Genomic DNA, 72,089 nt, shown 5'->3' on the forward strand with positions numbered 1-72,089 from the left:
CTCCCAGTTGACTTGTCCCTCAACCCTATTGTACCTAGTAACCTTGCTCTTATTCACATTTACTCTCAGCTTTCTTCCTTCACACACTTTACCAAACTCAGTCATCAGCTTCTGCAGTTTCTCACCTGAATCAGCCACCAGCGCTGTGTCATCAGCGAACAACAACTGACTCACTTCCCAAGATCTCTTATCCACAACAGACTGCATACTTGCCCCTCTTTCCAAAACTCTTGCATTCACCTCCCTAACGACCCCATCCATAAACAAATTAAACAGCCATGGAGACATCACGCACCCTCTCGCAAACCAACATTCACTGAGAACCAATCGCTTTCCTCTCTTCCTACAAGTGCACATGCCTTACATCCTCGGTAAAAACTTTTCACTGCTTCTAACAACTTGCCTCCCACACCATATATTCTTAATACCTTCCACAGAGAACAGAGTTAGTAGTTTTGATGCACGAGACCGGGTTATAGTGACGGGTGATTTAAATGCAAATGTGGCAGTTGAGGGAATAATTGGTGAACATGGGGTGTTCAGTATTATAAGTGGCGATGGTGAAGAGCTTGTAGATTTATGTGCTGAAAAAGGACTGGTGATTGGGAATACCTGGTTTAAAAAGAGAGATATACATAAGTATACGTATGGCTAGAGATGGCTAGAGAGCGTTATTGGATTACGTGTTAATTGATAGGCGCGCGAAAGAGAGACTTTTGGATGTTAATGTGCTGAGAGGTGCAACTGTCCGATCATTATCTTATGGAGGCGAGGGTGAGGATTTGTAGAGGTTTTCAGAAAAGAAGAGAGAATGTTGGAGTGAAGAGAGTGGTGAAAGTAAGTGAGCTTGGGAAGGAGACTTGTGTGAGGAAGTACCAAGAGACACTGAGTACAGAATGGAAAATGGTGAGAACAAAGAACATAAGGGGATTGGGGGAGGAATGGGATGTATTTAGGGAAGCAGTGATGGCCTGAGTAAAAGATGCTTGTGGCATGAGAGGCGTGGGAGGTGGGTTGATTAGAAAGGGTAGTGAGTGGTGGGATGAAGAAGTAAGATTACTAGTGAAAGAGAAGAGAGAGGCATTTGGACGATTCTTGCAGGGAAATAATGGAAATGATTGGGAAATTTATAAAAGAAAGAGGCAGGATATCAAGAGAAAGGTGCATGTGGCGAAAAAGTGGGTTAATGAGAGTTAGGGTGAGAGAGTAGCATTTATGGATCTGGAGAAGGCATATGATAGAGTTGATAGAGATGCTCTGTGGAAGGTATTAAGAATATATGGTGTGGGAGGCAAGTTGTTAGAAGCAGTGAAAAGTTTTTATCGAGGATGTAAGGCATGTGTACGTGTAGGAAGAGAGGAAAGTGATTGGTTCTCAGTGAATGTAGGTTTGCGGTAGGGGTGTGTGATGTCTCCATGGTTGTTTAATTTGTTTATGGATGGGGTTGTTAGGGAGGTGAATGCAAGAGTCCTGGAAAGAGGGGCAAGTATGAAGTCTGTTGGGGATGAGAGAGCCTGGGAAGTGAGTCAGTTGTTGTTCGCTGATGATACAGCGCTGGTGGCTGATTCATGTGAGAAACTGCAGAAGCTGGTGACTGAGTTTGGTAAAGTGTGTGGAAGAAGAAAGTTAAGAGTAAATGTGAATAAGAGCAAGGTTATTAGGTACAGTAGGGTTGAGGGTCAAGTCAATTGGGAGGTAAGTTTGAATGGAGAAAAACTGGAGGAAGTGAAGTGTTTTAGATATCTGGGAGTGGATCTGTCAGCGGATGGAACCATGGAAGCGGAAGTGGATCATAGGGTGGGGGAGGGGGCGAAAATTTTGGGAGCCTTGAAAAATGTGTGGAAGTCGAGAACATTATCTCGGAAAGCAAAAATGGGTATGTTTGAAGGAATAGTGGTTCCAACAATGTTGTATGGTTGCGAGGCGTGGGCTATGGATAGAGTTGTGCGCAGGAGGATGGATGTGCTGGAAATGAGATGTTTGAGGACAATGTGTGGTGTGAGGTGGTTTGATCGAGTAAGTAACGTAAGGGTAAGAGAGATGTGTGGAAATAAAAAGAGCGTGGTTGAGAGAGCAGAAGAGGGTGTTTTGAAATGGTTTGGGCACATGGAGAGAATGAGTGAGGAAAGATTGACCAAGAGGATATATGTGTCGGAGGTGGAGGGAACGAGGAGAAGAGGGAGACCAAATTGGAGGTGGAAAGATGGAGTGAAAAAGATTTTGTGTGATCGGGGCCTGAACATGCAGGAGGGTGTAAGGAGGGCAAGGAATAGAGTGAATTGGAGCGATGTGGTATACAGGGGTTGACGTGCTGTCAGTGGAGTGAATCAAGGCATGTGAGGCGTCTGGGGTGGACCATGGAAAGCTGTGTAGGTATGTATACACGTGTGTGGACATGTGTATGTACATGTGTATGGGGGGGGGGGGGTTGGGCCATTTCTTTCGTCTGTTTCCTTGCGCTACCTCGCAGACGCGGGAGACAGCGACAAAGTATAAAAAAAAAAAAAAAAAAAAAAAAAAAAGATGTTTTGGAAGGAGGTAAATAAAGTGCGTAAGACAAGGGTACAAATGGGAACTTCAGGGAAGGGGGCTAATGGGAAAGTGATAACAAGTAGTGGTGATGTGAGGAGATGGAGTGAGTATTTTGAGGGTTTGTTGAATGTGTTTGATGATAGAGTGGCAGATATAGGGTGTTTTGGTCGAGGTGGTGTGCAAAGTGAGAGGATTAGAGAAAATGATTTGGTAAACAGAGAAGAGGTAGTGAAAGCTTTGCGGAAGATGAAAGCCGGCAAGGCAGCGGGTTTGGATGGTATTGCACTGGAATTTATTAAAAAAGGGGGTGACTGTATTATTGACTGGTTGGTAAGGTTATTTAATGTATGTATGACTCATGGTGAGGTGCCTGAGGATTGGCGGAATGCGTGCATAGTGCCATTGTACAAAGGCAAAGGGGATAAGAGTGAGTGCTCAGATTACAGAGGTATAAGTTTGTTGAGTATTCCTGGGAAATTATATGGGAGGGTATTGATCGAGAGGGTGGAGGCATGTACAGAGCATCAAATTGGGGAAGCGCAGTGTGGTTTCAGAAGTGGTAGAGGATGTGTGGATCAGGTGTTTGCTTTGAAGAATGTATGTGAGAAATACTTAGAAAAGCAAATGGATTTGTATGTAGCATTTATGGATCTGGAGAAGGCATATGACAGAGTTGATAGAGATGCTCTTAAGAATATATGGTGTGGGAGGCAAGTTGTTAGAAGCAGTGAAAAGTTTTTTCGAGGATGTAAGGCATGTGTACGTGTTGGAAGAGAAGAAAGTGATTGCTTCTCAGTGAATATAGGTTTGCGGCAGGGGTGTGTGTTCTCTCCATGGTTGTTTAATTTGTTTATGGATGTGGTTGTTAGGGAGGTGAATGCAAGAGTTTTGGAAAGGGGGGCAAGTATGCAGTCTGTGGTGGATGAAAGATCTTGGGAAGTGAGTCAGTTGTTTTTCGCTAATGATACAGCACTGGTAGCTGATTCAGGTGAGAAACTGCAGAAGCTGGTGACTGAGTTTGGTAAAGTGTGTGAAAGAAGAAAGTTGAAAGTAAATGTGAATAAGAGCAAGGTTATTAGGTACAGTAGGGTTGAGGGACAAGTCAACTGGTAGGTAAGTTTGAATGGAGAAAAACTGGAGGAAGTAAAGCGTTTTATATATCTGGGAGTGGATTTGGCAGCGGATGGACCCATGGAAGCGGAAGTGAATCATAGGGTGGGGAGAAGCGAAAGATCTGGGAGCCTTGAAGAATTTGTGGAAGTCGAGAACATTATCTCGGAAAGCAAAAATGGGTATGTTTGAAGGAATAGTGGTTCCAATAATGTTATATGGTTGCGAGGCGTGGGCTATAGATAGAGTTGTGCGGAGGAAGGTGGATGCGCTGGAAATGAGATGTTTGAGGACAATATGTGGTGTGAGGTGGTTTGATCGAGTAAGTAATAATAGGGTAAGAATGATGTGTGGCAATAAAAAGAGTGTGTTTGAGAGAGCAGAAGAGGGTGTTTTGAAATGGTTTGGTCTCAAGGAGAGAGTGAGTGAGGAAAGATTGTCCAAGAGGATATATGTGTCGGAGGTGGAGGGAACGAGGAGAAGTGGGAGACCATATTGGAGGTGGAAAGATGGAGTGAAAAAGATTTTGAGTGATCGGGGCCTGAACATGCAGGAGGGTGAAAGGCGTGCAAGGAATAGAGTGAATTGGAACGATGTGGTATAATGGGGTCGACGTGCTGTTAATGGATTGAACCAGGGCATGTGAAGCGTCTGGGGTAAACCATGGAAATTTGTGTGGGCCTGGATGTGGAAAGGGAGCTGTGGTTTCGGTGCATTATTACATGACAGCTAGAGACTGAGTGTGAACGAATGGGGCCTTTGTTGTCTTTTCTTAGCGCTACCTCGCGCACATGAGGGGGGGGGGGGTTGTTATTTCATGTGTGGCGAAGTAGCGATCGGAATGAATAAAGGCAGACAGCATGAAGTATGTACATGTGTATATATGTATATGTCTGTGTGTGTATATATACGTATACGCTGAGATGTATAGGTATGTATATTTGCGTGTGTGGACGTGTACGTATATACATGTGTATGTGGGTGAGTTGGGCCAATCTCTCGTCTGTTTCCTTGCGCCACCTCGTTAACGCGGGAGACAGCGACAAAGCAAATATATATATATATATATATATATATATATATATATATATATATATATATATATATATATATATATATATATATATATATAAAACGAACAAGATCGGTCCCAAGACTGACTCCTGAGGAACACCACTGGCTACATTGCCTTAGTCCGACGTACGTAATTCCGTTGATGTATACCCTCTATTTTCTGTCAGTGAGCCGCGCCCTAATCCAGTTATATACACAACCCCCGATGCCGTGTGCCGCTATTTTTCTAAACAGACGATTATAAGGTACTCTGTCAAAAGCCTTGGTTAAGTCTAAGTGTACAGTATCATAACTCTTAGCTTGATCAACAGGTTCAAATACCTTATTAAAGAAGGAGAGAAGGTTACTGAGACATGACTTCCCTTTTGTAAACCCATATTGAGAATCCCTAATGAGATCATGATTCTCCAAGTGTTCCCGTATCTTGTCCGCTATAATGGATTCGCGGAATTTCCCCACAGCAGATGTCAAGCTGACAGGACGATAATTAGAGGTAATGGATCTATCACCTTTCTTAAGATGGGAGCGACATTTGCTGTCCTTCATTGATTAGGAACCACACCTAATCCAGAGAATGTTTAGACACATTTAAAAGCGGAACTCTTACTTCCTCCTTACATTCTTTCTTTCAAGACCCTCACATAAATACCATCTGGCCCAGGACTCGTTTACTTTTGATCGATCTACTCGTTTCAAAATATCAAATTTATTCATTTCTATTCATCGTATAGCTTCCCGCTTTCGTACCCTCTGTACTGTAAATTTACTCTGGAATCGTTATGTTTGTGTTCTCCTCTTACGTAAATCCTGGTATGAAGTGATTGTTTAAAACTTGATACATTTCAATCTCACTATCAACTATCTACCAGAATGCGATGTGATGGGTCTAATTTCCTCCCTAACCTTCGTTCTGCACATTCGGAAAAATCGTTTAGCAGTGTTTAACGCTTCGTTAGCCGTCTTAATTTCGTAATTTCTCTTAGCGTTCCTAATCTCTGATTTTACTATTCTCTCAATTTGTGTCAGCTGATCAGTAAGCTGTGGTTCCCCCGTTTTAACTTGTTGTACAAACCTTTCCTCTGCCATATAAAGTGTTTTATTGTATCATTTAGCCATTTTGGGTCATTATTGTTAGTCCGTTCTTGCCTGTATGGAATATTCAACTCTTGTCCGTTTATCATCGACTGGAGCCCTTCTACGGCAACTTCCACACTGTTAATGGTCTCCCCTGCCTCATCCACACTTGACCTGACACTACCGTTAAGGTAATCTGAGTCACCTGACTGACCTGACCTCACACCACCTGCACTGCTTGGTCCGTCTAATCTCGCCTCACCTTCATTCAGTCCCACCCAATCAACACAAGCAAGGTATCTACGTAGCCTCGCAAAGTTGGCCTTACGAAAGTCGGGAACGACCATTTCATTCTCCTTCCTATTTACATCCTTCATCGTATTGAATCTTATTTCCTTGTGGTCACTATTATCTTACTGTCTTCCCACCTCAACTTCATCTGTGAGGTTGTTTGTATTTGTCAGTAACAAATCTAAAATGTTATCACCTCTGGTCCCCTTAGAAATGTGCTGTGTTAGAAAACAATCTTGGATTGTCTTCATAAATTCCTCTGACTCAACATCTCCCGTATTATCTTCCCAGTTGATTGTACAGAAGTTGACGTCACCTAGAATACATACATTTTGATCACAAGTTTTCCTGATTTCGTCCCATAAAAGTTCCCCTCCACCAAGACTATGTAATCTGTGGGTCTGTATAATACTCCTAATAAAAAACCTTTTATTGTTTTTATCTATTTCAACCCAAATCGATTCTGGGTCTTTTTGTTACTTTAATGTCACTATTGTTACAGCTCTTAATACTGTCCCTAATATAAAGTGCTACCTCACCTCCTCTCCTCTCCTTCCTATCAGACGTACAAAGTTTGTATCCATTAACAGAAAACTCTGACAACAGATCGCCTTCTACTTTCCTCCATGTTTCACGTCAACATACAATACCTGTAGGTTTGGTGCTCACTATCGTCCACAAATGATCCATCTTCTTTCTTCAACTCCTACAATGTGTAAAGTATACATTAAGTCCTTTATGATTACCTACATTACCTCCCTTTCTTTGCTTGTATTTCTTAACACTTCCTTGACTAGGTTTTTCTCGGCATTTATGTCCCTGACCTCTGACCCTCGTTCCTTGACCCAAACCATCTAACGTAAATAAAACGCCTCTGAAACCTCCCTCTCCAAAAAACTAGAAAACTGAACTCCCGTCCGAGACAAATGTAGCCCATCACTATAATCAGAATGCACAACCGTTACATGTTTATATGTATGATGAATACCTTACATAATGCTCTACACTCCAGGTCACTGGTCGTTGTATGAGGTCATGACCCTAGTGGGGGGCGGAGGAGGAGGGTTGAGCCAGTCTAATCGTCTCTGAGCTCCTTAATAGTGGTGGTGAATACCTCACTATTTCCTGCACCACCAATGGACTGCTTGCCACTTCTACCGGTAGGCAGGGTACCATCAAAAGCATGTTGACTTGGATGTTGAACACTGGGGGGGCCTGTTCCCTGATGTGTACACCTTTCTCATGTTTCGCAGAATTCTACGGTCTTCGTAACAGAAGATTCTCTGGGTGTTTTGAACGATGATTTCCAATGTTGAGTTCCGTGGTGGTGTAAGTTGATGATTTCTGATTGCTCCCTATTGCAAGTGTAGAGAGAGACGTCGCCTAAGCTTTTCGATCGTGTAACCAATATAGTTCGGGTTACGGGTTGCACAGTCCCTGGCGCTGCAGTATCTGTAAACCACATTGGTAGGAGCCAACAGTTCAGAACTACGTGCCATACTGTTCTTTATGACTCGAGATGATGTTCTAGTTCCAGGAACAGGGGAAGAAGGGCTGCATTCTCTCACATCCATTCCCTAGCTGTCAAGTGCAATGCATCGAATCCACATGCACCATAAAGCCTTTCCATGGTTCCCCGGCCGCTTTAATTGCCTTGGTTCATTCCACTGACAGCACGTCGACCCTTGCATGCCAAATTCCTCCAATTCCCTCTATACTGTGCGAGCCTTTCACCCTCCTACATGTTCAGGCCTCGATGACTTGAAATCTTTTCCACTTCATCCTTCCACCTCCAATTAGGGCTCCCGGTTCTCCTTGTTCCCTCCACTTCTAACACATATATCCCCTTTGTCAACCTTCCCTCACTCATTCTCTCCATATGTCCAAACCATTTCAGCACACACACCTTCCTCAGCTCTCAATCACTCTTTTCTTATTACCACACATCTCTCTTACCCTCTCATTAAATACTCAGTCAAATCACCTCACACCACATATTTTCCTCAAACATTTCATTCCCACTGCATCTACCCTCCTCCGCACATCCTTATCTATAACGCATTACTTGCTTGCATATAACATTACTGGAACTACTTTACCTTCAAACATACCCATTTTTGTCCTCCCAGAAACCACCTCTCTCTCTCTCTCCACACATTCCTCACTCCTTCCAGAACCTTCGTCCCCTCCCCTACTCTATGACTCACTTCCGCTTCCATGGCTCCATTCGCTGTCATGTCCACTCCCAGGTATCTAAAAAAAATTTCATTTTCTCTAAAATCTCTCCATTCAAACTCACTGATTTGTGCCGGTGACCCCAGCATATTTATTGTGCACCCCCATGTTCATCCTGTGAGCGGTAGCGCAAAAGGATTACAGGGGTCACAAAAGATCTTAATCAGACAAGTATTTCATTACATACATTACATAGTTTCATAAGTTAAGTTTTACCGACTAGATGCAAAAAGTGGATACAAACTTAAAATTTCGGGTATAATGTTATCAACAATGAGTTGTGACATTTCGTGCAGGGTTTGTTTAGATTTATTCCTAAAAGGCTCAATTTTTTTCACATTCTGAGACATAGTGTTCTAGTTTGCGTCCAAAATCTTTGACCACAAACTTTACAGTAAATTCACGTGGTTAACATCTCCAGGTTGGCCAAAGCGCCAGTAGTACCTATAGCCTAGCCTTAGTCTAGTAGTTACACCATCATGTAATTTGTTGATCTTATCACTTTCTCGATATACATGTTTTACTTTACACATCACACTGTGGTGGAAAATGCTTCTACTCATGCTTATCTGAACTCATCTTCCTGCTTCAAAGAGGTCAGTTAGTTCCTTTCTAATTACAGTTTTGAGGATTCTAATTGACAATCCAATTTTTTTTTTCATTATTACCTTTACTAGGTGTAAGTTTGGCTAAAGCATCAACTTTTATCATACCCACGGAGGCCTATATGAGAGGGAATCCATAACAATTTGATTTGAAACCCTTGAGCAATAATGTCTGAGTATTCGTGTCTGGCTTCAGAGACCAACATGTTACATTCTGATCCCAAGGTGTTAAGGGCAAGTAGTGAAGATAAAGACAGATAATCAAACTGTCTGTGGCAGTGATTTCTATCAGATCAAGAGTGATAAGTATAGCGAACAATTTAGTTTGTAGAGTAGATGCTCAGTTGTTTGTTCTAACATTTTTCTCTAATCTTTTACCATTAGGCTGGATCACAATGACAGTACTTACATCTCAACTAAGCTGTCCCTCAACCCTGATGAACCTTGCAATTAATCACCTTTACCCTCAACATTCTTTTTTCACACAATCTTCCAAACTTAGTAACCAACTTCTGCGGTTTCTCAGTCGAATCTTCCACTAGTGTATCATCAGCAAACAACTGACTCACTTCCCAGGCGCCTTCATCAACTACATACTGAATCTTTGTCCCTTATTCTAAAACCGTTGTATATACCTCCCTCACCAACGCCTTCCATAAGCAAATCAAATATCAATGGCGACATCACACACCCCTGCCACAGACCAGTCTTTACCTGAAACCGCTCACTCTCCTCTCTTCCTACCCCTACACACGCCTTACACTTCTGAAAAAACTCATTGCTTTTTGTAGCTTTCCTTCCACACCATATATTCTTAAGACCTTCCATAAGCCATTTCTATCACCAGTATTATATATTCTCTCCAGATCCATAAATGCCACATACAGATCCTTCTGATTTTCGAAGTATTTCTCACTCACATTCTTCAAAGCAAACACCTGATCCATACATCCTCTACCATTCCTGAAACCACACTGCTCCTCCCCAGTCTGATGCTCTGTACATGCCTTCACTCCCTCAATCATCACTCGCCGAAACAGGTGATCAGGTACACTCAACAAACCTATACATTTATAGTTTGAACTGTATGCGCGGAGGAGGGCGGATGTGTTGGAAATGAGATGTTTGAGGAAAATATGTAGTGTGAGGTGGTTTGATCGAGTAAGTAATGAAAGGGTAAGAGAGATGTGTGGTAATATAAATAGTGTGGTTGAGAGAGCAGACGAGGGTGTATTGAAATGGTTTGGTCACATGGAGAGAATTAGTGGGGAATGATTGACCATTGGGATATATGTGTAAGAGGCGGAGGGAACGAGGAGAAGTGGGAGACCAAATTGGAGATGGAAGGATGGAGTGAACAAGATTCTGAGAGATCGGGGCCTGAACATGCAGGAGGGTGAAAGGCGTGCAAGGAATAGAGTAAATTGGAACGATGTGGTATACCGGGGTCGACGTGCTGTCAATGGATTGAACCAGGGCATGTGAAGCGTCTGGAGTAAACCATGGAAAGTTTTGTGGGGCCTGGATGTGGAAAGGGAGATGTATTTCGGTGCATTATACATGACAGATAGAGACTGAGTGTGAACGAATGTGGCCTTTGTTGTCTTTTCCTATCGCTATCTCGCGCGCATGCAGGGGGAGGGGGTTGTAGCTCTCATGCGTAATGCACCGAAGAAGAAATGATGTGAGTGAGAAAAGAATTGTGAAAGTGAGAGCTTGAAAATGAAGCTTGTGAAAAGATGAGCATAAAATAGCAAAAGGTGATGGTAAATGATGCCAGGAAAGTGTGTGAAGAATGGAAGGTGTCCAGGGAAGCAGTGGTGACGTGTGCGGGTGAAGTGTGGAACTTGCGGAATGCAAAGGAATACAAACAACAGCAGACCACTGGGTCCCTTCGAGGCTGTTTGTGATAGTGAAAGAGATATAAAGATAGATGGATAGATAGATAAATAGATAGATAGATAGATAGATAGACAGATAGATAGATAGATAGATAGATGCCTATTGACCACAGTTTACATAGATGATAAACACAATACATATATCATTATAACTGAAAATATGAACATTTGCTCCAGTACACTAAAATACACGACCAACGAAAGGTCTCAAACTATCTTGCATGGTAGACATGTAACATGAATAAGTAGGCTGGGTTGAGCACTTTACCAACATGTACTTAGAATATCCTAAGTGATCTGACAGGGAACGTTATCAGTATATTTAGAAGATAAATCATTTATGGAATTCAAATCATATAAACCTCTTAAATTTTGAATATTGGGACAGGCCTCAACCACATGTTTGTCAGTATGTACACAGCCACATAAACACACTCGCTCCTCCACCAACAAACGACCACACCCTCGCCTATTCCCCTTCTCACTGGCCAAATCGTGGCCACACATTCTAAGCCTTGTAAACGACATTGTAAATAAATCATTCACTGCATGCTTTTCTGATATATACATCATGTACTGTAAAATCTAAGTTTACATTCTTATAAACATTGCATCTTGATGTGTTTGAATTCACTATTGAATTATGTACATCACGCACTAACGAAGTATTATTCAGAAAATTATTATCTAACATTGAGATGACAGTTCTCCCCACAACAGTATTACAAGAATAACACAGTTGATGATAACAGACACCAGTGGATCATCATTCATGTCCCTCCTCTCACACAACATTGTATGAAAGTGTTGTACTGTTAGTAAGCCAGGCAATGTGAGGTAACCCAGCTCGGCATAACATACAAAGCTGCATGTTCTTCTTCTCACTCCTAGCAATTCTTTGATAGCCCAAATAAATAACTTAATTACAGGTTTAGTATCAGCCCCTACATATGATTCACGCCCATATAGTAACGATGACATAAGAGCTGCTTAAAACACGCAACTTTTAATAACAAAGGAGACATCATCGTTTTCTTAACAAATGACACAAAATTTCAAATAACTCAATTTGTCCTTTCATGTTCTCCACCCGTAAACACAGACCTGGCACATGTAACTGGTGAAGCTGAATATATATAACTCCTACAATGGCCAACCACCAAGCTTTTCACTAGGAGTGCCTCACAGTCACCATTATTACGAAAAATTGAGTTTTGCCAGGGTTTACCCTCATGCCATATTCCTCACAAAATTCCAGGAATACGCTAAGCTTCTTCATCGTATATCCTCTTGTTGTTGACAATAGTATAGTGTCATCTGCCACCGTTAATAGATGCGACCATTCTAAAAAAAAAAACACCCTTGAGTTGACATTTATCTTTCAGATTTTTTATCAACAAATCAAAGAATGATATGAAGGAAAAACACGACTGGGATGATCCCTGAGTGACACCTACAGTCGCACTTACAGTAGCAGATCCCAGAACACATTCAGTAATACGGTACATGGACACAATAGCAGCAAACCTAACCGTACCACGTCCTAACTGCTTCAATACAGTAAAAGATTTTTATCTAAGTACCAGCTTGTATGCCTTGGAGAAATCTACAAGTGAAACAAAAAGGTTTAATTTTCTTTCTTCTGGCTGCATCCGCAAGTAATCGTAGTGCCACAATGTGTTCTATATAACCTCTTTCCCTCTGTGTCCCAGCCTGGTCTCTATATGAGTTAAACCACTGATATAACCTCTCACATACAATCAGTTATATAATCTAACAATAGAATTAGTGACACTGATGCCTCAGTAATTGTGTGGATCAGATCTATCACCCTTCTTCAAAGCAGTACAAATCTTTGCCCTAATCCACGACACAGGATACTGACCATAAAGAAATGCATTAATGAATGAAGAACTGATAGCCATTGTGAGGGTAACAACGTAAACATACCGGAAGAGCCCGTCCGACCCTACCCCCACCCACCCACCCCCCCCCCCCCCACACACACACACACACACACACACAAACAGACTTAATTTGGCTTTAACTTATGTTCGTGAATTTCTATGAGCAACATGGGGTCGTCTAGGATGGGAATAGTAACAGTGATATCATCAGTAAAAGACTCTACGTTATCAGGAGGATTGAGAACATTTTCTAAATAAGCTTTAAATTCTTCCTCACTTGGGCATTCATTATCCACATAGCCTGATGCGTTTAGATTCCCCTTCCAGTCAGATGCTTTTCAAACTCTTAAGACATCATCATCATCTTGTAGTAATAGTTCCCGTCTACTTACATTATTTTCACAGCATTCAACATTCCTTCCAGGAGCCACACACTGCCTAGTACATCCCTAGCAAAGATATTTAAGTCATCTTAACAGAAACTTCAGTCTGGACAATCATTCCTTCAGGATCTTGTTTACCAACACTACTAAAGTTAACTAGTTTCTTTGTGAGTGTACAAGTGTTAGCGCTTTGTGAGTGTACATGTGTTAGCTCTTTGTGAGTGTACAAGTGTTAGCTCTTTGTGAGTGTACAAGTGTTAGCTCTTTGTGAGTGTACAAGTGTTAGCTCTTTGTGAGTGTACAAGTGTTAGCTCTTTGTGAGTGTACAAGTGTTAGCTCTTTGTGAGTGTACAAGTGTTAGCTCTTTGTGAGTGTACAAGTGTTAGCTCTTTGTGAGTGTACAAGTGTTAGCTCTTTGTGAGTGTACAAGTGTTAGCTCTTTGTGAGTGTACATGTGTTAGCTCTTTGTGAGTGTACAAGTGTTAGCTCTTTGTGAGTGTACAAGTGTTAGCTCTTTGTGAGTGTACAAGTGTTAGCTCTTTGTGAGTGTACAAGTGTTAGCTCTTTGTGAGTGTACAAGTGTTAGCTCTTTGTGAGTGTACAAGTGTTAGCTCTTTGTGAGTGTACAAGTGTTAGCTCTTTGTGAGTGTACAAGTGTTAGCTCTTTGTGAGTGTACAAGTGTTAGCTCTTTGTGAGTGTACAAGTGTTAGCTCTTTGTGAGTGTACAAGTGTTAGCTCTTTGTGAGTGTACAAGTGTTAGCTCTTTGTGAGTGTACAAGTGTTAGCTCTTTGTGAGTGTACAAGTGTTCGCTCTTTGTGAGTGTACATGTGTTAGCTCTTTGTGAGTGTACAAGTGTTAGCTCTTTGTGAGTGTACAAGTGTTAGCTCTTTGTGAGTGTACAAGTGTTAGCTCTTTGTGAGTGTACAAGTGTTAGCTCTTTGTGAGTGTACAAGTGTTCGCTCTTTGTGAGTGTACAAGTGTTAGCTCTTTGTGAGTGTACAAGTGTTCGCTCTTTGTGAGTGTACAAGTGTTAGCTCTTTGTGAGTGTACAAGTGTTAGCTCTTTGTGAGTGTACATGTGTTAGCATTATCATATAGTGTCGAGTGATCTCCCTACAACACTGCATTCGTATGAATACTGTTCTGCAGGTCACTGCATGATATAAGAATCATTAATATAACCAATCAAACATTCACATACAATGCATGTGTCAAGTTCTGATATCCAACGTGTCTCCTTTCATGTAAGTTTCATGGCCAAGAAAGTGTTTTGTTATGAGTAACGAGATTATTGATCATCATCATCTGATCATCAGTGCATAAGGAGGACAATAACTCAGAGTTAGGCAACATTAATCTCATCATTGATAACAAGATACGATAACTGATTATTTGGAAGAGTTTGCACATGTGTAAGTCTCTTACCGATCTTCCAAATCTTTCATTCATATGACCAACATGGATGTTACCACTGCGCATATAATTAGAATGTAATTTTCCTTGGATCGAAGGGAATGCTACAAGGGAATGATAGGGCGAGTCACAAGGGCTTATATAACACAATCCAAATAAAGTACCGGGAAAATTCTGAAACTGTAACCACACTTGATCATGTACTGAATAAGACAAACTGCTCCTCACACATACTACATTACCTCCTCGCCCACTAGACCCAATAGATTTGCTCCTATGAATCACATACCCAGGGAATGCAATTGGTGAACCAATATTACCTTTTTGATTTAAGAAAATCACATTAGATTTGAAATACATTTGGATTTCCGAAAGGCTGCCCATTAAGTACCTCACAAGAGACTTTTATTAAAATGTGAAGCACACAGAATCGATGAAAAGCTCTGTACATGGATCAGAGACCTGCTTACCATAAGAAAGCAGTGTATAGTATTAGCTGGTGAAGCCTCAGATTGGTAAGACGTAACCATCGGTGTGCCACAGGGGTCAGTCCTAGACCCAAATCTTGTCATAATATATATTAATGACCTACAATTTGATCTCATATCTAAGTTCTCCAAGTTTGCTGACGATACTAAACTCGGAGGTAGAGCTGTAAACAGGAAGGGCTGCGAAATTATTCAAAGAGATCTTAACTTACTAGCAGAGTGGTCAGACAGATGGTAAATGAAGTTTGATGTAGACAAGCGTAAAGTTATGCAGTTTGGAGACAAGAATATATGTTGCTATTACAAACTATTCGGAAACTCTCTAACTAAAGTAAATGAAGAAAAGGACCGTAGAGTTGTCATTAGCAACAATCTGAAATACATTAAACAGTGTCAAGGAGCAAGTTAAAAAGGTAATCAAATGTTAAGTTTCATAGCCAGGATCATAGATTTCAAGACACCAGAAACAATTTTCACACTTTATGATTCTCTAGGAAGACCACACCTTGAATATGCAGTCCAGATTTGGTTCCCAGACTATAAAAAAGACGAGAAAAAGGTAGACCAAGTACAAAGACGGGCGACAAAACTGAACCCATCCCTTAGAAATCTGGCATACAAAGAGAGGCTAAAAGCATTGGATCACTTCTCCCTTAAAAAGCGTATACTTTGCTGCAACTTAATCCAAGTGTTCAAAATTCTGAACAAGTTTGATAAAGGAAATAACGAACATCTTTCGAAGTACTAGAAAATACGGTTACCAGGACAAATAGAATAAAACTCAAAGCTAAAAGATGTAGTACGGATGTGGGGAAAAGCTTCTTTTCCTATAGGTGTGTTGAGCACTGGAATAAGTTACCATCAGCAGTAGTGAATGCTAAGACTATAACTACCTTCAAAAGTCGTTTAGACAAATATTTCATAAATTCAAGCATACTATGAGAAAAAACGCCAGAGATAAATTGTATAAGCGACAGCGGTAACGGGGACACTAGAAGGCTAATGTGCAGCAGCAGGGAGTCGGTGATAGATTAAAAGAACTGCTGAGTGGAATTGATTTTTCTTGTCAAGTTAAACTCATCTGTTTTACCAGACACTCAGCCGTTGGCCAATCAGGCCTTCTGTTGTCTGTCTTTCTGATGTAAACTCACGTAAACATTATTTTACTCTAATGTAGTGCATACACCATAAATATTCCATGAAGTGAACTTTATGTCACCGACTCGCTGTGGACGACTTAGAAAACCGTTGGATTCGAGGTATCGATGACGTGACCATTCTTACAGAGCTTCCTGTCGTAGGTGCTGAGGTGGATCACACAGTCAACATTCTCAGGGACGTAACGTCTCAGCTTTCCCCACACGATCACATAACCTCTGTCATTCCCTTCTCATAGCTGGATTGAGGTCCTCCTTAACGTAGTTCCACCTCCTATTCATCTCACCAGCGGTCTTCACATGCTTAGCTTGATCCAATATAGTGCCTCACATACACTGGTCATTGAGGGTGAGAAGTATAGGGCGGCAGCGAGTAGACCTGCCCTCACCCACCCACTGCACCAGTAGTGTGGTGTTGTTTATATAACTTTGTATTACTGGCGGTACCTCGGTACCGTGGGAAATGGCGAACACAAAAAAAGAATAATCAATATACATATTTGTGTGGCCGTTGGCAATTCAAAGGTGGGTCGTTTTGGTGACTGTTTCTTTCCCTACACCTCAGAACTTTGGAACTCTCTACATTCTCGTGTCTTTTCTAATAACCATGACCTAGCACACTCTAAAAGAAAGGTGTTCCACTTCCTCTTAGATTCGTAAATACTTTCCCGTGTCTCTTATTTTTCCCTTTCATTAACTTCTCTCTCTCTCTCTCTCTCTCTCTCTCTCTCTCTCTCTCTCTCTCTCTATATATATATATATATATATATATATATATATATATATATATATATATTCATTTTCATACTATTCGCCATTTCCCGCGATAGCGAGGTAGCGTTAAGAACAGAGGACTGGGCCTTTGAGGGAATACCCTCACCTGGCTCCCTTCTCTGTTCCTTCTTTTGGAAAATTAAAAAAAAAAAAAAAAACGAGAGGGGAAGATTTCCAGCCCCCTGCTCCCTTCCCTTTTAGTCGCCTTCTACGACACGCAGGGAATACGTGGGAAGTATTCTTTCTCCCCTATCCCCAGGGATATATATATATATATATATATATATATATATATATATATATATATATATATATATATATATATATATTGGAAAGGCTCACAATTTTGCGCGTGATCAAGTATATTCCTATGAGTCCACGAGGAAAATGAAACACGATAAGTTCCTAAGTGCACTTTCGTGTAATAATCACATCATCAGGGGAGACACAAGATAGAAATATAACAGACTGTTATATTTCTCTCTTGTGTCTCCCCTGATGATGTGATTATTACACGAAAGTGTAGTAGGGAACTTATCGTGTTTCATTTTCCTCGTGAACTCTTAGGAATATATATATATATATATATATATATATATATATATATATATATATATATATATATATATATATATATATATTTTTTTTTTTTTTTCCTTTGTCACTGTCTCCCGCGTTTGCGAGGTAGCGCAAGGAAACAGACGAAAGAAATGGCCCAACCCACCCCCATACACATGTATATACATACGTCCACACACGCAAATATACATACCTACACAGCTTTCCATGATTTACCCCAGACGCTTCTCATGCCCTGATTCAATCCACTGACAGCACGTCAACCCCGGTATACCACATCGATCCAATTCACTCTATTCCTTGCCCTCCTTTCACCCTCCTGCATGTTCAGGCCCCGATCACACAAAATCTTTTTCACTCCATCTTTCCACCTCCAATTTGGTCTCCCACTTCTCCTCGTTCCCTCCACCTCCGACACATATATATTCTTGGTCAATCTTTCCTCACTCATTCTCTCCATGTGCCCAAACCATTTCAAAACACCCTCTTCTGCTCTCTCAACCACGCTCTTTTTATTTCCACACACCTCTCTTACCCTTACGTTCCTTACTCGATCAAATCACCTCACACCACACATTGTCCTCAAACATCTCATTTCCAGCACATCCATTCTCCTGCGCACAACTCTATCCATAGCCCACGCCTCGCAACCATACAACATTGTTGGAACCACTATTCCTTCAAACATACCCATTTTTGCTTTCCGAGATAATGTTCTCGACTTCCACACATTCTTCAAGGCTCCCAGGATTTTCGCCCCCTCCCCCACCCTATGATCCAATTCCGCTTCCATGGTTCCATCCGCTGCCAGGTCCACTCCCAGATATCTAGAACACTTTACTTCCTCCAGTTTTTCTCCATTCAAACTTACCTCCTAATTGACTTGACCCTCAACCCTACTGTACCTAATAACCTTGCTCTTATTCACATTTACTCTTAACTTTCTTCTTCCACACACTTTACCAAACTCAGTCACCAGCTTCTGCAGTTTCTCACATGAATCAGCCACCAGCGCTGTATCATCAGCGAACAACAACTGACTCACTTCCCAAGATCTCTCATCCCCAACAGACTTCATACTTGCCCCTCTTTCCAAAACTCTTGCATTCACGTCCCTAACAACCCCATCCATAAACAAATATATATATATATATATATATATATATATATATATATATATATATATATATATATATATATATGTATATATATATATATATATATATATATATATATATATATATATATATATATATATATATATATATTGGGAAGGATCACAATTTTGCGCGTGATGGAGAAAAACTGGAAGAAATGAAGTGTTTTAGATATCTGGGAGTGGATTTGGCAGCGGATGGAACCATGGAAGCGGAAGTGAATCATAGGGTGAAGGAGGGGGCGAAAGTTCTGGGAGCTTTGAAGATATGTGAAAGTCGAGAACATTATCTCGGAAAGCAAAAATGGGTATGTTTGAAGGAATAGTGGTTCCAGCAATGTTATATGGTTGGGAGGCGTGGGCTATGGATAGAGTTGTGCGGAGGAGGGTGGATGTTCTGGAAATGAGATGTTTGAGGACAATATGTGGTGTGAGGTGGTTTGATCGCGTACGTAATGATAGGGTAAGAGAGATATGTGGTAATAAAAAGAGTGTGGTTGAGAGAGCAGAAGAGGGTGTTTTGAAATGGTTTGGTCACATGGAGAGAATGAGTGAGGAAAGATTGACCAAGAGGATATATGTGTCAGAGATGGAGGGAACGAGGAGAAGTGGGAGACCAAATTGGAGGTGGAAAGATGGCGTGAAAAAGATTTTGAGTGATCGGGGCCTAGAAATGCAGGAGGGTGAAAGGCGTGCAAGGAATAGAGTGAATTGGAACGATGTGGTATACCGGGGTCGGCTTGCTGTCAATGGATTGAACCAAGGCATGTGAAGCGTCTGGGGTAAACCATGGAAAGTTCTGTGGGGCCTGGTTGTGGAAAGGGAGCTGTGGTTTCAGTGCATTATTACTTGACAGCTAGAGACTGAGTGTGAACGAATGTGGCCTTCGTTGTCTTTTCCTAGCGCTACCTCGCTCACATGAGGGGGGAGGGGGTTGTTATTTCATGTGTGGCGGGGTGGCGATGGAAAAGAATAAAGGCAGACAGTATGAATAATGTACATGTGTATATATGTATAAATCTGCGTGTGTATAAAGATGTATACATTGAGATGTATAGGTATGTATATTTGCGTGTGTGGACGTGTATGTATATACATGTGTATGTGAGTGGGTTGGGACATTCTTTCGTCAGTTTCCTTGCTTTACCTCGCTAACGTGGGAGACAGCGACAAAGCAAATTAAATGAATAAATAAATAAATATATATATATATATTCATGTGAGAAACTGCAGAAGCTGGTGACTGAGTTTGGTAAAGTGTGTGAAAGAAGAAAGTTAAGAGTAAATGTGAATAAGAGCAAGGTTATTAGGTACAGTAGGGTAGAGGGTCAAGTCAATTAGGAGGTAAGTTTGAATGGAGAAAAACTGGAGGAAGTAAAGTGTTTTAGATATCTGGGAGTGGATCTGGCAGCGGATGGAACCATGGAAGCGGAAGTGGATCATAGGGTGGGGGAGGGGGCGAAAATCCTGGGAGCCTTGAAGAATGTGTGGAAGTCGAGAACATTATCTCGGAAAGCAAAAATGGGTATGTTTGAAGGAATATTGGTTCCAACAATGTTGTATGGTTGCGAGGCGTGGGCTATGGATAGAGTTGTGCGCAGGAGGATGGATGTGCTGGAAATGAGATGTTTGAGGACAATGTGTGGTGTGAGGTGGTTTGATCGAGTAAGTAACGTAAGGGTAAGAGAGGTGTGTGGAAATAAAAAGAGCGTGGTTGAGAGAGCAGAAGAGTGTGTTTTGAAATGGTTTGGGCACATGGAGAGAATGAGTGAGGAAAGATTGACCAAGAGGATATACGTGTCGGAGGTGGAGGGAACGAGGAGAAGTGGAAGACCAAATTGGAGGTGGAAAGATGGAGTGAAAAAGAGTTTGTGTGATCGGGGCCTGAACATGCAGGAGGGTGAAAGGAGGGCAAGGAATAGAGTGAATTGGATCGATGTGGTATACCGGGGTTGACGTGCTGTCAGTGGATTGAATCAGGGCATGTGAAGCGTCTGGGGTAAACCATGGAAAGCTGTGTAGGTATGTATATTTGCGTGTGTAGACGTATGTATATACATGTGTATGGGGGTGGGTTGGGCCATTTCTTTCGTCTGTTTTCTTGCGCTACCTCGCAAACGCGGGAGACAGCGACCAAATATATATATATATATATATATATATATATATATATATATATATATATATATATATATATATATATATATATTCAAAGTATTCGCCATTTCCCGCGTTAGCAAGGTAGCGTTAAGACCAGAGGACTGGGCCTCTGAGGGAATATCCTCACCTGGCCCCCTTCTCTGTTCCTTCTTTTGGAAAATTAAAAAAAAAGACAAGAGGGGAGGATTTCCAGCCCCCCGCTCCCTCCCCTTTTAGTCGCCTTGTACGACACGCATGGAATACGTGGGAAGTATTCTTTCTCCCCTATCCTCAGGGATAATATATATATATATATATATATATATATATATATATATATATATATATATATATATATACATAATCATAGAATTATATCGTCGAACTGATGTTCAGAAGTTTACTCTTATTGGACTGCCAATTTTTATACGCAACACCGTAATGTAGAAAAAAAATAGTAGCAGTTTGGTGTGTGTAATATTTCCCACATTTGACATTGGCTCCAACTGTAGTAATCAAAAGTTATAACATAGTAAGCTTGGGAAGAGCGGGAAGCTGCACAGCAAGTGTAAATGAGAGAGAGGTAATGGTGGCCGCGTCAGGCAACTGCCTTATTTACCGATGGGGTCCCTGGGGCATCTCTTGTGGTGCCACGGGACCCCAGGATGAACAATGAATCAGATATCCCTTAAGTTGAACACTGCTCTCACCTGCATCGTTCCGTGAGCTGAACACTGGTCATATCCCTGCATGTTTACTGTCTTCTGTCACACCCCTGACGACATGAACGCCACCCCCACTGCTCCTGTCCTCCTCGGTTGTCCCTTCTATCAACTTTACCGTAATTTAGCGCAGCTGACGACAGTACTATGTCGACGTACAAGGCAGTACTATATCGTTGCTGAAGGCGGTAAAATATCACAGTTGAAGGCAGGACTATGTCGCAGCTGACATTTGTGTCTCATTATTGAGAGACGAGTCTTACAAGGTCGTAAACCTTCATCAGAGGCCTTACCGTGATGACGACCAGAGGGTCAGTACCCGTCTACTCCAGGTTCAAACGCGCGCATTTTGGGTTGTGGACGGAGAGGACTCAGGCTGAAGTAACGTGTTGCTTGTGTGCTGTTCCTTGAGGCACATCCTCCCCAGGTACCGTAGCCTCTCACTCATTCACTGCTCGAGTCGCCTTGTGGTGGTGGCACGAAATAACTTGCTTATGAAAAAAAACAAAAAACATAAGAACTAACAGAATTGACAAAATGTTCAGTTTCTATTTCATACGACTTAGTAGTTCTATTTTTCTGTAGTGACCGACATAGCACAGGCAAAACATATCCCAATCGAGGTCATCCCGGGGTGAAAGAAAATAGGAACAGGAAGAGAAAGCAGAAATTAGCCATGACTCCGGAGGTTTTTGTAGACCTGACTGAAAAGAAAGAAAAGTTGTATAGGAAGAAAAAAGACAACAGAAGGAAGAGAACGCCACAGCTTAGATGATCGAGTGAAGGAGGCGGCATCATAACAGCCAAGCAGAAATCAGACGTGTGCCACGGGTAAGGGCACAAGCAGAGAGCTCACCAGTACAATGGCCAAAATGATGTCTACAGAATAAAAAGAAAGGTTGAAGAGAGGTGATGCCGGGAGAATTAATGGGACGGAAGGCTTCCGGTTCCACTCTTGTTGATCTTGAGAGGTGGAGGAGTCGTATCCCATAGATATGAAATGGCTGCTCACAGGAAAAATAATTACGGCGTCTATACAATACTCCCAGATTCAGGGAAGCAGGTTTTGTAATGCTGATTATGAAGGGATTTCAGGACAGAGTGGAATATTTGGTTATAATCACAGTGTTGATCCAGGGTTCAATTATGTTTTCCAGCCGAACATGATGATGCAAATGACACTAAGAAAGAGATATTGGGAGAAACTGAGTGTTAGCTTGATCAAAATTTTCAGTCTCTTCTTCCTCTGTCCGAAATGTTGCGCAGGTGCGAAATGAGTGGAAATATGATCAGTACGAGAAAAAAAAAACGAGTATCAAGGGTGTATCATACTTTAGAATATAATACCTTGAGTATATCATAGTGTAAAAGACGTTTATTTACGTATGGCATAACAACAACAATGCGAGGGATAAGGTAGCCTCAATAACAGCATGCATGTATGCCCAATAAAGAGCCAATCGGCATCTTTGCTGTGTGATACAATATGACACAACACACGAGATGTTTTGAAAACTTGAGGAGCAATGCATGGTCGGTATCTTATCTGCTGAGTTGCCAGTTACTCTGTAGATTGTGGCTTGTATAGTATGTATACCATTTTACAATGGCTGTACATACAGATTGTAATCAATGAACCAATAAATGATTCACGATATAAGTTAACCACTACAATGGTGTTCACAGTAACACCAAGGTTGCATGTATTCTTACTACCGACACACCTGCAGTCACAGAATATTAGATACATAATAAGGGTTGACCTGTCATTTCCAGGCTGGTTAATTGCTTGATAGGAAAGGTAAACACGTTTCAGTAGAATTTTGTTTACTTTTGATTCTATCAACTGTTACTGTAGGAGCCCCCAGCTGCTAGGACACAGCTTAACCTATCTGGCAAGGCTTCCATCTCGTCTAACAAAGATATGATAGGAAATAAACATTACGATTTCTGCTGTGCGCTCCGAAGCTCATCTCAATGCCAGCTGAACCAGTTCCGTTTCCATTATATGAGAGCACTGTATTCAGATAACAAGCTTCCTGTGGTAAACGTTTACGCTAACACAAACACTTTGTCTCATGATGGTCACACCCTCGAGGACCTGCTAATCTTATCATGTTTCGCATACTAACATAATGTCATACCTCGCATCATAATCATGCCGGTATTGTGCTTAATGTTAGATCATTATTACGAGACACAAATATTCCGCGTTCTTTGTACGTGTGGTCTTGTACTACAGGACGTTTACATACTTTCCATCATGTATTCTTTATAATGATGTGGGTTTATGTAGCTGCATCTCATACTGTAAGAAATCCCTAAATGGCACTTGATTTGTTGGTTGCCATATATGCTGCGGACTTGATCATTACAAAGGATAATGTTATGCTGTTTAAAGGTTTTCTTGAACACTTTATGTATTCCAGTTTATCAGTTGTTAAATACAAAACGTGGCTACAGAAAACATCATATTACTTTCACACACACACACACACAGACACACACACCCACACAGAGGAACCATCTACACAGCAGCCATCGTTGCGGGGCGTGTTAGACGCAAGGTTGCCGAATATTTTTCTAGTGGGTGTAAGTATTAAGCAAACTGGTATACAGAACTTGCAAATATATCAATATGTTGATATATCAATATGTTGTTCACAAGTCTCTGATTTCTGTCACCAAACTATAGAATAACTGACACTGCATGAAAGAGGAGAGCGAGTCAGTTGTACAACTTGTACTTAATCAGAGTCTCGATCTGAATTTCCTCCATGGTCAGCAGTTTACTTTTGTAATAAAGATACGAGAAAAATTCTTCTGCATAGGATTTTGCTAGTAAAGTCTGATATCTGGCGTCTAAGGTTTCCTCAGACCTTACGTTAGGTAGGCGTCATGTCGTAGACTAGAAGACGATTCAGACATGTAGCTACAAGATCTTTGATAATTCCACACATATTACACAATATATGATAATGATAAGAAGTGATAAAATGTCAAAGATATATTTCATAAAACCTTACATACCAAATTCTAAGATATATTGAAATTAAACATTTTAGAAACTAAAATTATATCTGGAAATAAAAGTGTTCAGAGTTAGTGATAAGTGTTCCATTTGTTCTTATCACAGTTCCGAACTCTTTCATGGCGCTCAGTTAGATCCCTAATTCTTTCCTGTACAACTCGACGAGAAAAATGTATTCAAAAGAATTCTTGTTGAGAGTTTCATGTTGGTAGCTGTAGCGTCCTTCACCTTGACGCATTTGGAGGAAACTTTTGTCGGATGTTATGATCTGTCTTACCTTTGTTCCTGTGTGATGGGCCACAGGGCGAACAGTGTCTTGTGTCCTTCAGGTGTAGGTCTTCATGATGCATCTCGACCTGCTAACTCACGAGGTCTATTGGACAGTCGTCCCACATCCTATCCTGGTGCATCCGTCCTTTAGGTCTAAAGTCTTGGTGTTCACAAGGAACTCCTTGTCTTCTTGATCTGCTGACACTACTGTTGATACATTAGCTTTGGACACCATTGATGCATGGATCACCTGCCTCTACGTGTGTTTATCAACAGCTGCCACAAAGATTAGCCACACTCGGTCAACCTCCGTCAGTGTCACAAGCGACGCTCAAGAGGCATCGTAAGCTTATAGAGAATATACTCCTCTACTTCTTCTTTGTGGTTCTTGTAGAGACCTAGCCAGTCTCCTTCGTTCATGCTAGGAGGCGGTGGCCTGAGCATGGATGCTGATGGGTTAAGGGAATATCTTGATACATCTTGTATCTTCTTCTGCAAGACAAAGGTCTTGGTCCGACCGAGAAATGCTAGTTCGTCCTCGCTGGAGATGCTGCGTCCCAGGGGATGAGAAACACTGATGAAAATTGGTACGCTTGGCAGGTCTCCATCATGGCTATGGGCGACTGGTGTCTGAAAATCAGTGTACTATAAGCGGAGGGAAGTTAAGTTAGTTAAAAGATAATAAACATGTATTTTGGACCCATAGATATTTGAAGAAGAAAAAAAAATCGCTTACCTGACCGTGCTTTCCTCCTGTCAACATTTTATGAGCGACCAGAGCTGCAGGCAAGATCTTCGGTTCCTCCAAGATGGCAAAGTTTCTTTCCAAAAGATTTTCAAAGCTGAAGTGGGTATCATCTTCAATTTTGGTTATGTAAAGTGTGTTGAGATTGTGAAGTATGCCCCGCAGGATGAGACTCTTACCACTCTTGGTGGGACCTTGTAACACCAACGTGTTCATCTGCCCGCTCTGCCTCTCTGTGATGACCTTCATCCACGCCAGGAACTCTGGCAAGCAAATCTTATTTTCTCGGAACATATATTCCAGCCAGTCCATATTGTTCAAGTTTGGGGCTCGAGACGATACTCGCTCTAAATTCTCCTCCAGACTAGAGTTCTTTATGATTTCATAAAGCTTCCGACTTCTATATCTGATGAGCGTAGACACTTCCTCTGTGTAATTTCTTCCCAGGCTGGTCATTAAGAAAGTTAATTTCTCCTTTGGAAGTCTTCTCTCAAATTCTGATAGTGAAGATGGATTGTACCTCTCCAGGAGCTGGTCCAGGAGGTCGTACGTAATGCATTTATTATTCAGTTCATTTGTCTCCACAACTTGTCTTCTCAGGTACATATCTGGACATGGTTCGCTGTCTTCAATGGCACACTTCTGATTCATCACGCGTTTGATGATATTTGTCAGAGTGGCGTGCCGAGAGCCGTAGTACACAATCCTCTCGCTGCCAAAACGAAGGAGAAATTGAACGAAAGTATAAACATTTCTGACGGGGCGAGTGGTGGCTATAGCCCGTAAAGTAGCTATGGGACCTAAACTGAGGAACCTGCAGATAGCTTTTGTCGTCTTCGACTGTTCGGTCATGCGGCTGGTGAAGGTAACGTGCCAGTGGTCTTTGTGATCTGTGATGGCAAAGTTCAACTGACTGACTACTGTTCTCGGCTTTGGTTTGTCTGTGATTGTAAATGTTCTCAATTCTTCCGTCGTGCATATATTAGACAATTGTTCAATCAACACCTTAGGTTTCGTGCCAGTCGGTCGTGGGGCATCTTCAGAAGGATATTTGGAAGGACTTCCATTTTTCTTATTTTGACAACTTTCATCTCTTTCTTTCTCTGCTTGGTCCTCTTGTGAAGGATTGCTAGTAGTTCCACAGGCGATGTATATCTCATTAAAAGGAGAGATGGCAGTCTCGTTGTACTTTTCTTCTTGAGTGGAAGTTGTTTTTTCATGTTTATCATGAACAGGTTCAGTATTTGGAAGACGTGTATTAACGACATATTCGACAGTTCTATTGTCCTTACTACTGCTCAGGTGGGCATGGTTCCGTCGGCACCCAACCTCAGTCATGTTCCTCTCTCGTCTTTCCTGATCCTTCTCGGCCGAGTGTTGCTCACGGCTTGTCATGGAGATATCTGGGTCAAGTTTCGATGACTCTTTTCTTACCATGAGCGTAGTCTCGAGCTGACGTCCTGTGGGAGGCTGTACACTACACCCATCGTCTTCTCCTGTCTTCTGTGATGTGTGTATGTGAGTAATTCTGGGAGTCTGGGTTACATGTCCAGAGAGCAGCGTCTCCCTTGAAGCCTTGCTGCTGTCCTGGTAACAGGGGTGGGCTGGGTCGTCCATGATTCTCCAACAGAAAATTAAGGACCCAAGAGGAGATCTATCCGTGAACTGCTGGTGGCACGTTCCTTGTGCTTACACACACACACACACACACACACACACATACACACAAGCCCCTGCGTTACAAGTGTCTCCAGCACCTGGACAGCAGGTGTTTGCTACTCTAGCCTGGAGAGGAAAGAAAAAAGCTGTTATTTGTAAGAGACGAAAGAAAACATTGCTAAAAGTTTCATGATGTGTTCTCACGACACAGATAAAACAAGCAATAAGAAAAGACAAACTGTATAATGAAGCTTCTGGGAAAATGAAGTGACGGAAAAGCATTAAAGAATGTTATGATTTTTGACGTACTTACTGTGGACGTAGCGAAGATTGCCTCAGGGGTATGGACAGCTATCCTTTGTTGACACCAGGTTGACGTTACCTCCCTCAGGACCTGCAGCATCAGGCTGTGGTTACTGTGCCTCTCCTGACAGTTCCTTCCTCTCCCTGAAGACTTTAGTTATTGTGAACCCGATGATCCTGTACCGCGCTCAGCCCCCGCCAGCAGCCTGCGGGAGACAATGGTTTCTACTTCAGTATTTACGTACAATATCATGTGTGCCTTGCTTCTCACCTCTGAACTCCAAGTTAATGCAACATCGCGGAGACTCCTTTTGATCCACAACTACTATTATTAAAACGCATTTTGTGTTGCAACATCTGAATCTTATGCATTTTAAAAGATTAGAGCAAAATCATATGAAAACAAGATGTACGGCAAAACTAATATCAAGTATACAAAGGAATATAAAGGAATTCAAACAGCAACAGAATAATGGGTCATCTCGAGGCTGTTTGTGATAGTGGAAGATGCTAGAAACTCACAGATTAGTGTGATAAAAGTCAGATGTTATACATATCATTCAAAGAGAATAACCTGCGAATTGTTAATGTGACTCCATGAAGAGCAAATGATGTATATCTTGGACTTAGAGCCACATATCTGTCAAGTGTTTTGTTAAACTTAACTAAAGTTCTACTTTCACCGACTCTAATTAGCAAATCGTTCCACACGTTAACAATACTGTTGAAGAAAAGCTGCTTCGCCTCATTCGAGGTAAAACGTTTCCCCTCGAGTTTGTATCCATTTGTTCAAGTGAAATCAGAAAAGTCATAAGTAACTTGATAGGTCAAGATTATCAAAGCCTTAGATGATTCTGAATACTTTTATCAAATCATCTCTTTATCCTTTTTTATTTCTAAACTAAATAGATTCAAGTCGTTTAATCTCATCTTATATGATTTTCTTAGCTCGTGGACCATCTTGGTTGGGTCGCCGCTGCACTCACTCAGTTTTGTTTACGTCTTTTATTAGAGTAGCCTGACCAGAGCTGAACAGAATATTTCACATGGGGACGAACCAGTGAATCAAAGAGAGCAAGAATGATTTCCTTGGACTTAAATTCGAAGGCCCTGCTTATGAAATCATGACTTTTGTTCGCACTTTTCACTGCTTCTGTGCACTACTTATTTCAATGCCTTTTCAATTTTTGCTAATGGTAAGGAAAACGTTGCACTTATCGATATTAGAATTCATTTGTCATCCATGAGCTCAGTTCATCAACTTTGCCCATCATCAGTTTGAAGCTGCTGGCATTCAAGTTCTTTATAGATTTATTTCCCAGCATTCTATTATCAGTGAATTTTGAGATCTCACAATATAGCTCATTATCAATATCATTATGTATGAGAAAGAGAACTGGACCCAAGACTGATCCTTGTGACACACCACTTATTACGTCTAACCGTTCTGAGGTTGACCATTGGTCACAACTCTATTTTTTCATGTGGCCACTTGACCAATTTTCCATCTACCGACGTACAACCTCATCTGTGCCATGTAACCTATCTTTTTGCAAGTAATCTTAGATGACATCAACGTAGACGACATCAACTGCTTTACTTTCATCATACATGTTGATCATATCTGGAAAGAAATCAACCAGACTTAGCAGACATGAACGATTTCGTCGACAGCCATGCTGAGAGTCATTTATCAAGTGGTGGTCCTCTAAATGGTGCACAATTTTATCTCGAATGATGGTTTCTATACGTTTCCCAACTACGGATGCTATGGTAATTGAATGATAAATGCAGGTTGGTACATTGGCAAACTTCCATTCATCTGGAACTTTTTTCTGTGGTATATTTCATTGTCCTGATAAAACTTTTCAGTGCTTGCAGCTTTATATATCTCTATTGTATTTCTGCAACTTTTACATCAATATGTTGAAGATATTTACTTCCATTATCATTGAAAATGGATGCGGGACGTGGCCCGTGTCTTCGAACGCAAATACATATGGAAAACATTTGATAATTTTGCCACATCATTGTCCTGAACGAAGGCAACGTTTTTCGTAATTCATGAACTAAGAGATGAGGTAAGGACTCATGCTTTTAACGTAACTGTAAAACTCCTGTGGGTTCCTATGCTATTTACGGCAATGTACTCTTCATATTGACGTTTTCTTTGTTGCATAACTTTCTTACTTTGTCTCTGCAAATGTACGTAGCTTACCCTATCATGTTGATAATTGATTATGAGTTCCTTACGAGTTACCTTTCTAGCGACAGGCACGTTTCTATTTGACCGTTTCAGAACTTGGCTTAGTTTTGGAAATAAGCAAATAGTTACTATACTCTAGCGTCCAGACACGGTACCATCATGTCATTATAGTAAAGCGTCCAGACACTATATAATCAGGATTCTATACTCCAGCGTTCAGGCACTGTACAATCATCTTACTATACTGTAGCGATAAGACACTGTACCATCATGTTACTACACTATAGCGTCCAGACACTGTACCATCATGTTACTATACTGTAGCGTCCAGACACTGTACCATCATGTTACTATACTGTAGCGCCCAGACACTGTACCATCGTGTTACTATACTCTAGCGTCCAGACACTGTACCATCATGTTACTATACTGTAGCGTCCAGACACTGTACCATCATGTTACTATACTGTAGCGATAAGACACTGTACCATCATGTTACTACACTATAGCGTCCAGACACTGTACCATCATGTTACTACACTATAGCGTCCAGACACTGTACCATCATGTTACTATACTCTAGCGTCCAGACACTGTACCATCATGTTACTATACTCTAGCGTCCAGACACTGTACCATCATGTTACTATACTCTAGCGTCCAGACACTGTACCATCATGTTACTACACTATAGCGTCCAGACACTGTACCATCATGTTACTACACTATGTCCAGACACTGTACCATCATGTTACTATACTCTAGCGTCCACACAATGTACCATCATGTTACTACACTATAACGTCCAGACACTGTAACATCATGTTACTATACTGTATCGTCCAGACACAGTACAATCATGTTGCTAAAGCTTAACGCCCATACACTGTACCATCATGTTACTATACTCTAGCGTCCACACACTGTACCATCATGTTACTATACTCTAGCGTCCACACACTGTACCATCATGTTACTATACTCTAGCGTCCACACACTGTACCATCATGTTACTATACTCTAGCGTCCACACACTGTACCATCATGTTACTATACTGTAGCGTCCACACACTGTACCATCATGTTACTACACTGTAGCGTCCAGACACTGTACCATCATGTTACTATACTCTAGCGTCCAGACACTGTACCATCATCTTACTATATTGTAGCGTTCAGACACTGTACCATCATGTTACTATACTGTAGCGTCCAGACACTGTACCATCATGTTACTATACTCTAGCGTCCAGACACTGTACCATCATGTTACTACACTGTAGCGTTCAGATACTGTACCATCATGTTACTATACTCTAGCGTCCAGACACTGTACCATCATGTTACTACACTGTAGCGTTCAGACACTGTACCATCATGTTACTATACTCTAGCGTCCAGACACTGTACCATCATGTTACTACACTGTAGCGTTCAGATACTGTACCATCATGTTACTATACTCTAGCGTCCAGACACTGTACCATCATGTTACTATACTGTAGCGTCCAGACACTGTACCATCATCTTACTATATTGTAGCGTTCAGACATGAACCGACATGTTATGATAGTGACGCTCCCAAAATATTGTACAATAATGTATGATGATACAGTGTCTGGACGCTACAGTATTGTAACATGATGGTACAGTGTCTGAACGCTACAGTATAGTTACATGATGATACAGTGTCTGGCCGTTACAGTATTGTAACATGATGGTACAGTGTCTGAACGCTACAGTATAGTTACATGATGATACAGTGTCTGGACGTTACAGTATAGTAACATGATGGTACAGTGTCTGGACGCTACAGTTTAGTAACATGATGGTACAGTGTCTGGACGCTACAGTATAGTAACATGATTGTACAGTGTCTGGATGCTACAGTATATTAACATGATGGTACAGTGTCTGGATGCTGCAGTATAGTAACTTTATAGTACAGTGTCTGGACGCTACAGTATAGTAACATGATGGTACAGTGTCTGGACGTTATAGTACAATAACATGATAGTACAGTGTCTGGACGCTGGAGTATAGTAACATGATGGTACAGTGTCTGGTCGTTAAGCTTTAGTAACATGATTGTACTGTGTCTGGACGATACAGTATAGTAACATGATGGTACAGTGTCTGGACGTTATAGTACAATAACATGATAGTACAGTGTCTGGACGCTGCAGTATAGTAACATGATACAGTGTCTGGTCGCTACAGTATAGTAACATTATGGTACAGTGTCTGGATGCTTCAGTATAGGAGCACAATGATACAGTGTCTGGATGTTACAGTACAGTAATTTGATGATACAGTCTCTGGATGTTTCAGTACATTCGCAAGAAATTATAGCGTAAAGTCTTCACTGTATAGTGATATGACGGTACAATGTCAGGATTCTACATTATAGTAATATGATTATACAGTGTCTGGACGCTTCACTGTAGTAACATGATGGTACAGTGTGTGGACGCTACAGCATAGTAATATGAGGGTGCAGGGTCTAGACACTACAATATAGAAAAAATGATGGTACAGTGTCTGGATGCTTCACTATATTAACATGATGGTACAATGTCGGGGTGATACGGTAGAGAAACATGACTGTACAGTGTCTGGGCTCTACGGCGTAGTGATATGATGGTACAGTCTCTGGATGCTTCAATATAAAAACACGACTGCGCAGTGTCTGGACGCACACTGTAGTAACATGATAGTACAGTGTGTGGATGCTACACTATGGTAATGTTACAGTGGCTGGACACTACACTATAGTAATATGATGTTACTATGTCTAGACGCTACAGTATAGTAACATGATGGTACAGTGTCTGGACGCTTCATTATAGTAACATGATGGTACCATGTCTGTACGCTGCTATATAGAAGCGTGATTGTACAGTGCTTGGATGCTACAGTATATTAACATAGTTGTACAGTGTCTGGATTCTACGCTTCAGTATCATGATGGTGGAGTGTCTGGGCGATGAAGTGTAGAAGCATAATGGTACAGTGTCTGAACGCTACAGTATAGTATCATGATGGTACAGTGTGTGGACGCTACAGTATAGTAACATGATATAGTGTCTGGCCGCTACAATATAGAAGCAATGGTACAGCATCTTGACGCTACAATATAGAAACATGATAGTACAGTGTATGGACGCTACAGTATAGTAACATGATGGTACAGTGTCATGACACTACAATAAAGTAATATGATGGTACAGTGTCTGAACACTACATTATAGTACCTTAATGGTACAGTGTCTGGACGTTACAATGTAGTTAAATGATGGTACAGTGTCCAGATGTTACAATATAGTTACATGACTGGACAATATTTGGACAACACTACAGTAACATTATTGTACAGTGTCTGATCGCAGCAATATAGAAACGTGATTGTACAGTGTCTGAATGGTACAGTATAGTGACAATGGCACAGTGTCTGGACGAACACTACAGTGTAGTAACATGATGGTACAGTGTCTGGATTCTACAGTATAGTAACACGATAGTACAGTGTTTGGATTCTACAATATAGAAACGTGATTGTACAGTATCTGGACGCTACAGTATAGTGACATGATGGTACGGTGTCTGGACGCTACAGTATAGTAACATGATAGTAAAGTGTCTGAACACTAAAGTGTAGTAGCTTGATGGTACTGTGTCTAGATTCCAGAGTATAGAAAAAGATGGTACAGTGTCTGGACGCTACAGTATAGTGACATGATGGTACAGTGTCGGTACACTACAGTGTAGTAACATGATGGTACTGTGTCTGGACGCTACAGTATAGTAACATGATAGTACATTGCCTGAACGCTGCAGTGTAGTAACATGATGGTATAGTGTCTGGATTCCACAATGTAGAAACATGATTGTACAGTGTTTGGACGCTACACTATAGTGACAATGGTATAGTGTCTGGACGCTACAATATAATAACATGATGGTACAGTGTCTGAACACAACAGTGTAGTATCATGATGGTACAGTGTCAGGATTCTTCAGTATAGAACCATGATGGTAAAGAGTCTGAACACTACAGTATAGTGACATGATGGTACAGTATCTGATCGCTACAGTGTAGGAACATGATAGTACAGTGTCTGGATTCTAAGATATAGAAACATGATGGTACAGTATCTGGACGCTACAGTATAGTGACAATGGTATAGTTTCTAATCACTACAGTGTAGTAACATGATGGTAGAGTGTCTGGATTGCACAGTATAGAAACATGATGGTTCAGTTTCTGGATTCTATAGTATAGATGGTACGGTGTCTGGATTATACAATATAGAAATATAATGGTACAGTGTCTGAACACTACATTATAATGACATGATGGTACAGTGTCTGGATTCTACAGAACAGAAACATGATGGTACAGTGTCTGGATTCTACAATATAGAAACATGATGGTACAGTGTCTGAACACAACAGTGCAGTATCATGATGGTACAGTGTCTGGATTGTACAGCATAGAAACATGATGATACAGTGTTTGGATTCTACAGTATAGAAACATGATGGTACAGTGTCTAGACGTTAGAGTATAATGATGTTAAAGTGTCTGAACATTACAGCGTAGTAAAATGATGGTACAGTGTTAGGATTCTACAATATAGAAACATGATGGTACAGTGTCTGGATTCTATAGAGAAACATGATGGTACAGCGTATGAACACTACAGTGTAGTAACATGATGGTACAGTGTCTGGATTCTACAGTATAGAAACATGAAAGTACAATGTCTGGACGTTGCAGTATAGTGACATGATGGTACAGTGTCTGAACACTGCAGTGTAGTAACATGATGGTTTGGTGTCTGCATTCTACGGCATAAAAAGATGATTGTACAGTGTCTGTATTCTACAGTATAGAAACATGATGGTACAGTGTCTGGACGGTACAGTATAATGATATGTTAGTACAGTGTCTGAACACTACACTGTAGCAACATGTGGTACAATGTCTGGATTTTACAGTATAGTAACATGACCATACAGAGTTTGGATTTTACAGTGAAAAATAATGGTACGGTATCTGGAGGGTAGAGTATAGTGACATGGTGGTACAGTGTGAACATACAGTGTAGTAACATGACTGTGCAGCGTCTGGACTTTACAATGTAGTAACATGGTGGTACAGTATTTTGAAGTTGCAGTATGGAAACATGATAGTCCAGTGTCAGGACAGTACATTACAGTACATTATAGAAACATGTAGTAACATGGTACAGTGCCTGGATTCTACAATATAGAAACATGACTGTACAGTGTCTGGACGCTATAGTATAGTATTCTGATGGTACAGTATCTCGACGCTATGGTATAATGACATGATGGTACAGTGTCTGAACACTACAGTGAAGTAACATGATGGTAAAGTGTCTGGATTCTACAGTATAGAAACATGATGGTACAATGTCTGAACACTATAGTGTAGTAACATGGTACAGTGTATGGATTCTACAGTATAACAACATGATGGAACAGTGTCTGGATTCTACAATATAGAAACGTGATTGTACAGTATCTGGACGCTACAGTATAGTGACATGATGGTACAGTGTCTGGATTCTACAATATAGAAATATGAAGGTACAGCGTCTGGATTCTACAATATAGAAACATGATTGTACAGCGTCTGGATTCTACAATACAGAAACATGATTGTACAGTGTCTGAACACTAGAGTGTAGTAACAGAAAGGTAGAGCGTCTGGATTCTACAGTATAGAAACATGACTGTACAGTGTCTGGACGCTACAGTATAGTGATATGATGGTACAGTGTCTGGACGCAACAGTATAGTGACATGATGGTACAGTATCTGAACCCAACAGTGTAGTAACATGATGGTAGTCTGGAATTTATATTATAGAATCAAGATGGTAGAGTGTCTGGAATCTACAGTATAGAAACGTGGTGGTGCAGTGTCTGGACGGTACAGTATAGTGATATGCTGCAGTGTCTGAACACTACAGTGTAGTAAAATGATGGTACAGTGTCAGTTACAGTATAGAAACATGATGGCACAGGGTCTGAACACAACAGTGTAGTAACATGATTGTACAGTGTCTGAAAATTACAGTATAGTAACATGATGGTACAGTGTCTGAACACTACAGTGTAGTAACATGATGGAACAGTGTCTGAACACTACAGTGTAGTAACATGATGGTGCGGTGTCTGGAAATTATATAGTAACATGATGGTACACTGTCTGAACACTGCAGTTTAGTAATATGATGGAACAATGGCTGAACACTACAGTGTAGTAATATGATGGTACAGTGCCTGGAAATCACAGTATAGTAATATGAAGGTACAGTGTCTGAGCACTACAGTGTAGTAACATGATGGTATAGTGTCTGGACCAGTATAGTATAGTGACGATGGTTCAGTGTCTGAACACTCTAGTGTAGTACAGTGATGGTACAGTGTCTGGAAACTACAGTAGGGAAACATGATGGTACAGCGTCTGGACGGTACAGAATAGTGACATGATGGTACAGTGTCTGAACACTACAGTGTAGTACCATGATGGTACGGTGTCTGATTTCTACAATATAGAAACATGATGGTACAGTGTCTGGACGGTACAGTATAATGATATAATTGTACAGTGTGTAAACACTACAGTGTAGGAACATGATGGTACAGTGTCAGGATTCTACAGTATAGGAACATGACGTTACAGTGTCAGGATTCTACAGGATAGTTACATGGTAAAGTGTCTGAACATTACAGTGTAGTAACATGATGGTACAGTGTCTGAACACTACAGTGTAGTAACATGATGGTACAGTGTCTAGATTCTACAAAATAGAAATATTACTGTAGAGTGTCTTGTCGCTACAGTATAGTGATATGATGGTACAGTGTCTGGACGCTGTAGTTTAGTGACATGACTGTACAGTGTCTGAATACTACAGCGTAGTGACATGATAGTACAGTGTATGATCACTACAGTGTAGGAGCATGATAATGCAGTGTCTGGATTCTACAGTATAGAAACTGGATGGTACAGTGTCTGGATTCTACAATATAGAAACATGATGGTACAGTGTCTGGACGGTACAGTATAGTGATATGATGGTACATTGTCTGAACACTACGGTGTAGTAACATGATGATAAGAGTGTCTGGATTGTACAGTATAGAAACATGATGGTACAGTGTCTGGATTGTACAGTATAGAAACATGATGGTACAGTGTCTGGATTCTACAATATAGAAATATTATGGTACAGTATCTGAACACTACAGTGTAGTAACATGATGGTACAGTGTCTGCATTCTACAATATAGAAATATGATGGTACAGTGTCTGGATTTTACAGTATAGAAACCTGATGGTACAGTGTCTGGACGGTACAGTATAATGATATGTTAGTACAGTGTCTGAACACTACAGTGTAGCAACATGTGGTACAATGTCTGGATTTTACAGTATAGTAACATGACCATACAGAGTTTGGATTTTACAGTGAAAAATAATGGTACGGTATCTGGAGGGTAGAGTATAGTGACATGGTGGTACAGTGTGAACATACAGTGTAGTAACATGACTGTGCAGCGTCTGGACTTTACAGTGTAGTAACATGGTGGTACAGTATTTTGAAGTTGCAGTATGGAAACATGATAGTCCAGTGTCAGGACAGTACATTACAGTAACATGATTAAGCAGTGTCTACACGCTATAGTATGGTAACATGATGGTACAGTGTCTGGAAGTTATAGTACAGAAACATGATAGTCCAGTGTTAGAACAGTACTGTATAAGAACATAATAATAGAGTGTCTGGGAGCTGTAGTATAGTTACAATTGTACAATGTCTGAACACTACAGTGTAGTAACTTGATGATACAGTGTCTGGATTCTACAGTATAGAAACATGATGGTACAGTGTCTGGACGCTACAGCATAGTGACATGATGGTACAGTGTCTGCTCACTGCAGTGTAGGAGCATGATAGTACAGTGTCTGGATTCTACAGTATAGAAATATGATGGGACAGTGTTTGGATTCTACAGTATAGAACCATGATGGTACAGTGTCTGAATTCTATAATATAGAAAAATGAAGGTACTGTGTCTGAACACTACAATGTGAATACATGATGGTACAGTGTCTGGACTCTACAATATAGAAATATGAAGGTACAACGTCTGGACGCTGCAGTATAGTGACATGATGGTACAGTGTCTGATAACTGCAGTGTAATAACATGATGGTTTAGCGTCTGGATTCTACGGAATGGAAACACGATTCCACAGTGTCTGAATTCTACAGTATAGAAACATGATTTTACAGTGTCAGGACGCTACAATATAATAACATGATGGTACAGTGTCTGGATTGTACAATACAGAAACATGACTGTACAGTGTCTGGACGCTACAGTATAATATTTTGATGGTACAGTGTCTGGACGCTATAGTATAGTGACATGATGGTACAGTGTCTGAACACTACAGTGCAGTAACATGATGGTAAAGTGTCTGGATTCTACAGTATAGAAACATGATGGTACAGTGTCTAGACGCTACAGTATAGTAACATGATGTCGCAGTGTCTGAACAATCCAGTGTAGCAACATGATGGTACTGTGTCTGAACTCTACAATGTAATAACATGATGGTACAGTGTCTGAAAATTACAGTATAGTAACATGATGGTACAGTGTCTGAACACTACAGTGTAGTAACATGATGTATAGTGTCTGGACCAGTATAGTATAATGACGATGGTACAGTGTCTGAACACTCCAGTGTAGTACAATGATGGTACAGTGTCTGGATTCTACGGTATAGAAACATAATGGTACAGCGTCTGGACGGTATGGAATAGTGACAAGATGGTACAGTGTCTGAACACTACGTAGTAGTAACATGATGGTACGGTGTCTGGTTTCTACAGTATAGAAACATGATTGTACACTGTCTGGACGGTACAGTATAGCGACATAATGGTACAGTGTGTGAACACTGCAGCGTACGAACATGATGGTACACTGTCAGGATTCTACATTATAGAAACATGATGGTAAAGTGTCTGAACACTACAGTGTAGTAACATGATGGTACTGTGTCAGGATTCTACAGTATAGTAACATGATGGTACACTGTCTGAACACTACAGTGAGTAACATGATGATACAATGTCTGAACACTATGTAGTAACATGATGGTACAGTGTCTAGATTCTACAAAATAAAAAACATGACTGTACAGTGTCTGGACGCTATAGTATAGTGCCATGATGGTAAAGTGTCTGGACACTTTAGTAAAGTGACATGACTGTACAGTGTCTGAACACCTCAGTGTAGTAACATGATGGTACAGTATCTGGATTCTACAGTATAGAAACATGATGGTACTGTGTCTTGATGCTACAATATAGTGACATGATGGTAAAGTGTCTGATCACTACAGTGTAGGAATATGATAATACAGTGTCTGGATTCTACAATATAGAAATACGGTACAGTGTCTGGATTCTACAGTATAGAAACCTGATGGTACGGTGTCTGGATTCTACAATATAGAAACATGATGGCACAGTGTCTAGACGCTACAGTATAATGACGTGATGGTACAATGTCTGTATACTACAGTGTAGTAACATGATTATAGTGAGTTTAAATTGCACAGTATAGAAACATGATGGTACAGTGTCTGGATTCTACAATATAGGAACATGATGGTACAGTATCTGAACACTACAGTGTAGTAAGATGATGGTACAGTGTCTGCATTCTAAAATATAGAAATATGATGGTACAGTGTCTGGATTCTACAGTATAGAAACATTATGGTACAGTGTCTGGACGGTACAGTATAGTGACATGATACAGTGTCTGAACACTGTAGTGTAGTAATATGATGGTACAGTGTCTGGATTTTACAGTATAGTAACATGACGGTACAGTGTTTGGATTCTACAGTGAAAATGATGGTACAGTGTCTGGACGGTATAGTGACATGATGGTACAGTGTGAACACTATAGCAACATGATGGTACAGTATCTTCAAGTTAGAGTATAGAAACATGATAGTTCAGTGTCAGGACAGTACATTATAGTAACATGATTGTACAGTGTCTGCACGGTATAGTACAGTAACATGATGGTACAGTGTCTGGTAGTTATAGTACAGATACATGATAGTCCAGTGTTAGAATAGCTCTGTATAGTAACATGATGGGAGAGTGTCTGGAAGCTGTAGTATAGACATAATTGTACAGTGTCTGAACACTACAGTGTAGTAAATTGACGGAACAGTGTCTGGATTCTACAGTATAGAAACATGATGGTACAGTGTTCGGACGCTACAGTATAGTGACATGGTACAGTGACTGCTCACTACAGTGTAGGAACATTATAGTACAGTGTCTGGATTCTACAGTATAAAAATATGATGGTACAGTGTTTGGATTCTACAGGATAGAACCATGATGTTACAGTGTCTCGATTCTACATTATAGAAAAATGATGGTACAGTGTCTGGACGCTAAAGTATAGTAACATGAGGGTACATTATCTGAACACAACAGTGTAGTCTCATGATGGTAGAGTGTCTGGATTGTACAATATAGAAACATGATGGTACAGTGTCTGGATTGCACAGTATAGAAACATGATGGTACATTGTCTGATTTCTATAATATAGAAACATGATTGTACAGTGCCTGAACACTACAGTGTAGTAACATGATGGTACAGTGTCTGGATTCTACCGTATAGAAACATGATGGTACAGTGTCTGGACGCTACAATATAGTGACATGATGGTACAGTGTCTGCTCACTACGGTGTAGGGACATGATCGCACAGCGTCTGAATTGTACAGTCTAGACATATGATTGTACAGTGTTTGGATTCTACAGTAAAGAACCATGAAGGTACAGTGTCTGGATTCTACAATATAGAATCATGATGGTACAGTGTCTGGACGCCAAAGTAGAGTAACATGATGGTACATTATCTGAACACTACAGTGTAGTCATTGGATGATAGAGTGTCAGTATTGTACAGGATAGAAATATGATGGTACAGTGTTTGGATTCTACAGTATAGAACCATGATGGTACAGTGTCTGGATTCTACAATATAGAATCATGATGGTACAATATCTGAACACTATAGTGTAGTAACATGATGGAACAGTGTCTGGATTCTACAGTATAGAAACATGATGGTACAGTGTTTGGATTCTACAGTGAAAATGATGGTACAGTGTCTGGACGGTAGAGTATTGTGACATGATGGTACAGTGTATGAACGCTACAGTGTAGTAACATGATTGTACAGCATCTGGATTCTACACCACCGTAACATGATGGTACAGTGTCTAGATTCTACAGCATAGTAGCATGACGGTGCAGCGTCTGAAGTCTACACTATAGCAACATGATAGTACAGTATCTTGAAGTTATAGTATAGAAACAAGATACTCCAGTGTTAGGTCAATACAGTAGAGCAACATGATGGTACAGTGTCTGGACGCTACAGTACAGTAACATGATGGTACAGTGTGTGAACACTACAGTATAGTAACATGATGATACAGTGTCTGGAAGTGACAGTATAGAAACTTGAAGGTACAGTGTCTGAACACTACAGTGTAGTAACATGATGGTACGGTGTCTGGATTCTACAGTATAGAAACATGATGGTACAGTGTCTGGACGGTACAGTATAGTGACGTGATGGTACAGTGTCTAAACACTACAGTGTAGTAACATGATGGTAGAGTGTGTGGATTCTGCAGTATGGAAACATGATGGTACAATTTCTGGACGGTACAGTATAGTGACATGATGGTTCAGTGTCTGAACACTACAATGTAGTAACATGATGGTACAGTGGCAGACGTCTACAGTATAGAAACATGATGGTACAATTTTTGAACGGTACTATATAGTGATATGATGGTAAAGTGTCTGAACACTACAGTGTAGTAACAGGCTGGTACAGTGCCTGGAATCTACAATATAGAAACATGATTATACAGTGTCTGGACGCCACAGTACAGTGACATTATGGTGAAGTGTCTAGACGCTACAGTATAGTGACACGATGGTATAGTGTCTGAACACTACAGTGCAGTGACATGATGGTACAGTGTATGGATTCTACAGTATAGAAACATGATGGTACAGCGTCTGGACGCAACAGTATAGTGACATGATGGCACAGTGTCTGACCACTACAGTGTAGTAACATGATGGTACTGTGTCTGGATTCTACAATATAGAAACATGATAGTACAGTGTCTGGACGATGATACTATAGTGACATGATTGTACAGTGTTTGGACGTTTCAGTATTGTGACACGATGGCTGAGTGTCTGAACGCTACAGAGTAGTAACATGATGCTACAGTGTCTGGACGCTACAGTATATTAGATGTTACAGTGTGTTGATGCTGTATTATAGTGACATGATCGTACAATGTCTGAACACTGCAGTATAGAAACATGATGGTACAAACTCTAGATTCTACAGAATAAAAACATGGTACAGTGTCTTTACGCTTCAATATGGTGACATGATGGTACAGAGTCTGCTCACTACAGTGTAGGGACATGATAATACAGTGTTGGGATTCTACAGTATAGAAATATGATGGTACAGTGTCTGGATTCGACAGCAGAGAAACATGATGGTACAGTGTCTGGACGGTACAGTATAGTAGTATGGTACAGTGTCTGACCACTACAGTGTAGTAACATGATGGTGCAGTGTCTGGAAGTTAAAGTATAGAAACATGAGAGTACAGCGTCTGGATTCTATATCATAGAAAAATGATGGTACAGTGTCTGGATTCTATATCATAGAAACATGATGGCACTGTGTCTGGACGGTACAGAATGGTGACATGATGGTACAGTGTCTGAACACTACAGTGTAGTAACATGATGGTAAGGTGTCTGGTTTCTACATGACGGTACAGTGTCTGGACGGTAGAGTATAGTGACAATGGTAGAGTGTGAACACTACAGTATAGTAACATGATGGTACAATGTAAGGATTCTACAGCATAGAATCATGATGGTAAAGTGTCTGAACACTACAGTGTAGTAACATGATGGTACAGTGTCTGGATTCTACAAAATAGAAACATGATTGCACAGGGTCTGGACACTACAGTATACTGACATGATGGTATAGTGTCTGGAAGCTGTAGTATACTGTCATGACTGTACAGTGTTTGAATACTACAGTGTAGTAACATGATGGTACAGTGTCTAGATTCTACAGTATAGAAACATGATGGTACTGTGTCTGGACGCCATAATATAGTGACATGATGGTACAGTGTCTGATCACTACAGTGTAGGAACATGATAGTACAGTGTCTGGACTCTACAGTATAGAAATATGGTACAGTGTCTGGATTCTATAATATAGAAACGTAATGGTACAGTGTCTAGACGCTACAGTATAATGATATGATGGTACATTGTCTGAACATTACAGTGTAGTAACATGATGCTGCAGTGTCTGGACGCTACAGTATAGTAACATGATGGTCCACTCTGTGGACGCTGTACGAAAGTGACATGATTGTACAGCGTCTGAATACTATAGTAACAATGTTAAAGTGTCTGGATTCTACAGTATAGAAACATGATGGTAGAGTGTCTGGACGCTACAATATGGTGACATGATGGTACAGAGTCTGGACGCTACAATATTGTGACATGATGGTACACTTTCTGCTTATTATAGTTTAGGAACATTACAATAAAGTGTCGGAATTCTACAGAATAGAAATATGATGGTACAGTGTCTGGATTCTACAGTATAGAAGGATGATGGTACAGTGTCTGGATTCTATAATATATAAACATGATGCTGCAGTGTCTGGACGGTACAATATAGTGACATGATGGTTCATTATCTGAGCACTACATTGTAGAAACATGATGATAGTACGTCTGGATTGTACAGTATGGAAATATGATGGTACAGTGTTTGGATTGTACAGTGTCTGGATTCTACAATATAGAAACATAATGGTACAGTGTGTGAACACTACAGTGTAGTAACATGATGGTGCAGTGTCTAGATTCTACAGTATAGAAAAATGATGGTACAGTGTCTGGACGGTAGATAATAGTGAAATGATGGTACAGTGTTTGAACACTATAGTGTAGTAGCATGAAGGTACAGTGTCTGGATTCTATAGTATAGTAACATGATGGTACAGTGTCTGAACACTACAGTGTAGTAACATGATGGAACAGTGTCTGAACACTACGGTGTAGTAACATGATGGTGCAGTGTCTGGAAATTATATAGTAACATGATGGTACACTGTCTGAACACTGCAGTTTAGTAATATGTTGGAACAATGGCTGAACACTACAGTGTGGTAATATGATGGTACAGTACCTGGAAATCACAGTATAGTAATATGAAGGTACAGTGTCTGAACACTACAGTGTAGTAACATGATGGTACAGTGTCTGGACCAGTATAGTATAGTGACTTGATGGTTCAGTGTCTGAACACTCTAGTGTAGTACAGTGATGGCACAGTGTCTGGAAACTACAGTAGAGAAACATGATGGTACAGCGTCTGGACGGTACAGAATAGTGACATGATGGTACAGTGTCTGAACACTACAGTGTAGTAACATGATGGTACGGTGTCTGGTTTCTACAATATAGAAACATGATGGTAGTGTCTGGATTCTACAGCATAGTAACATGACGGTGCAACGTCTAGACTCTACACTATAGCAACAAGATGGTACAATATCTTGAAGTTACAGTATAGAAACATGATAGTCCAGCGTTAGGACAGTACGGTATAGTAACATGATGGTACAGTGTCTGCATCATGGTACAGCGTCTGGATTCTATAATATAGTAACATAATGGTACAGTGTCTGGACAGTACAGTACAGTGACATGATGATACCGTGTCTGAACACTGCAGCGGAGCATCATGATGGTAAAGTGTCTGGATTCTACAGTATAGTAACGTGACGGTGCAACGTCTGGACTCTACATTATAGCAACAAGACAGTACAGTGTCTAGAAGTTACAGTATAGAAACATGACAGTCCAGTGTTAGGACAGTACAGTATAGTAACATGATGGTACAGTGTCTGCACGCTATAGTATAGTAACATGATGGCACAGCGTCTGGATTCTACAATATAGAAACATGACTGTACAGTGTCTGTACGGTACAATATAGACATTATGTTTCATAGTGTCTAGACGCTATTGTATAGTGACATGATGGTACAATGTCTGAGCACTACAGTGTAGCAACATCATCGTACATTTTCTGGATTCTACAGTATAGAAGGTTGATGGTATCGTGTCTGGACGCTACAGCATAGTGACATGATTGAAGTGTTTGAACACTAGCAGTGTAGTAACATGATGGTACATTGTCTGGATTTTACATTATAGAAACATGATTGTAGAGTGTCTGGACGCTACAGTATAGTGACATGATGGTACAGTGTCTGAACATTACAGTGTAGTAACATGATGGAAGAGTTTCTGGACGCTACAGTAGGGTAACATGATGGTACAATGTCTGAACACTACAGTGTAGTAATATGATGGTACAGTGTCTGGATTCTACGGCATAGAAACATGATGGTACAGTGTCTGGACGGTAAAGTATAGTGACATGATGGTACAGTGTCTGAACACTATAGTGTAGTAATATGATGTTACAGTGTCTGGACGCTACAGTACTGTAACATTGTTGTACAGTGTCTGAACACAACAGTTTAATTACATGATGGCATAGTGTCTGGTTTCTAAAATACAGAAACATGACTGCTCAGTGTCTGGACGCTGCAGTATAGTGACATGATGGCACAGTGTCTGGACACTACAGTATATCATGAGAGTACAGTATATGGATTATACAGTAGAGAAACATGATGGTACAGTGTCTGGATTCAACAGTATAGAAAATAATTGTGCAATATCTGGAAGTTACCTCATAGAGACATGACGGTACAGTGACTGAACACTAAGGTGTAGGTAATATGATGGTACAGTGTCTGGATTCTACAGTATAGAAAGATGATGGTACTGTGTCTAAACACTACAGTATAGTAACATGAAGGTACAGTGTCTGGAAGTTAAGAGTATAGTAACATGCTAGTACTATGTCTGAACACTACAGTGTAGTAACATGATGATAATGTGTGGAAGTTATAACACAGAAACATGATGGTACAGTGTATGGATTCTACAGTATAGTGATATGATGGTACAGTGTCTGGACGCTACAGTTTAGTAAAATGATGGCACAGTGTCTGAACACCACAGTGTAGTATCATTATGGTATAGTGTCTAGATTCTACAGTATAGAAACATGATGGTACAGTGTCTGGATCCTACAGTAGAGAAAAATGATGGTACAGTGTCTCTACGGTAGATAATTGTGACATGGTGTTACAGTGTGTGAACACTATAGTGTAGTAACATGATGGTACAGTGTCTAGATTCTACAGTATAGTAACATGATGGTACAGTGTCTGGATTCTACAGCATAGTAACATGACGGTGCAGCGTCTGGACTCTACACTATAGCAACATGATCGTACAATAACTTGAAGTTACAGTATAGAAACATAATAGTCCTGTGTTATGACAGTAGAGTATAGTAACATGATGGTACAGTGTCTGCACACTATAGTAACATGATGGTACAGCGTCTGGATTCTACAATATAGTAACATGAAGGTACAGTGTTTGGACAGTACAGTGCAGTGACATGATGGTACAGTGTCTGAACACTAAAGCGTAGTAGCATGATGGTACAGTGTCTGGATTCTACAGCATAGTAACATGACGGTGCAACGTCTGTGCTCTACACAATAGCAACAAGATGGTAGAGTGTCTGGAAGTTACAGTATAGAAACATGGTAGTACATGGACAGTACAGTATAGTAACATGATGGTAAAGTGTTTGCACGCTGTAGTATAGTAACATGATGGTACAGCGTCTGGATTCTACAATATAAAAGTATGATTCTACAGTATCTGAACGGTACAGTATAGTGTCATTATGGTACTTTATCTGGACACTATTGTATAGTGACGTGATGGTACAGTGTCTGAGCATTACAGTGTAGTAACATGATCGTACAGTTTCTGGAATCTACACTATAGAAGGTTGATGGTATCGTATCTGGACGTTACAGTTTAGTGACATGAGTGTACAATGTCTGAACACTAGCAGTGTAGTAACATGATGGTACACTGTCTGGACGCTATAGTATAGTAATATGATGGTGTAGTGTTTCGACGGTAAAGCATAGTGACATGATGGTACAGTGTCTGGATTCTACATTATAGAAACATGATTGTACAGTGTCTGGTCGCTACAGCATAGTGACATGATGGTACAGCGTTTGGACGCTACAGTAGTGACATGATGGTACAGTGTCTGAACATTACAGTGTAGTAATATGATAGTGCAGTTTCTGAACGCTACAGTATAGTAACATGATGGTACAGTGTCTGAACACTACAGTGTAGTAATATGGTATAGTGTCTGGATTGAACGGTATAGAAACATGATGGCACAGTGTCGGGACGGTAAAGTATAGTGCCAAGATGGTACAGTGTCTGAATACTACAGTGTAGTAACATGATGTTACAGTGTCTGGACGCTACAGTATTGTAACATTGTTGTAGAGTGTCTGAACACTACAGTTAGTACATGATGGCATAGTGTCTGGTTTCTAGAATATAGAAACATGACTGTACGGTGTCTGGACGCTACAGTATAGTGACATGATGGTACAGTGCTGAACACTACAGTGTGGTAACATTATGGTACAGTGTCTGGATTCTACAATATAGAAACATTGTTGTTCAGTGTTTAGACGCTACAGTATAGTGACAAGGTGGTACAGTGTCTGGACGCTACAGTATAGTAACATGATGGTACAGTGTCTGTAGGCTACAGTATAGTAACATGATGGTACAGTGTCTGGACACTACAGTGTAGTACCATGATGGTACAGTGTCTTGATTCTACAATGTAGAAATATGATGGTACAGTGTCTGGATGCTACAGTATAGTGACCTGATGGCACAGTGTCTGCTCACTACAGTGTAGGAACATGATGGTACAGTGTCTGGATTCTATAGTATAGAAGGATGATGGTACAGTGTCTGGACGCTACAGTATAATGACATGATGATACAGTGTCTGATCAGTACAGTGAAGGAACATGATAGTACAGTGTCTGAATTCTACAGTATAGAAACATGATGGAATAGTGTCTGGATTCTACAGTAAAGAAAAATTATATTACAGCGTCTGGATTCTACAGTACAGAAACAAGATAGTACAGTATCTGGACGCTACAGTATAGTGACATAGTACACTGAACACTACAGTGTATTAACAAGACGGTAGAGTGTGTGGATTCTACAGCATAGAAACATGATGGTGCAGTGTCTGGAATCTACGGTATAGAAGCATGTTGATACAGTGTTTGGACGGTATAGTTTAATGACATGATGGTACAGTGTCTGAACACTACAGTGTAGTAACATGATGGTACAGTGTCTGGATTATACAGTATAGAAGCATGATGGGTCAATGTCTGGATGGTATAGTCTAGTGACATGATCGTACAGTGTCTGAAAACTACAGTGTAGTTACATGATGGTACAGTGTCTGGATTTTACATTATAGAAACATGATGGTACATTGTCTGGACTCTACAGTATAGAAACATGATGGTACAGTGACTGGACGCTACAGTATAGCGACATGACGGTACACTGTATGAACACTACATTGCAGTAAAATGATGGTACAGTATCTGGATCCTACAGTATTGAAACATGATAGTCAGTGTATGGATTCTACAATATAGGAACATGAAGGTACAGTGTCTGAACACTACAGTGTAGCAACATGATGGTACAGTGTCTGGATTCTACAGTATAGAAACATGATGGTACAGTGTCTGGACGGTACAGTATAGTGACGTGATGGTACAGTATCTAAACACTACAGTGTAGTAACATAATGGACGGTACAGTATAGTGACATGATGGTACAGTGTCTGAACACTACAGAGTAGTAACATGATGGTACAGTGTCTGAACACTACAGTGTAGTTACATGATGTTACAGTGTCTGGATTCTACATTATAGAAACATGATGGTGCATTGTCTGGATTCTACGGTATAGAAACATGATGGTACAGTGACTGGACGCTACAGTATAGCGACACGATGGTACAGTATGTGAACATTACAGTATAGTAACATGATGGTAGAATGTCTGGATCTTATAGTATTGAAACATATTGGAACAGTGTCTGGATTCTACAATATAGAAACATGAAGGTACAGTGTCTAAACAGTACAGTGTAGTATCATGATGGTACAGTGTCTGGATTCTACAGTATCGAAACATGATGGTACAGTGTCTGGACGGTACAGTACAGTGACGTGATGGTACAGTGTACATTATAGTAACATGATGGCACAGTGTCTGAATTCTACAGCATAGAAACATGATGGTACAATTTCTGGACGGTACAGTATAGTGACATGATTGTTCAGTGTCTGAACACTACAGTGTAGTAACATGATGGTACAGTGTCAGACTTCTACAGTATAGAAACATGATGGTACAATTTTTGGACGGTACAGTATAGTAACATGATGGTACAGGTGTCTGGACACTACAGTGTAGTAACAGGCTGGTACAGTGCCTGGAATCTACAATATAGAAATATGATTATACAGTGTCTGGACGCCACAGTATAGTGACATTATGGTGAAGTGTCTAGACGCTACAGTATAGTAACATGATGGTACAGTGTCTGGACGCTACAGTATAGTAGCATGATGGTACAGTGTCTGGACGCTACGGTATAGTAACATGATGGTACAGTGTCTGTATTCTGCAGTATAGCAACATGATGGTACAGTGTCTGGACGCTACAGTATAGTAGAATTATGGTTCAGTGTCTGAACACTACAATGTAGTAACATGATGGTACAGTGTCAGACTTCTACAGTATAGAAACATGATGGTACAATTCTTGGACGGTACAGTGTAGTAACATGATGGTACAGTGTCTAGACGCTACAGTATAGTAACATGATGGTGCAGTGTCTGGACGCTACGGTATAGCAACATGATGGTACAGTGTCTGGACGCTACAGTATAGTAACATAATGGTACAGTGTCTGGATGCTACAGTATAGTAACATGATTTTACAGTGTCTGGACGCTACAGTATAGTAACATGATGGTACAGTGTCTGGACGCTACAGTTTAGTAACATGATGGTACACTGTCTGGACGCTACAGTATAGTAACATGATGGTACAGTGTCTGGACGCTACAGTTTAGTAACATGATGGTACACTGTCTGGACGCTACAGTTTAGTAACATGATGGTACAGTGTGTGGACGCTACAGTATAGTAACATGATGGTACAGTGTGTAGACGCTACAGTATAGTAACATGATGGTACAGTGTGTAGACGCTACAGTATAGTAACATGATGGTACAGTGTGTGGACGCTACAGTATAGTAACATGATGGTACAGTGTGTGGACGCTACAGTATAGTAACATGATGGTACAGTGTGTGGACGCTACAGTATAGTAACATGATGGTACAGTGTGTGGACGCTACAGTATAGTCACATGATGGTACAGTGTGTGGACGCTACAGTATAGTCACATGATGGTACAGTGTCTGGACGCTACAGTATAGTAACATGATGGTACAGTGTGTGGACGCTACAGTATAGTAACATGATGGTACAGTGTCTGGACGCTACAGTATAGTAACATGATGGTACAGTGTCTGGACGCTACAGTATAGTAACATGATGGTTCAGTGTCTGGACGCTACAGTTTAGTAACATGATGGTACGGTGTCTGGACGCTACAGTATAGTAACATGATGGTACAGTGTCTGGACGCTACAGTATAGTAACGTGATGGTACAGTGTCTGGACGCTACAGTATAGTAACATGATGGTACAGTGTCTGGACGCTACAGTATAGTAACATGGTGGTACAGTGTCTGGACGCTACAGTATAGTAACGTGATGGTACAGTGTCTGGACGCTACAGTATAGTAACATGATGGTACAGTGTCTGGACGCCACAGTATAGTAACATGATGGTACAGTATAGTAACATGATGGTACAGTGTCTGGACGCTACAGTATAGTAACATGATGGTACAGTGTCTGGACGCTACAGTATAGTAACATGATGGTACAGTGTGTGGACGCTACAGTATAGTAACATGATGGTACAGTGTCTGGACGCTACAGTATAGTAACATGATGGTACAGTGTCTGGACGCTACAGTATAGTCACATGATGGTACAGTGTCTGGACGCTACAGTATAGTCACATGATGGTAAAGTGTCTGGACGCTACAGTATAGTAACATGATGGTACAGTGTCTGGACGCTAGAGTATAGTAACATGATGTTACAGTGTCTGGACGCTACAGTATAGTAACATGATGTTACAGTGTCTGGACGCTACAGTATAGTAACATGATGTTACAGTGTGTGGACGCTACAGTATAGTAACATGATGGTACAGTGTCTGGACGCTACAGTATAGTAACATGATGGTACAGTGTGTGGACGCTACAGTATAGTAACATGATGGTACAGTGTCTGGACGCTACAGTATAGTAACATGATGGTACAGTGTCTGGACGCTAGAGTATAGTAACATGATGGTACAGTGTCTGGACGCTACAGTATAGTAACATGATGGTACAGTGTCTGGACGCTAGAGTATAGTAACATGATGGTACAGTGTCTGGACGCTGCAGTATAGTAAGATGATGGTACAGTGTCTGGACGCTAGAGTATAGTAACATGATGGTACAGTGTCTGGACGCTAGAGTATAGTAACATGATGGTACAGTGTCTGGACGCTAGAGTATAGTAACATGATGGTACAGTGTCTGGACGCTAGAGTATAGTAACATGATGGTACAGTGTCTGGACGCTACAGTATAGTAACATGATGGTACAGTGTCTGGACGCTACAGTATAGTAACATGATGGTACAGTGTGTGGACGCTACAGTATAGTAACATGATGGTACAGTGTCTGGACGCTACAGTATAGTAACATGATGGTACAGTGTCTGGGCGCTACAGTATAGTAACATTATGGCAATCTTAACCAATGAATAAACAGGAATGACGGACTAAGTGTCGTAGGTGGAGCATGGTTTGTGTACTGACGCTCCTGTTTGTGTCTTAACCTTCACCTAACTAGTCCTGATCAGCAACACTCACCATGCCTGGGTGGTAGAGTATACGACCTTATGATGTAAAGCCAAGGATGAGGAAATGTTCGGTCCAGCTGGGTTGCTACAGCTTAGTTGATGTGATTAACCTCAGTTAAACACACCTTTATCAATGTCCCAGTTACCTCACCTTTGTCTTTCCATTCTATCATATATTCCTCACCTTCTCACTGTCTCTTGATAACTTCATCCATTCCTCAGGAAACCTTTTGGTCACTGACAGTCTGGCACTTCACCAGAAGTTCTAAAAGCACTCTCTCACACAACAAGCCGCCGTGTTGTGTGTGTGTGTCTGCTGCACTGACTAAGACAAAGGCAAATTTCGATGTGTTGAATCTACTTCGAACCCCAAGCGGTGGTGGTGTATCAGGGTAGGGTTTCGAAACTTTGTGAATCTTGAACCAGCAACAGCTTTTCCAGGACTCGGCTTTTGTTTGCCGTATGTAACGCATGTATGACGTACCTTGACGTATATAGTTTAACGTGGTTATCGCTTGTATATGGTGAACGATGTATCGCGGAGAGTGTTAACTTTGTCAGCTGTGCCCTAGATGAGACTCAGACGGTTACCGGTTCGAACCCCATTCTGAGATATTGCTTATGAAACTGTATTTGAATGTCAGATGCTTCGTTCTCTACGGTTCTTTTGAATATGGAACCGCACTTCACATCGGGTTAACAGCAGCTAAATGTGTATGTCAGTCAGACGATACTGCAGATCCCTAGTGTAACGTAATTCATACTTTCCTGCCAACCATTTCAAATTATTTTAAGAATAACTAAAATAATGATGATACTGCAGTATAATGGAGAGCTTATGAAATTGGAGTCAGTCAAGTTATTCCGCTGGACACCGGATTATAGATGAGTAGTTAGCATAAACAGCTAAACGTAATTACTCCTAAAGAAAGTTAGCTTGGGACTAAGGTGGACACTGAATGGCTCAATTGTAAGATAAAACGTTATAGAACGTTATAAGGAGAGTTTGTATAAAGAACCGTCGGTAAGATTAACAATGAGGGGTTAACACTATAATGGAATTATTTTAGAATCTTGCAAGAGCTGTGTTTTTATATCGTGGATACTATATAACTTATCTCCAGGTAGTGGGAGTAGAAGTATCTTGGATATAACAGCTCGCCTGATAGTGATTAGAGAAGTTTAGTGGATACAACATATCGCCTGGTGGTGACTGGAGAAGTATCTTGGATATAACACCTCGCCTGGTGATGGCTGGAGAAGTATCTTGGATATAACACCTCGCTTGGTGATGGCTGGAGAAGTATCTTCGATATAACACCTCGCCTGGTGATGGCTGGAGAAGTATCTTGGATATAACACCTCGCCTGGTGATGGCTGGAGAAGTATCTTGGATATAACACCTCGCCTGGTGATGGCTGGAGAAGTATCTTGGATATAACACCTCGCCTGGTGGTGACTGGAGAAGTATCTTGGATATAACACCTCGCCTGGTGATGGCTGGAGAAGTATCTTGGATATAACATCTCGCCTGGTGATGGCTGGAGAAGTATCTTGGATATAACATCTCGCCTGGTGATGGCTGGAGAAGTATCTTGGATATAACACCTCGCCTGGTGATGGCTGGAGAAGTATCTTGGATATAACACCTCGCCTGGTGATGGCTGGAGAAGTATCTTCGATATAACACCTCGCCTGGTGATGGCTGGAGAAGTATCTTGGATATAACACCTCGCCTGGTGATGGCTGGAGAAGTATCTTGGATATAACACCTCGCCTGGTGGTGACTGGAGAAGTATCTTGGATATAACACCTCGCCTGGTGATGGCTGTAGAAGTATCTTGGATATAACATCTCGCCTGGTGATGGCTGGAGAAGTATCTTGGATATAACACCTCGCCTGGTGATGGCTGGAGAAGTATCTTGGATATAACACCTCGCCTCGTGAAGGCTGGAGAAGTATCTTGGATATAACACCTCGTCTGGTGATGGCTGGAGAAGTATCTTGGATATAACACCTCGTCTGGTGATGGCTGGAGAAGTATCTTGGATATAACACCTCGCCTGGTGATGGCTGGAGAAGTATCTTGGATATAACACCTCGCCTGGTGGTGACTGGAGAAGTATCTTGGATATAACACCTCGTCTGGTGATGGCTGGAGAAGTATCTTGGATATAACACCTCGTCTGGTGATGGCTGGAGAAGTATCGTTTATATCACAGCTCCCTGGTCGTGGCTGGAGAAGTATCGTGGCCATAACGGCCACCTAGTGGTGGCTGCAGAAGTATCTATTTATCTATCGATTCATTATACTCGATTACCGTTTCCCTCGTCAGGGAAGTAGCGCCAGGAAACAGACAAAGAATGGCCCATCCACTCACATATACATATATATACATAAACCCTTCTACATGCACATATACACTCATATGCATATACATATCAACATATACACATATACATACATTTACATACACACATACAGACATATACATATATACACATGTACATACTCATACTTGCTTGCCTTCATCCATTCCTGGTGCTATCCCGCCCCACATGAAACATCTTCGCTATCCCTTGCTTCACGGGGGAAAACAGACAAAAAAAAAAAAGCAACATTCGTTCACACTCAGACTCTAGCTGTCATTTATAATGCACCGAAACCACAGCTCCCTATCCACATCCAGGCCCCACAAAAATTTCCATGGTTTACCCCAGACGTTTCGCATGCCCTGGTTCAGTCCTTGACAGCACGTCGACCCCGGTATACCACATCGTTCCAATTCACTCTGTTCCTTGCACGCATCTCACCTTCCTGTATGTTCAGGCCCCGATCGCTCAAAATCTTTTTCATTCCATCCTTCTACTTCCAATTTGGTCTCCCGCTTCTCCTTGTTCCCTCCACCTCTGATACATATATCCTCTTTGACAATATTTCCTAACTCATTCTCTCCATATGTCCATTTCAACACGCCCTCTGCTCTCTCAACCACATTCTTTTTATTTCCACATATCTCTCGTACCCTTTCATTACTTACTCGATCAAATCAACTCACAACACATATTTTCCTCAGACATTTCATTTCAAACACATCCACCCTCCTCCGTACAACCCTATCTACAGCCCATGTCTCGCAGCCGCATAACATTGTAGGAACCACTATTCCTTCAAACATACTAATTTTTGCTCTCCGAGATAACGTTCTCTCCTTCCAAACATTCTTCATCGCTCCAAGAATCTTCGTCCCCTCCCCTACCCTGTGACTCACTTCCGATTCCATGGTTCCATTCGCTGTCAAGTCCACTCCCAGATATCTAAAACACTTCACTTCCTCCAATTTTCTCCATTCAAACTTGCATCTCAATTGACTTGTCCCTCAACCCTACTAAACCTAATAACCTTGCTCATTTTCACATTTGCTCTCAACTTACTCCTTTCGTACACTTTTCCAAACTCAGTCACCAACCTCTGCAGTTTCTCACTCGAATCACCCACTAAAGCTTTATCATCAGCGAACAACAACTGACTCTTCCCAGGCCCTCTCATCGCCAACAGACTGCATACTCGCCTCTCTCTCCAAAACTCTTGCATTTACCTCCCTAATCACCCCATCCATAAACAAACTAAACAACCATAGGGAGATCACAAATCCCTGCCGTAGACCGACATTCACTGGGAAATGATTCACTCTCCTCTCTTCCTACTCGCACAATTGTCTTACATCCTTGGCTAAAACTTTCACTTCTAGCAAGTTACCTCCAACACCATATACTTTTACGACCTTCCACAAAGCATCTCTATCAACTCTATCATATGCCTTCTCCAGATCCATATATGCCACATACAAATTCATCTGTTTCCTAAGTATTTCTCACATACATTCTTCAAAGCAAACACCTGATCCACACATCCTCTACCTCTTCTGAAACCACACTGCTCTTCCCAAATCTGATGCTCTGTACATGCCTTCACCCTCTCAATCAATACCCTCCCATATAATTTCCAAGGATACCTAACAAACTTATGCCTCTGTAGTTTCAACACTCACCTTTATCCCCTTTACCTTTGTACAGTGGCACTATGCAAGCATTCCGCCAATTCTCAGGCACTTACCGTGGTCCATTCATACATTGAATATCCTTACAAACCAATCAACAACACAGTCACCTCTTTTTTCTAATAAATTCCACTGTAGTACCATTCAAACCCGCCGCCTTCCCACATTTCATCTTCCACAAAAACTTCACTGCCTCTATTCTCTTAGCCATCCATTCTACCTGAACCAGTTACTTCGCACTCCACCCTGACCAAAACACCCTATATCTGCCACTCTATCATCAAACTCATTCAACAACCCTTCAAAATACTCATTCCATCTCCTTTTCACTTCATTACTACCTGTTATTACTTCCCCTCTTGCTCCTTTCACTGATGGTCCTATTTGCTCCCTTGTGTTACGCACGTTATTTACCTCCTTCCAAAACATTTTTTTTTCCTGAAGTTTGATGATATTCTCTCACCCGAACTCTCATTTGCCCTCTTATTCAACCCTTGCACCATTCTCGACCTCCTGGCGCTTTCTTTTATACATCTCTCATTAATTTGCACTCCTTCCTTGCAAGTCCAGACGCCTCTCTTTTCTCTGTCACTAACAGCTTTACTACCCATTCTAATCTGCCCACCTCCCACCTTTCTCATGCCACAGGCATCTTTTGCACAAGCCATCACTGCTTCCCTAAGTACATGCCATTCCTCATCCACTCCCCTCACGTCATTTGCTCTCACCTTTTGCCATTCTGCACTCAGTCTCTCCTGGTTCTTCCTCACACAAGTCTTCTTTCCAAGCTCGCTTACTCTCACCACTCTCTTCACCCCAACAGTCTCTCTTCTTTTTGAAAACCTCTACAAATATTCACCTTCGCCTCTACAAGATAGTGATCAGACATACCTCCAGCTGCCCCTCCCAGCACACTAACATACAAAAGTTTCTCTTTTACAAGCCTATTAATTAACATGTAATCCAATAATGCCCTTTAACCATCTATCCTACTCACATACGGATACTTATGTATATATATATATATATATATATATATATATATATATATATATATATATATATATATATATATATATCTTTTTAAGCTTGGTATTCACAATCACCAGTCTTTTTTCAGCACACAAATTCACAATCTCTTCACCATTTCTATTCACAACACTGACCACCCCATGTATCTCAACTATACTCTCAACTGCCACATTACTCACCTTCGCATTTAAATCACCCATCACTAAAACCCGGTCTCGCGTATTAAAGCTGCTGACACACTCACTCAGCTGCTCCCAAAACACTTGCCTCTCATGATCTTTCTTCTCATGACCAGATACATAGGCACCAATAATCACCCATCTCTCTCCATCCACTTTCAGTTTTACCCACATCAATGCAGAATTTACTTCATTACACTATGTCACATACTCCCACAACTCCTGCTTCAGGAGCAGTGTTACTTCCTTAGCTCTTGTCCTCTCACCAACCCTTGGCTTTACATCTAAGACTTTACCAAATCACTCCATCCCTTTACCCTTGAGCTTGGTTTCACACGGAGCCAAAACATCCACGTTTCTTTCCTCAAACATACCACCTATCTCTCCTTTCTTCTTTTCTTGGTTACATACATGCATTTTCAGATACCTCAATTTAAGCCTTCGAGGAGGATGAGCACTTCCCGCTTGACTCCTTCTTCTGTTACCCCTTTTAGAATTTGAAATACCAGGTAGAGAGGGTTTTGAACCCCCCGTTCCCGTCCCCTTTAGTCGCCTTCTATGACACGCGGGGAATTCGTGGAAAGTATCTTGTATGAAAAAAAAAAAAAAAAAAATATATATATATATATATATATATATATATATATATATATATATATATTATATATATAACAATAAGAAAAAGAGAGAGAGAGAGAGAGAGAGAGAGAGAGAGAGAGAGAGAGAGAGAGAGAGAGAGAGAGAGAGAGAGAGGTGTTACTGGACTCTATCCGCTCGAGGTTACAACGCGAGTGAAAAGTTTCTTTGGCGAGGCTGTATCAGTGGGAGTGTAGTCTCCTTAAAGAACTTTTTACTCAAACGGAGTCCACTCTTTCCTTGAACTGAAGTTGGGCACAGTTGGAGCTGCTGGCAAAGGGTTCACAAGGGCATGGGAAAAAGTGGAACAGTAAGGAACAACCCGGAATGGAGTTAACTAAAGTAATATTCAGGAAGAAAACGTAGGACAAGTTCTGTCTGGTGAAGTTCATAATGGTATGGATCATTCTTTTATTGTGATGATTTCTATCCCGTTCTGGCCAAAAACCTCTAACTCCAGTAATATGAGGTCTCATGACGTACTACATAAATGACTTTGACGTACGCAATGGTAAGAAAACCTCCATCACATCCACCTTTCAGAACTGTTTCCCAGCTCTAGGTGGTATGGTTCACAGATCAGTCCGAGACACTCGGTTCTGAATACCTGAGCTGCCAGACTGATACACATGACTTGTATGAACACAGTCTGTACAGTGCTATGAAGCACTCGCCTAACCTGCCTTTGAAACCCTTCCAGACTCCATATTGCTATACATGTCGGAGATTCGAGCCGGACTGTAGGTTTAGAGGAAAGTTTGGTGGCTTTCTTCCTAATTATGATGTAGATATCATACATCGAAGTAATGGTTACCATTCTAACACAGCTGAGACCCAGAGACCCTGGTGTTATGGGCCGATTTGTCAGTAATGATCACATGTGTCATTTTTGTTTTGTTGGGTTTAACGGCCAGTGACCGTATAAGCAAGGTCATTAGGCCTGCAACCCTCTTTGATTTTTGACTGTGTAAAGTCCCTACATAATAATCACATCAACACCTATAAGTCCTGCCTAGTCCTATAGGGGAAAAAATAAAGATATATGAAAAAAATAAGACAAAAAATGGAAGAAAAGTTGGTAAGTGGTTATCGTGTGTCGACGTGGCAGCAAACACCAGCCAGTGGGCACAACATCCACTGGTGCAGCTGCCAGAACCACTGCGAAAAGATAGGATAGATAAGAGATAGTCGTCCACCATAACATAGAACATGTATGTAGAATATAATATACTAGCTTCGGCAACTCGTCAGCTGGACACCATAACGGAACCAACCTCAGGCCGAACCAGCCCCGATCCTGGCCAGCAGCATAATGAGCAAATTGCTTCGCCCACCACACAACAACCAGCCCAGAGCGAAAGCAGCCACACCCCGAAGTCAGCTCTGGCACTGAGTCGAACCAACGAACCACCTTATATCATCTTGATTATTATTTCCGTTTCCTTGCGAAAGATAAACAATTGGTTAATGATGTTGTTGTCATCACCAAGTAGGTTGTAGATGCTGAAGTTGGTTTTTTGTTTTTTCAGATAATTGATCAGCTTCTTCCTGTTTTCACGATGTTTCGTACACTGTGTGAGGAAGGGGTGTATTGTCAGATTGGATCGGTAGGTTTCGCATCTTGCTGAAAAGTTTCGGTTCATATATGGTTGTAGGTGGGTATTGTAGGTACAGTTGAGACGTGGACTGGCCAGGACGACTTCCTCTTTTCTATTCTTCCTGTACCACCAGGTCGTCCAGTCCGCTACTTGTGGTTTATATTTGCTTGGTATAGTCAGGCTGGTCCACTGCCTCTGCCACAGAAGAAATACTGAATTTTTTCCCAAGGAAAGGCAGGACCCCAGCTGCCGAGGGATCGGGACGACCTCCTCGAGTTGTGAGGTCAACTTAGCCAACCGGTCTGCCTGGTCATTGCCGTTAATATTGCACCCCATCAGGCATCCAAATCCAGATGATATCTTTAATACATGAATTTAGTGTATCAATGATGTTGCCCAGAATTTCATTTGACTCGGTATAACCCGACTTTATAGCTTTAAGAGCTGACAATGAAATGGCTAAAATGATTGATTTAATATGAATTGAATTCATTATATAATCTATGGTCTTATCAATAGCAAATGGTTCCGCGCAGAAAACAGATGGTTCGGTAGCTTGTACCTAAGAGAACATTTCCTTCTACCACACACTTGCACCCACACACTCACCTGTCTTGGAAGCCATCTGTGTAGAAGTGGACATATGATAAATGATCCATAATGACGTAACAGAATCGCTGGTGTACCTCACTCTCTAACGCGTTCCTTTTCCTCACAAGAAGCCAGTTGATCTTAATTCTTATTCTCGACTCCTCTCAAGGAGGTAGTTTGTTTCTAACTAACGTGTCCACTTCTTGCACCTCCGCACCAGATTCCTCACTTAGGAAGTGTATTCTGAGGGCCAGGGGCCTGACGCCCTTACGGACGAGCTGTTCGTGTTGTTGTGCCAGGCGACAGGCAGTAGTCTCCTGGCCATCACAATACCACACTTGAACGTTAACTCATCTCGCCGCAGCCGGAGAGGAGGTACGTTAGCCTCAACTTCCACTCGCGGAACTCTGGTACATGACAGAGCTCCAAGACACATTCGCAGACCTTTATTCTACAATACATCCAACCTTCTCAAGGTATAGTCGCTCGCCGAAGTATATACCTGAGAGCCATAGTCTAGTTTACTTTTAATAATGGCCTTGTACAATATTAATAAAGATCTCCTGTCAACTCCCCAAAATGAACCCAAGAGATATTTAAGAATATTCAACCGTTTATTACAATTTATGATAAAGAAAGTCAATGTGTTTTTCCAATTCAATCTTCGGTCAAAATGTAACCCTAGAAATCTTACGTTATTACAAAAGGGAATCGGGTTGTTGTCTAATTTTAGCTGCTAATTTGGGATTTTATTTTTACGGGTAAAAACAACCGCGACACTTTTAGCTGGTGGAAACTTAAATCCCCATTGTAGCGCCCAACGTTGAACGGACTCAAGTGTAACTTGAATCCGCTCAGTTGAAAATTGTGCATTAGGCGAAGATGTGCCACATTACACAATCATCAGCATAACGTGAGTATTTAAGGTTTCGAGGGACGGAAGCTGGAGACACAATATCATTAATCATAATATCAAATAATGTTGGGCTCAGAACGCTGCCTTGCTGCACCCCGTTTTCCTGGACAAATATGTCCGAGATCACGTTTGATGCAGTAAGCTTGACACCGAATGTTCTGTCGTGTACGAAATTTTTGATAAAAACAGGTAGAGAACCTCTTAAACCAATAGCATAAAGTTTGCTTAAGATTCCGTTTCGCCATGTCATGTCAAAGGCTTTTTCCAAATCTAAAAAAACTGCAATTAAAAAAATCTCTTTATAAAAGTATCTTAAATGTTATGTTCTAAATTCATTAAATGATCCATTGTGCTTCTGTGTTGACGGAATGCACACTGTTGATCACTCAATAAGTTCTACGATTGTAATAAAAAAGATAAGCCTTTTATTAACCATTCTGTCCATGACCTTACAAATACAGTTCGTCAATGCAATACGTCGAAACGAGTTGATATTCGTAAGGCGTTCAGAACCTTTTGGGATGGAGATGACGTGCGCAAAGTGCCATGAGTTTGGAAACGTTCGAGACGTCCAAATCTTAATGTACATTGCTAACAGCTTAGTCAGGTTGGCCTGACTAAGATGCTGAATCATCTCGTAGGTTATCCCGCTGGGTCCTGGGCTGGAACCTTTACAGGGTTTCAGGGCAAGAAGTAATTCCTTAAGGATAAGTGTATTATTGTATGGCATATTTTCATCTTCTGTGGCAAAGTCAGTCACTGTCTGCTCGGCCTGACGTTTGTGGTGTAAAAACCGTCGATCGTAATTGGCCGAGCTGCTTATGTCTGATAATCTCCCGGCGATAGCGGTGGTTATGTCAACTGGGTCGTCTATGATGCCGTCTTGCGTGGTGAGTTGAGGGATGGATGGTTGTTTGTATTTTCTGGTCATTTTCTTTATCTTGGACCAGACGTGACTGCTGGGTGTGTCTTTACTGACAGTTGAAACTTAGCCACACCAGGAGTCTATGTTGTCTTGTCGTATAGTTCTTGCCTGAACCCTCGCTTGTTTATATACAATGAAGTTGTTATCTGAGACGCTTTGTCGATAATCCTGTATCTCCTATTGCGCTCACGCAGTGCATTCCGGCAATCTGGTGTCCACCAAGGAACTCTGTGCTTTGTGGATATTGTAGTGATCTTAGGAATAGAGGTCTCAGCAGCCCTGAGGATGGTATTGGTTACAATATTGACCTGTGTGTCAATGTCATCTCCGGATATATCTAAGACGGCTTATCTTGAGAATGACCCCCAGTCTGCTTTCTTATAATTGAATGTAATCGTAGACGTTCTGGTAATATTGTCGTATGTATACGAAAGACAGATTGGGAAGTGGTCACTTCCCAAGGAGTCGTCATAAGTACCCAGGTGATGTCATTTAGTATATCTGGGGATGACAAAGATAGGTCGATGGCTGAGATGTTTCCTGTCCGATCATCTACACGAGTTCCACCACCATCGTTCACAAGAGCGAGATCAGAACTGATGATATAACTTACCATTTGTTTCCCACGAGAGGCTGCCCGTATACTTCCCCACTGATGATGATGAGCGTTGAAGCCTCCGAGAATTAGTTTTGTGTGGAGTAATTTACTAAAGAGCAAGCGAACTCATCATCATCATCAAGTGCATTAGAACCGGGACAGTAAATTGAACAAATGGCCAGGTACGTATTATCAAATTTTACTCTACATGCGACAGCTTCTAGAGTAGAATCTAAGGTCAGTCCTGCATGGGGTAAACTTTGATGTACATAAATGGCTACCATATGATCTTCATCTCTTCTATACGTGTGATAGTTGTCTAAAACATCACAATCTTCGACTGTGCTGTTCAGATTGGTCTCTTGTATACCAATGACCTATACAGTGCAAGCAACAGTGATAGTTGTGCTTGCTTATTCCTAAGAGTATACAATACTACTGAATGATATTGAATGCGTTGGTTTAAGATTTCTTTATCCGGCCAGCTTTGTGAGCACTTTTTTCTTTTACTTGAGCGAGTCCAAGGGGGAACGGGATCGGCTCCTGATAGTGGAGACGGTATTGTCGTCCATCGATTCCATCGAGGAAGACTTCATCGAGGAAGACCTCCTCACTGGAGCCACAGGAACGACGAAGTGCCACATAGTTTCTTCTGAAAGTTTTACAAATCTCATCTTGTCCGCTTTCACATTCTCGGGTCGAACAGAGCAGGTGGCTGTGGAATACGAGTCTTTGCCGGTAGTATCGTCAGAGTCGGTGTCAGTGTCGGTGTGATTCGTTATGGGTTCGTCTGGAGTGGTGGGTCATGGTGCAGCAGTTGGCGTTGTCTGCGTGGCAGTTGTGACCATGACCGGCTTACATTTCAATACCAGAGCAGAGGACTCATTAGGTTTGGGAGTCTCGTGAGTCTCCTTCACCCTCTTCCTTGCTTCACCATATGAAATGTTCTCTTTTGCCTTAACTGCGCAGACTTCCTTCTCACACTTGTACCGAGGACATTCTCGGTACGAGCTTGGGTGGTTGTCACCACAGTTAACGCAAAGTACCACCTTGGCCGTACAATTGTCAGCAACAATGGTCCTCGCTGGCACACTTTCCACATCGAGCTGAAAGAGTACAGAACTTTTCACCATGACCAAACCTTTGACAATTAAAGCATCGCAAGGGGTTCGGTATGTAAGGTCTTACAGCTACCTTAACCTAACCTACGGCAATTTTGATTTTCCGAAAGTTAGAGTGATCAGGTGGGTTCTACGTCGCTCGCCGTCAATAAGCTTTATCATAGATCTAGCTGCGATCACTTCCTCGTCTGGAAGTTCCTTTACTATGTCGTCCTCACTCATGCCCATGACATCATGACACAAGATTACTCCTCTGCATGAGTTCATGGTCACCGGAATGGAAGCTACATCATAGTAAACATGAAACTTTCTCAGCTTTAGCAAGACTGCAACTTGATTTGATGACTTAACTTTAACAAGAAGGTCACCACTAGCCAGTTTCCTTACAATCTCAACAGCACGAACTTGGCCGTCAATCAGTTTCTTGATGAGGAAGGGATTGAGGGAAGCTGGGGTTGTTGAACCGGTCGCATATAACATTACAAATTCTGCATTTTTGGACTTTATGTCCATCGTGGGTCAGTTACCAGCACTACCCCCTACGGGAGTATTGGTTGGCTTGCTAGAGTCCATACCAGTAGGGCTAGGCCCACTGGCGTACCACCCCACACAAAAGGTACTTTCAACACCTTACTTCTCGCAAAAAAATACAAGGCAGCTGATCAGATAGAAAAGCGCCCTAGAGTAGGGCCGGCCGGACGTACCAAGCTGGGTGGAGTTCTCCTGCGGTCACCTCTTAATTGGGCCACCTCTTAATTGGATCACCAGCCTTCGTGAGATGTACCAGTGGCCCAGCAACACCAGAAACACCGGTCAACACTCACTTGCCTGTAAACGCTAAGAGAGAAGAGTAAACACACAGATAATAAACACAAATAAGATTTAAGGGAGGGAATGGGGAAATGCTTCACTAAGCTAAAGAGCTAAGACAAGCCAAAAAAAAAAAGGCAAATAAGGGAAACCCTCTTTTACCAGTTCTTGCGTGTGTCATTTTAAGTGAGCTGCGACCTGATGAACGGGTGTTCCGAGATCTTTTAGTTCTGGAAGAAAAAAATAAGAAGAAAGATTTGTAGCCAGATCGGGTTGAGAATGATTATGGTTAGAAAGATAATCTTCACGTTTATGAATTTCTCCACGATGTATATGGTGTCTCACATTATTATCCTTGATCTTATCATTATCATTTATAGTAAAGTTTTCTTCTGGACTATACCCTGCTGTTGCGGGTTTAAAAAAAAAAGAGATTGGTATGCTTGGATCAATGGTAATAGGGGTCAGAATTAATGGCAATACTGCTTCTATACAAAAGAAGAGAGAAAAACGTATTTGCTATTATAGAATATGAAAACAAATAGACGATTTAGAGAGAAATACAGCAAAAGTACCTGTATATACATCGATGAAAAACAGCAGAAATTTCAGAGAAGTGTATTGAAAGATGCACCTACAACGGTGATTATTAACGTGATTGTGATGGTATAGGTTAGGAGAACTGAAAGAGTGAATTATTAGAGATAAGCAATTTTTAAAGTACAATTATGGTCAAATGAAAATATATACAAGAGATACTCCTTAAAATTTAGAGAAAATGATTCAACGTACGATAAGAAAACGTAGTAGTACCATATACTATGGCTAAATGACTTCCATCCATTTGTTGACTTCATGTATCAGTCTTATTCCATGCAGTGTGAACAGGGCCGGTTTATCCATAAGTATGATAAGGCTGCTGTCTCTGATCATATTTTCTAGGGCATCGAAAGGACAGAGAACTAAGAGTGAAAATAAGCTAAACGCTACAAAGGCAAGAGACTTGGCGACGCAATTTTACAGACAACTAGTGACAAAGAAGTCTTCAGAGTCTATACGCTCTTCAGAATCACTAACAAAGTGAAGGGAGCATAATGATATCGTATCAAAGCTTATTTTGACACTGATAATGTCTTTAATATCTTAATAAACTGTGAAAATAATGCATCAAGTTCTCAAATCAGCGGTGCTCTCAGATGCGTTTGCTAGGAATATTCACTCAGGAGACCACACAGCAGATTTCACGAAGAAAACTTTCAAGTTTGTTGAATATCCAATTGTGTCATACATGTTTCTTTTCTTTCATACGTGGTCTTCGTTTCCTGTGATCGTGAGGCAGTGCCAAGAACAGAAAGCCACATTTAGGCCCCACAGACCTTTCCGTGGTTTCCACCAGCTACTTCACATGCCCTGGTTTAGTCCATTGATAGTTTGTCCTCCCCTGTATACTAAATCGATCCAATTCATTCTATCTCGTGCACAACTTTCACCCCCCCCTGCATGTTCAGTCCCTGAACAAGCAACATTTTTTCATTCCTTCCTTCCACCTTTAATTTCGTCTTACCTTTCCCCTTATTCCCTCCATTTCTGATACATGTATCCTTTTTGTCAGTCTCTCCTCACGCATTGTTTCCATGTTTCCTCATCATTTCAGAGCACTCTCTTCTCTCTTCAACTCTATCAAGCACATTCTTCTTATTGCTACATCTCTCTTAACCATTTATCACTTAGTCGATCCAATCACTTCATTTCATTTCCAACACATCCACCCGTCACCACACATTCTTCTATTTAGCCAATGCCTCGCATCCATCCAACAGCACTTGGACTACTGTGCCTTCAGACATACCCATTTCATTCCTCCCAGATTATGACCTCTATTTCCATACATTCCTCACTGCTTCCAGAACCATTGGCCCTTATCTGTCCTATGATTCACTTCTGCTGTCATGGATACATTCGCTGCCATGTCCACTCCCAGATATCTACAAGGCTTCACTTCTTGCAAATTTTCTCTATTTAAGCTTATTTTCCAACTGATATGTCCCTCAACCCTGCTAAACCTAATGACCTTACTTTTGTCTATGTTTACCTTCAAATTCCTCCCTTCACCTACGCTTCTAAAGTCAGTCACCAGCTTCTGCAATTTCTCACTCGAATCTACCACCAGTGCTTTGTCATCAGCGAACAACTGACTCACTTTTTAGACACCCCTTGTGTTAAGATGAGCAACATTGGACCGCACTTTGTTTGGTTTTTGATATTAGAGATGGAATACATGGGAGATGGGGTATTCCATTATCCCCAAGATGATAAGAAAGCTGGAAAGATTTCACAAAAGATTCTAGACAACACATATGCAGGTCTTATTTAATAAACAATGCTTGAAAGATAACCTGCTTCACCCTACGGACTACAAATTTGACTTTCTAAGAGTTAGTCATGAACCTCCCTCACCACCTCACCCATAAACAAATTAAACAACCATGGTGACATCACACACCCCTCCCGCAGACCCACTAAGTCACTCAAAATCAGTCATCCTCTTCTGTACCTGCTCGTACGCTCTCATTACTCCCTTGATAAAAACTTTTCACTGCTTCTAGTACCTTTCGTCCCATGCCATATATCTGCAAGACCTTCCATAAAACATCTCTACAAACCCTGTCATATGTTTTTTTCAGATCCACAGACGCCACATACAAATCCTTCTCTTTCTCTATGTATTTCTCACACACATTTCTTTAAGCAAACATTAGATCTACACATCCTCTACCACTTCTGAAACCACACTGCTCTTCCTCAGTCTGATGATCTGTACATGCCTTCACCCTCTTAATCAATACCCTCCCAAATAATTTCATAAGAATACTTAGCAAACTTATGCCTCCGTAGTTTGAACACTCACCTTCATCCCCTTTGCCTTTGTACAGTGGCACTATGCAGCATTTCGCCAATCCTCAGGCACTTCACTATGATCCATACATACACTGTATATCCTTACCAACCAGTCAGCAACACAGACACCCCCTTTTTTTATAATTCTCCTGCAATACAGTCCAAACCCGCCGCCTTGCCGGATTTCACCTTCCGCAAAGCTTTCACTATCTCTTTCTCTTAACCAAACCATTCTCTCTGACCCTCTCACTTCACACACCAACCCAAACGAAACACCCTATATCTGCCACTCTATCGTCAGACACATCAAACAACCCTTCAAAATACTCACTCCATCTCCTTCTCACTTCATTACTATCTGTTATTACTTCGTCACTTGCTCCCTTCAACGATGTTCCTATTTGTTCTCTTGTCTTGCGCACGTTATTTACCTCTTTCCAAAACATCTTTTCATTCTCCCTAAAATTTAATGATACTTTATTCACTCCAACTCTCATTTGTCCTCTTTATCAAACCTTGTACCTTTAACTTGACCTTCCGCTTTCTTTTATAAATCTCCCAGTCATGTGCACTCCATCCTTGCAAGTATCGTTCAAACGGTTCTCTTTTATCTTTCACTAACAACTTTACTTCTTCATCTCACCACTCACTACCCTTTCTAATCTTCCCAGCTCCCACCTTTCTCATGACAAACATATCTTTTGCGCAAGCCATTACTTCTTCCCTAAATACATCTCATTCCTCACCCACTCCCCTCACGTCATTTGCTCTCAACTTTTGCCATCTACACTCAATCTCTCCTGGTACTTCCTCACACAAGTCTCCTTTCCAAGTTCACTTACTTTCAAAACTATCTTCTCCCCAACATTCTGTGCTCTTTTTTGGAAACTACTAATCTTCACGTTCGCCTCCACAAAATAGTGATCAGACATCCCACCAGCTGCCCCTCTCAGCATATTAACATCCACAAGTCTCTTTTACAAGGCTGGCAATTAACATGTAATCCAATAATGCCCTCTGACCATCTATCCTACTCATATACGTAAACTTATGCATATCTCTCTTTTCGAACCAGGTATTCCCAATCACCAGTATTTTCTCAGCGAACAAGTCAACAAGATGTTTGAGGACAATATGTGATGTGAGGTGGTTTAATCGAATAAGTAATGAAAGGGTAAGAGAGATGTGTGGTAGTAAAAAGAGTGTGGTTGAGAGAGCAGAAGAGGTTGCACTGAAATAGTTTGGTCACATGGAGAGAATGATTAAGGAAAGTTTGACAAAGAGGATATATGTGTCAGAGGTCTCCGGAGGGAACGAGGAGAAGTGGGAGACCAAATTGAAGGTGGAAGGATGGAGTGAAAAAGATTTTCAGCCATTGGGGCCTGAACATGCAGGAGGGTGAAAGGCGTGCAAGAAATAGAGTGAAGTGGAATGATGTGGTATACCGGGGTCGACTGCTGTCATTGGATTTAACCAGGGCAAGTGAAGCGTCTGGGGTAAACCATGAAAAGTTATGTGGGGCCTGGAAGTGGAAAGAGAGCTGTGGTTTCGGTGCATTATACATGACAGCTAGAGACCGAGTGTGAACGAATGTGGCCTTTGTTGTCTTTTCCTATTACCACACATCTCTCTTACCCTTTCATTACTTACTCGATCAAACCATCTCACACCATATATTGTCCTCAAACATCTCATTTCCAACACATCCACCCTCCTCCGCACAACTCTAGCTATAGCCCACGCCTCGCAACCATATAACATTGTTGGAGCCACTATTCCTTCAAACATACATATTTTTGCTTTCCGAGGTAATGTTCTCGCCTTCCACACATTTTTCAACGCTCTCAGAGCTTTCGCCCCCTCCCCAACCCTGTGACTTACTTCGCTTCCATGGTTCCATCCACTGCCAAATCCACTCCCAGATATGAAGAACACTTCACTTCTCCATGTGACCAAACCATTCCGAAACACTCTCTTCTGCTCTCTCTACCACACTCTTTTCACTACCACACATCTCTCTTACCCTTTCATTACTTACTCGATCAAGCCACCTCACACGATATATTGTTCTCAAACATCTCATTTCCAACATATCCACCCTCCTCCGCACAACTCTATCTATAGCCTGCGCCTCGCAACCATATAACATTGTTGGAACCACTATTCCTTTAAACATACCCATTTTTGCTTTCCGAGATAATTTTCTCGTCCTCCACACATGTTTCAACGCTTCCAGAACTTTCGCCCCTCCTCCACCTGGTGTCTCATCCACAACAGACTGCATACTTGCCCCTTTCTCCAATGCTCTTGCATTCACCTCTCTAAAACCCCATCCATAAACAAATCAAACAACCATGAAGACATCATGCACCACTGCAGCAAACCGACATTCAATGAGAACCAATCACTTTCCTCTCTTCCTACTCGTGCACATGCCTTACATACTCGATAAGAACTATTTACTATTTTTAGCAACTTGCCTCCCACACCATATATTCTTAATACCTTCCACAGAGCATCTCTATCAACTCTACCATATGCCTTCTCCAGACTCAGTAAATGCTACATACAAATCCATTTGCTTTTTTAAGTATTTCTCACATACATTCTTCAAAGCAAACACTTGATTCACACATCCTTCTCCCACTTCTAAAACCACACTGCTTTTCCCCAATCTGCTGCTCTGTACTTGCTTTCACCCTCTCGATCAATACCCTCCCATATAATTTCCCTGGAATACTCAACAACCTTATACCTCTGTAATTCAAGCTCTCACCTTTATCTCCTTTGCCTCTGTACAATGGCGCTATGCCATAGACCCGCTGCCTTGTCGGCTTTCATCTTCCGTAAAACTTTTACTACCTCTTCTATATTTACCAAATCATTCTCCCTAACCGTCTCACTTCACACACCACCTCGACCAAAACACCCTGTACCTGCCACTCTATCATCAAAAGCATTCAACAAACCTTCAAAATAATCACTTCAACTCCTTCTCATATCACCACTACTTGTTATTACCTCCCCATTACCCCCTTCACCGATGTTACCATTTCTTCTCTTGTCTTACGCACTTTACTTACCTCCTTCCAAAACATCTTTTTATCCTCCCTAAAATTTGATGATACTCTCACCCCAACTCTCATATGGGAGAAAGAATACTTCCCACGCATTCCTCACGTGTCGTGGAAGGCGACTAAAGGGGACCGGAGCGGGGTGCTAGAAACCCTCGCCTCCTTGTATTTTAACTTTCTAAAAGGGGAAACAGAAGGAGTCACGCGGGGAGTGCTCATCCTCCTCGAAGACTCAGATTAGGGTGTCTAAAGGTGAGTGGATGTAACCAAGATGAGAAAAAAAGGAGAGATAGGTAGTATATTTGAGGAAAGAAGCCTGGATGTTATCGCTCTGAATGAAATGAGGCTCAAGGGCAAGAGAGAAGAGTGGTCTGGGAATGTTTTGGGAGTAAAGTCAGGGGTTGGTGAGAGGACAAGAGCAAAGGAAGGAGTAGCACTACTGCTGAAACAGGAGTTTTGGGAGTATGTGATAGAGTATAAGAAAGTAAGCTCTATATTGATATGGGTAAAACTGAAAGTGGATGGAGAGAGATGGGTGATTACTGGTGCATATGCACCTGGGCATAAGAAAGATCATGAGGCAAGTGTTTTGCGAGCAGCTGAGTGAGTGTGTTAGTAGTTTTGATGCACGAGATCGTGTTATAGTGATGGGTGATTTGAATGCAAAGGTGAGTAATGTGGCAGTTGAGGGAATAATTGGTGTACATAGGGTGAAGAGCTTGTAGAATTGTGTGCTGAAAAAGGACTGGTGATTGGGAATACCTGGTAGAAAGAGAGAGACATACATGAGTGTACGCATGTGAGTAGGAGAGATGGCCAGAGGCCGTTATTGGATTAGGTGTTAATTGATTGGCGCGTGAAAGAGAGACTTTTGGATGTTAATGTGCTGAGAGGTGCAACTGGAGGGATGTCTGATCTAATATTATCTTGTGGAGGCGAAGGTGAAGATTTGTAGAGGTTTTCAGAAAAGAAGAGAGAATGTTGGGGTGAAAAGAGTGGTGAGAGTAAGTGAGTTTGTGAAGGAGACTTGTGTGAGGAAGTACCAGGAGAGACTGAGTACAGAATGGAAAAAGGTGAGAACAAAGGACGTAAGAGGAGTGGGGGAGGAATGGGATGTATTTAGGGAAGCAGTGATGGCTTGTGCAAAAGATGCTTGTGGCATGAGAAGCGTGGAAGGTGAGCAGATTACAAAGGGTAGTGAGTGGTGGGATGAAGAAGTAAGATTATTAGTGAAAGAGAAGAGAGAGGCATTTGGACGATTTTTGCAGGGAAATAGTGGAAATGACTGAGAGATGTATAAAAGAAAGAGGCAGGAGGTCAAGAGAAAGGTGCAAGAGGTGAAAAAGGGGGCGAATGAGAGTTGGGGTGAAAGAGTAATATTAGATTTTAGGGAGAATAAGATGTTTTGGAAGGAGGTAAATAAAGTGCGTAAGACAATATAACAAATGGGAACTTCGGTGAAGGGGGCTGATGGGGAGGAAATAACAAGTAGTGATGATGTGAGAAGGAGATGGAGTGAGTATTTTGAAGGGTTGTTGAAAGTTAGATGATAGAGTGGCAGATATTGGG

The 72,089-nt window shown here is 41.2% G+C and overlaps 1 protein-coding gene across 3 annotated transcripts; it reads right to left on the minus strand.

Moving 5' to 3' along the window:
- Window positions 1-24,533: 24,533 nt before the first annotated feature.
- On the minus strand, window positions 24,534-52,418 carry LOC139753736 (uncharacterized). 3 transcript variants are annotated; one of them, XM_071670525.1, is made up of 4 exons: window positions 52,265-52,418; window positions 27,560-27,755; window positions 25,579-27,372; window positions 24,534-25,472 (listed from the first exon to the last, which is right to left on the minus strand). In XM_071670525.1, exons 3-4 carry the CDS (start codon window positions 27,202-27,204, stop codon window positions 25,161-25,163), a joined length of 1,938 nt encoding a protein of 645 aa, XP_071526626.1. In that variant the 5' UTR covers window positions 27,205-27,372; window positions 27,560-27,755; window positions 52,265-52,418; the 3' UTR covers window positions 24,534-25,160. The 3 variants fall into 3 exon arrangements, with proteins under 3 accessions (XP_071526626.1, XP_071526629.1, XP_071526628.1); XM_071670528.1 differs by having other exon boundaries at window positions 27,556-27,755; XM_071670527.1 differs by lacking the exon at window positions 52,265-52,418 and adding an exon at window positions 52,091-52,243.
- Between the last annotated feature and the right edge of the window lie 19,671 nt (window positions 52,419-72,089).

The sequence above is a fragment of the Panulirus ornatus genome, chromosome 15, assembly GCF_036320965.1.
Source record: "Panulirus ornatus isolate Po-2019 chromosome 15, ASM3632096v1, whole genome shotgun sequence".
In the NCBI taxonomy this organism is placed as follows: domain Eukaryota; kingdom Metazoa; phylum Arthropoda; class Malacostraca; order Decapoda; family Palinuridae; genus Panulirus; species Panulirus ornatus.

Bases quoted from the DNA above. Each gene is read 5' to 3' on its own strand.
- LOC139753736 (XM_071670525.1), bottom strand. From the start codon at position 27,204: ATGGACGACCCAGCCCACCCCTGTTACCAGGACAGCAGCAAGGCTTCA. The intron at 25,473-25,578 runs GTAAGCGATTTT...ACTGATTTTCAG, and splicing joins CAGGAGGAAAGCACGGTCAG to ACACCAGTCGCCCATAGCCA.